Source organism: Oculina patagonica, chromosome 4 (assembly GCF_052425735.1).
Source record: "Oculina patagonica isolate OP01 chromosome 4, crgOcupat, whole genome shotgun sequence".
Classification (NCBI taxonomy): domain Eukaryota; kingdom Metazoa; phylum Cnidaria; class Anthozoa; order Scleractinia; family Oculinidae; genus Oculina; species Oculina patagonica.
In genome coordinates this window covers 51,099,267-51,170,075 of record NC_135761.1, presented here as the reverse complement: position 1 = coordinate 51,170,075, position 70,809 = coordinate 51,099,267, and the positions used below count along the sequence as shown (strand labels likewise).

Here is a 70,809-nt window from a genome sequence, read left to right as displayed (position 1 = left end):
GATCAAGTTTACCGATAAACCTCCTTGCTTTCGTAAGGTTTATTTTGAAATTAACATCTCAAAATGGTCTCGAAATATTAGAAGTTAGGTATATATCGGGAGGAAATTACTTACTAAAGCCTTTTGGGTTGTATTTACGTGTGTACAGGATTATTTCTATGCTAAGTTATACAAATAATTTTAGTAATATGCCCGGCCGGTAGCGATCACTGTCATCCGACTGAGGTGTAAAAATGTACTACCGGGGAACTACGCAGACCTTCGACCTCTACACATTTGCTGGCGGCATTGATAGGGCTCTACTCAACTTAAAACACTTCTTAATAATACAGCTGACAAGGATATAGTTCCCGTTATAAACTAGTAATAAAAAAAATAGATTTAATAAACGACCAAATCCAAAAGCGATTGGGAAATTTATAAAAGTCACGATCGTAGGAGTCTGTGAATGTCTGTCACCTTTAATATTACGAAGCCATAATAATTCTTTGTTTATAAAAGACGCGACTAATAAATTTACAGCTTGTGCAAACGTTAAATATTATTCAACTACTGAAAGGACTTTATTGAGCTATTTCCAATTTTATAACATTTCGAGACCCCAGTTTAACACGCGATGTCTATTTCACAATACATGTAAACCTTCATAAAAGCGGTAGATTTTATCGCATATCTTACGGTTATTCAAACAAAACCTAACACTTTCAACGTACCAACATTGCCCGAATCCATTTCTGATAAAATACTGGTGAAAAAGCCTTGATCTCCCTCCAAAATCGTATTTTTGAGTGTCAAAACAACTTTTCGCCATACATTTTCTTCTAGCGACTTGCAATGTTTGCCCCCTAGCGATCCCAGAATCCTCCACGCAAAACACAGGATGCGATTAGTGGCAAATCATTCATTGTGCCTTTCTCGCCCTTTTTTTCTTGTCAAGAATGCGTCCCTCCATACAAAGCCTTTGCCAAAACTAAAATTGTTGTCCGACTCACGCAGGGGGGGGGGGGGGGGGGTGGTATCATGTGGCGAAATCTATTTTTAGTAATAGTGCGCTTTGCTAGATGATGTTGCAATTCTAAATTGTGTAACTCAGCAGAAATAATCAATTGTCACGAAATGAGTTCCCTTTGGTTAACTATTAGCAACGTTTTAGTGTGTTCGTGCGGGTAATGTTTGACCTCCTAACCTCTTTCAGTGCTTTGGCTAAATTAAAGGCACGGCGCCGCACAGTAAAATCTTTAGAAAAGCACTCACTTGAGAAACACGCAAGTCGTGTTTGCGTTAGTCACGGAGTGAACGTGACATGAATTTCCTTTACCACGTCATCTTTAGCTTTTTAAAACCACATGCCAAGCCGGAAAAATGCCAGCTTACGCATGCAAATATTTATTTTGTTCCGAATGTTCAATAAAATAACCCAAACCAGTTCATTTAAAAGAAAGCCAAATCACACCAAAATAAAAAGTAGACTATAAAGGCTATCCCATTGTGTTTCTGTATCCCGTGCTTTGACACATTCTTGCTGAGCTTGCAACTTACGTTTCGATAACGTTTCGATTCTCAAAATACCGTAAACTCAAAACAAAAATTGGGATATCCAGAAAATAAGTCGTTGTTTTGCAATATTTAACACGTTCCGGGTAAATTGTACGACTTGTACTCGGAGCCAAACGCTTGAGTAACACAACAATAAATATTTCACACAAACAGAGCGCAGAGTATTCAAACTGAAAATAGGTGAATGATTATTTATAGCTACAAGCGAGAGATCGCGTGACATGGGTCTGACGTAGTGGTAGTTTTAAATAGCTTGGACATGTCCAAGCGGTCTTTGTTTTCGCTATGTGTTTTTAGGTTAAATTAATATTAGCGCCTAAAGACTTGTACTAGTAAAAATTGCGTTCTTAATCGTTTTAAACTTCGCTGCCTTCGAGCGCTGAACCCCTTACATTCTTAATTGGTTATGTGACGTAAGATTTGGGCTACTCACGTTTTTGATTCTTATATAATGTTTGTAAATTTGACAAGTCACGTTTTTCTACAAGAACGGAAGTGCTGAAGCACAACTATAGAGTGACACTTTACAAGTCACGCGCTTTGATCACCCACAGCGGAAAGTATTCCCTTGAGAAATTAAAACAGTCCCTTGAGAGTTAACAAGAATGCAATCCCTTCCGGTTCAGATTTTAGCCCAGGTAAACGCTATTCTACTTCTTTTTGCTTGTAAACAAGCAAAAAAAGTCGAAAAAAGATGTCTATCTGCCGATTTTTAATACCTGAAGTAAATTACCCATGTTGAATATGATGGTTATTTAACAATTAATATTATTAGCCGAAGGCGAAGTGAATCTCGGCGAATATTCGAATATTCGCCGAGATTCACCGAGCCTGAGGGGAATACTTGTTTTAGACTAATTTTCAGAGGTGAATATCAAGAACTATAAAAATAAAAAAAATAAAACACGGAAACAACAAACACAAGTACTCGCTTGAATACGTGTAAACAAGTTTAATTCATCGATTATCTAGGGAGCAAATGTTCGATTTTTGTTCGATTTTTGCCAAAATATACCAAAATGATCAATTATGACCAAAGTTTAATTTTTACTGGTCACTTAGTCACAAAGGTTACCATAGCAACGATTGTTCTTTCCTTTTGTTTTTAAACAAGCCTAATTTTCTCGAAATCTATATTGACTTTTTGTATTTTTTTTAAATATGTTAAAGATTAGTAGATTAACTAACTGTTGACAGGATTTTAAAAAAATCTGTAAGTTAGAGTAGTTAGCGTTTTCAAGTAAATCAAGAATGAAATTTTCAGAAAAATTCCGTTTTAATGTAAAATAGGTGCTTTTAAATTGTTTCGTAGTATTTGAACGCAGTTATTCAAAATGAAATATAAATACTTACACCATCAAAGACCATTAACTAAAAGCGAGAGAGTTTTTGCTTTAATTTGTTAAAATATATTGGCTGCCAATTGTACTAGGAAACTACAAGAAGTTACAAAAAACTTAATTCTCGTTTAACTCTAAAACGCTCTTACAGATTTTTCTGAAATTTTGTCTACAAGTAGCCAATCCACTGTACTTTAACATATCAAAAACTAAATACCAATTGTCAACCTAGAGTTCGAGAAAATCAAGCTTGTTTGAAAACAAAAGAAAACGACAATCGTTGCTATGGTAACCTTTGTGACTAATTGACCCGTAAAAAATTAAACTTTGGTCATATTTGATTATTATGGTGTATTTTGGCAAAAATCGAATATTGGCTTCCTAGATAGTTTTCATTTTCAAAACGGCCACCCTAGGGCTAAAAAAACTACATCGAGCCTCCTTAAGCAATAAAACGAAACAAAACAAACACTACGTAAAAGACAGATATCTAGTACCTTTGTTTAATCGTTGGCGACTTCTGAGCAATTGTGTAAATCCTCTTGAAATACGTCGAGTAGCTCTGACCAGAAAAGAACTAAATAATTTTGGTCAATTGATCTGCCACTGACTTTCTTGTGGCCGCGTACGATCTCTAAAACCACCGTCCTTAGCAACAATTTTAATGCCTTGACAACCATCTCTTGAAAGTATCTTCGGTTTAAAACCCTTCGAAGGCAATTTTCAACATTCCAACTGTTTTGAATACTCCGAATTTGACGTGATTTCTTTCGAATGAACGAAAATTTCGTTCAAGAAATGCCGTAATATTTACTTGCCTGAATGGCAAAGTTGGCGTGGCTTGGTAACAAAGTCCTGAAATGCCATATTTGCCTCTAAATGAGGTGAATATAACGTCATAAACAAGAGCTTCTTGACCAATCAGAATGCCTCATTCTTATATTCACCACTTGAAACTAGACCAATAGTTATAATAACTTATTTCATATCGACTAGCCTTGCTTTCTCTGGCTTCAATTTTTAGTCCCGACAAGCCGGTTGTTTTCCAACATTTTTATCTAGTAAGAGAATTAAGTTTTTTCCTGGCCATTCTTAAAAGCATTAATTTGAGATAGTAGGTCATTTCCGATACGTCTTTTCCTCTGTTTTACAACCAGTTTAATACTTTTCAAATAGAAACGTTTTTACCTGCACGTTTTGAAAGAGAGGTAAGAGGCAACTCGGAAATGGCTTATAAGTCTAGTCCATGTTTTGGGTCTTCCAAAAAAAAAAAAAACTACAGATGAACTCATAATGTACGCTTCAAGCATTCTTTTCCCTTTACTCGTGCTCGACTCCACTATGCCATGCTTCCAACTTAAACACTGCAATCACACGCTAGCGATGATTTCGTAAAAAAAGTCGAATCGAAATGTGTTTATTTGCACAAAGTTTCACTTCCTTACTAATAAGGTCTAAATAGGTTGACGCTTTGAAGTAAACCATTAATTTAGTGTCGTATGTTTCTGTTTCACAGTTGCATGTCCCGTGGGAACGTTTTATGACAAAGAAACTTTCAAGTGCAAAGCCTGTGGCCGCGGCACGTACCAAGACCGGGAAGGACAGACCAGCTGTCTGTCTCATCATTTGCACGGATCAGGAAAATAGCTGTCAGTTGACTTTTAATCTAACGATACTACAAAGGTGGTGGAGTTAGAGAGGTCAATGTAATGGCTTGGTCTAAATGCAATATCAAACCATATATAACAAAGCATCCTAAATGAAATTCAAATAAACCGCGCTATTATAGCTGGAGCTCAACTAGAGTTAGTACCATCACTTGTGTGGTCTTTAGTTGCAAAATTTGATTAATTAATCTAGTAATGATTACGTAGTGTTTACAGAAGACTGCAGGCCAGTAAAAATTAAATACGTATCAGGGATTGTTTTTCTAGTTTGAAGACTACTTTTTAACTTTTGGGTGTGAATTGTGGCATAGTTTTTAAATATCCTGCTTGTAACAAAATAGGGACTTCAAGATCTACGAAGCGACGAGCGGCTTTAAGAATCCTGTAGCCGATGAAAAATTGAGAAAACATGTTCTCGGAGCTCGTGCTCTTTCTTCCTTTAAAAGGGTGTGGCATTAGCATAAGAAACAACTCGCCGGCTAAAAGATCTTTCAGAACGAAAATGCCTAACACTTATGTTGTTCAAGAAATCATATAGTGCAGGAAGATTTTATCACACGGGTTAACAACAATTGTGAAAACAAACTTTTGAGTCTAAGTACGTACTTCTCCAAGAAATTAAAGATACGTACACCGTATACGTAGTGATTGGCATTGAGAACGTCTTTTCTTTCTCAAATATTTTACTGACAGCTACTATATCTTAAAGGCCCTCGTAAGTGGATTAATAAATTTTAATAGCTCCATTTGGACTTAAACGTTTATTACCTCTCAAATTACAGTGAAGTGAATTTATAATACTTTCACTTTTTGTTAAGACTGTTTAAACGTGATACGATCTATATTCAGGAATAGTAAATTATCACAAAGAGTGCCAAAGTGCTTCCATCATATCTCTAAAGTAGACTTGTCACCTGGTAAGGCTTTGACTTTTCAGTGATTGTGATCCTTTGTGATATCAATGAATAATTTTTTTCATTTTCATGAGCTGAGGTTCGGTCTTACCGTTATACGGGTGTTTAAAACAAACATCTTGAGACTTTGGCATACGGAAGGGACTTGGCAATCGGATTTCTTTCCTGTATGGAGGAGGACAACTAGTAAACGAGTGTATTTAGTTTGTGTACGGGTAGGTTCACGCAGACTGCATTTTTTATCTATTGTGATTTAAGATGGATGATTTCCGTTATTCTAGTGTTATGCTTACTTTTTAGCTCAAAAAAATGTAAGTGTTATTAAAAGTTTTCCATTTTTCCTTGAAGTTAGTCGTCCATGCCTCAATTTCCTTTACTATTTTTTAAAAACGCTTTCATAGCTTTTTATTGCTTTTTCTGAGGTCCGGACGGTTGACGGTTATCAATCCGATTTCTATTAATCCGAATTATTAGTACACCTTAATTATCCATAATAATAATTAATTATCCATAGTAAAAAAGGATCCGTTTAAAGAAATTTCCTTGTTAAAATATACATTATTTTCCTTTGGCGCGTGCAGCCAAACTTTGGACTTTTTTGGCTGAACCGTTCCAAAAAATTTTTCCTTGCTTTTTTCCTTTTCGTTTTTCTCTGCTTTCTTATTTTTCTCTCTATCTTCTACTCTGTGCATCTCTTCTTCTGGCCTTATTACGTTTAGTGTGCGCTAGACAGTTGAAACGAGATCGCGCGTATGCGGCTTTCTGAAGCACTAAAAGAAACAAAATAAGGACACCAGGTTTAAAACTTTATTGAAACTTTTTTTTTAAGGAAAATGGAGATATCAATGTTTTTCAAATCCATACAAACGGGCTAATAGGACACTCCCATACAAACTCTTACAGTACGCTTTGGTTACCTGTGGTCCAACTTTTCTCATAAGCATCCAGCCCAGCCAGAAAGAGACCTTGTGAAAATTGGAGCAAACTGTAATACGGCTAACAATGAAAATATTTCATGGCGCTGGAATCATTTCCGCATTTGCAAACAGATTTGCATTATTAATAGCCATGCGAAAGACATCACCTTACATCTACATTACTGTTTACTTTTCTGAATATTCAAATTGTAATGGATTGACAGATACTTGTGAACACATGATTTAATTATTATATTTTATGTGGTTGTACATGTGTGCAACAAACTGGATACTAAATACCGAAACAACAGTTTTTAGTACTTACGATAGTTTTATACAATCAAATGACTTGGCTTTCGATGTCAAGTTCGTAGCGGAAAAATCTTGTACGGAGTAAACTGTCAATTCACAAGCCCTATCCATTTAGGGACTCACAAGGAGACGGAATTACAAGCTTTGTATTTCCTTTACGACCATGTGTGAAATGTGACCATTTGAGAACGTTCCCTTTCCCTGACAGACACGACTTTGACAAGCTCTCAATTTCTTCTGCCGATAACACGTGATCCCATAAGTTCACATTCGTCATCATCCCTCTAAACGACTCGTAAACTTCAAAGCCACCTCCGGGAGAATCTTGCTCTATTCCCAGTAAAAAAGATCCTCCCGATTTGATCACGTGACCAGTCTTCAAATCACTTCCTTGTGCTCTTACATCACCATCTTTGTAGAATTTCCATGAGCCTGCAGTATTTTCCCAAGAGGCGCATATGTGATGCCATTTGCCATCAGTAGCGGACACTGACGTTGCTCTGTAAAAAAAAAAGATATGTTTTATTTTTCCACTGCTCAAGACTACCTGCAAAATCGTTATTTTTTAAGTTTAGATACTTAAACCTGGCCGGAATGCATGTACATTTTATCCGAAAGGGCAAAACGTCTTGAAATACAAATAGCAGTTTGTGTTTTTCATTCACAACAAATATTTAAAAAAATAAAAAGAAAGTCATGGCTTTGAAATAAATGGGTTAAAAGGTTAAAAAGAGAAATATAAAAAAAGTCGTTTCTCTCCGTACATAGTAGGTATACCCCTTATTAAAATATATGTTATTGTGCAGATCTTAGCGAAGTGGTTAATATCAGTTAGGTTGCATAACGCATCAGGAAAAAAAAGTTCCAAACGTTAAAGGGGTAGTCAATCATGTCACAAATATATATAGAGGGGGTACAATTTTATACTTTCAAAATGCAGCCGGCCACTGAACTCGGAAAAAAATTAATAAAACGAGAACATAAAACCGCAGACTAGTTACTGTGGAGGGAAGGATATAAGAACTAAAGTAGTTTTTCTTTACTTACTTGAAAAGGCCACCAATACAAAGACGAAATGCATTGTAGTTATAAATAACCAGCTCATTGTGTTCCTCTGGTAACGCATAGCTTATTGGACATCCTTGGCTCTCAGTATCGTCGGACTGCATCCAGAGACACACTGTGAATTGCGTCAGATCTGGCAAGCCTTCCACGTGAACAAAATCGTCACTCTCATTTTGTAGGAATTGGAAAGCGTAAGCTGTGAGGAAAAATTTATCCGCATATGTATATTTCACTCTCACGATTACTTTTATTTGTATGCAACTTGGGTAATGAAATGGTTACGAGTGAAATTAAAAAACATTGCTCCCATTAACAAGTTTTTGGAAGTTGATTGTATAATAAAATTGAACGCTAAAAAATTAGAACGACGTTTCGACCGTTCGACGGTCATTTTCAAGTTAGGTGTTAGAATAAAATTGCATGTGTAAATATAGTAAAAGCGCTAAAATATGTACATACAAACAATAGACAATAAGAATAAAAAGGCTAAAAATGGCTAAAAAATAGCTTTGTGCGAATGGCATGCATAGTTGTAAAAGATATAATTAAAAACGCAGCGAATAAGACGACGAGAATAAGAACATTAACAAGCTTGCTTTGGCACTTCCTTAAAATCTTATACTATGCATGCCATTCGCGCAAAGCTATTTTTTAGCCATTTTTAGCCTTTTTATTCTTATTGTCTATTGTTTGTATGTACATATTTTAGCGCTTTTACAATATTTACACATGTAATTTTATTCTAACACCTAACTTGAAAATGACCGTCGAAAGGTCGAAACGTCGTTCTAATTTTGTAGCGTTCAATTTTATTATACAATTGCTCCAATTATGGTTAAATTATATAAAAAGCCATAATAACTGCCCAAGCTTGGCCAAGAGAATTTAAGAATTTGATTAATGAAAAAAAAATTAATTTATTATTACACGAGTAGTCATTAGATCATTAAAAGGCAAACTGTGGAATCATCCAGGTTCCCTCGATTACAAACTATGAACTTCGGAACTTTTTATGGAGATTAAATGACGGCCATGTCCCTTTTCCATAACCCTCCTCCCAACACCCGACCAACCCCCGGCGCCTGCCTTGATAGATAAATTGTTTTTGACGCCATATTTAACGCCGTTTTGTCTTAATCGGAACGCCCATTGAGGATGAATTTTCTGATTTTGAAATTAAATTGAGTGGAATTGTGCGCCAAGATTATAGAGTAATCTGACATTCATTATTTTAGTCAAATACAGTTTCAGATACGTACAGTTTTTCTTTCCCCTTTTTTTCTTATTTTTCTTTTTGCAAGACAACACCTACCCTTCCTGGGTACTTTAGATAGACGCTTGATGTAGAACCGTTCTGGATCTCGAACAAAATACTCCGGTTTCTCTTCTTTCGTTCCATTGTTCAGCTCACAAACGTTCTCCTGGATAACGTAGTTGAAGCTCTGGCATCTGACGTCTTGTTCGCACTTGAAGTCGCACATATACGGTGCTCGCACCACAGACCTTTTAAAAGTGTGACCCTTGAGAGCCATGCCAGGTATATTATGCTCTGTCATACATTGGCCACTAACCTCACTCGTTGCCATCAGTGTTTCAAACACTGAACAAAGAGTCACGATGAACAATAGCTTTCCATAAATTGTCATTTTGATAAGTTTTTGCAATTTAACAAATCTGAAAGGTAAACAACAAAGTAAAAGTGATTTTTCTAAAGTGAAAAATGACAAAGAAACAAAAAGAGCTTTCATATTTAAAAGATACCGTATAAGCACCTTGAACGAACAATTTATTGCACTTAAACTAATTTTGGGACTTATTGCCTTTAAACTTATATTGATACTTTTTTTTAATTTAAGCTTTTCTTTTTTTTTTAAATTTAAACTTATTCGCAACACACAGAAAAAGTTTCAAGAACATTCTGCTTGCGGGAACTAAACTGAAGGCAACTGGGAAAAATAGCAATACAACTGTACTTGTTAAAACTACGTTATTTTACGTTATTTTGTAAAGCCAATCGATAAAACACTGTAGGTAAAGAAGGAACGATAAAATATATTTGTGATGAACAATTTATTAGGGCCGCGTTTTCTCAGAAAACATCACAAACCACCTTTCTCGCACATTTTGACATCAACTTGGCAATTCCCTATTCATTTCCTTGTGCTTCCAAGTAAACTGTAATTCATTTCCTTTGTCCTAAAACCACCTCAAAGTTATTGCTCCAGGGTATTTAAAATCTTAGCGTTGGTAATCCTGAATTTTCTATTGTCCCGAAATCAAATAAGAAATTGCTCACACTAATTATTTCCGTACTGAAAAGTAGGGTTTAACATAACAGAGAAAGCTGCAAACTAATTTCACTACAGTTTTTTGTGATATTTTATAAAAGAAGTAGCCAAGCTTACAGATTCTACTTTGCACCCAGCTTTTCAGTGTAGAAAAACATTTCACTAGTGATTTGAATATGTCAGGGTTATTTTTTCAGCTTCATTTCTAGCATGACCCTTATTAAATTTGGAAAATTCATTCGTTTTCTTTGAAAGAAAGCTTAAACTTATAAATGGTACTTCAATTTTAAAGGGAACCTTTTATTTAATTTTAAAATAATTCTGAACGGTTCCTGAGAAAAGGTTGGTTTTCAGCTTGAATGTATAGTAAGCCTTTATTTCAAAAGGGTAACTCCATCAGCTTTAACAATAAATGTATCTCTGCTTTGATCGAATTAACTTGTTACTATTTAAAAATTTCACTGAAAGAAAAACATCAAAATAAGATTAAAATCTAGGGAAACAGTCATTTTTATAGCGTAGTGAATGGATAGCGAAAATTTAAAAATTAAGCTCCTATGAGATCAGATATTCTTTGTTTGAAAAATTTATGTTAGCAATTCAAATACGTACCTCGGCTCGTCTTTAAAACGTGTAAGGTGTAGTAGTTAAATATTCGGTAATGTGATGATTGCACCTACTAATGATGCCACAGGAATAACAGAAATGAGCCGCCGCTGTTGGGCAGAAACGCCATGTGCGATCCGGCTGCATATATTGAACGACAAGTGATCGCTTCCGTCCAATAAACAAGATACACGTAAGATTCATAAGATTCAACAACAATTGAGTGCATAGAACAAGGCCTCGAAAGCACTTGGCCTGAAACGAATATAATTGGTCTGATCTGCGAGGTCACATGACAAAACGTTATGCCAGAATATTAATCGTTACGCCAGTGAGGGGAGCAGGGATAGCGCAGTGGTGAGAGCGCTTGTCTCCCACCAATGTAGTTCGGGTTCGATTCCAGCCTGGTGCCAGATGTGTGTTGAGTTAATTGTTGGTTCTCGCCCTTGCTCCGAGGGTTCTCCTCGGGTTCATCTGGTTTTCTTTCTTCCACAAAAACCAACACTTCTAAATTCCAAATCGACCAGGAATCCGAGGGCCACAGGTTTGTCAGTCTCAAGTCCTGTTATGTGTTACCCTCGTAAAATAACGCCAATTTATTTTGTTTATTAGTTTAATACCACTTAAAACCGCAACAAATGACGTACAAATGAAAACGTGTTTATTTTAGTTTTCATCAAAGTTTTCCCTTTAACGAAGTATAAATAGCCATTAACTAAAAAAAACATAGTACACGCTTGTTGTTTAATTAGAACACTTAACAGTTGAAGATCTACAAGAAGATGGGATACCAACCCATTGTATGCTTTTAAGGCCATCGTAAATGATGTCGAAACGTTGTATTTTATTGTCGTTAATTCTTTAAGGCCATCGTGAATGATGTCGAAACGTTGTATTTTATTGTCGTTAATTCTTGCACTAAAAAAATACTCACAAGCTTTGCTTCTCCGACGATTTAACTTTGCCTTTGATTCAAAACTTATAATAACGTTAAACTAGGGCACTAAACAGTTGGAGATCTACATGAAGATGGGATAACAACCCTGGGTGTGCCTTTAAGACCATCTTTGAAATCAGACCACTTGTACACGTTCCCCTCCCCTGCCAGGCATGATTGTGACATATCACGAATTTCCTCTGGAGGAAGCACGTGGTCCCACATGTTGACATTTGTCAGCATTCCTTGGAACGATTGATCTATGTTAAAACCTCCTCCAAATGAGTCTTGCTCTTGAGTCAGGATTAAAGTCCCGTTTGGCTGTATTGCGTAACCTGTCTTGAGCCCATCGCCCCGATGTCTCTCCTGGCCATCTTTGTAAAATTTCCAAACGCCCTTTTCGTTGTTCCAGCACACGCACAAGTGATGCCACCTTTCATCATTTGCTGATAACGATGTCGTCCTTAAGTAAAGAGATAAAAAACAGAAAAAAGTTCTTTTGTTGACTGGTTTAGCAAGATTTAATTTCGATTCAGTGTCGTAAACAAAATCCAAATTAACGACCCTTGCCACTATAAAAGACGGAAGCAATTCAGTGAACAAACTGAAAGCAAATACACGACGTGCGGGAAATCCGGTGCAAGCGAGTGACGATTGGTTTCATTTTACTTTTGATTGGTTGAGAAAGTGGTGGGGTACCATACACTGAGCGAAGTTATGCAAAACCAGAGCAAATGCAAGTATCTTTTGAAACTCAAGGCGAAAATCGCTCTACCATTACGTTAACAAAGCATTCGAACCGACGGCACTTAAAGTGCTACTATGATGAAATTCGTATCTTTCCTTTTGTGTCCGTTTTAACATATTAACAAGAACACTTTATGAGAAGAAAAATGCCGTTCACTTTATTCAAATATCTCTATTCTTTCCAGAGATATTAGAGTTTTTAGAATATGCAAATTAGCAAAATGATGATGTCATACACTCAACCAAATATGAAGAAAGTGATATCTCAACCAATTTTTACCACAAGTCTCTGATTTTTTGCAGTAACCTTCTGGTGGTTGTGTTCCACAATTTGAAACTAATAATTTGGTTACCATGGCGACATACTAGGTTCCAGATCCCCTGGATGCTAAAGGCTTTTCTGGCAGATTCTAGCATTCTTTTTTGATATTTGCCAATGATGGTTTACATGAGTGATTTGGCAAGCATATGAATGAATTTGGCAGTCGTCTTGGCTGGGTTGCATTTTTCCGAACTTAAAAAAATTAAAATATTAAAAGTAAATTGCAGGGGACTGGAAAAGAGTGGGTTGCCATGGTAACGTAATTTTAGTTTAACTGAAAGTATGTTTTCTGTAAAACTATTAGTCTGCCAAGTTTCATTGGTTTCTGCAAAAAAATGACTGAGATAATTCAATTTTTGTACTTGACATAAAATTGGGTTGAGTAGATGACGTCATCAGTTCCCTAATTTGCATATTTTGCGATTTTTTTAAGCTTGAATATCTCCGGAACTAAAATAGATATTTGAAAACGGAAAACGCAATTTTAAACTTTTCGTTAAAAACGCCATTAAACGACTAAAAAATCAATAGGTTAAAATTGCATCACAGTAGCACTTTAAGACATTTGACCATGGACTAGTTGAAATGGTAATGGAGCCACCTTAATTTGTTTTTATCATGGACGAAATCGTATACTCTAAGACTTCTAATGGTATTTAAAAAAATAAAATAAGTACTGCTATCTGAGATTGTGGTACGCAAAACTGGTTACAAACCGACGCTCCACGCTAAACGTTTTATTGATCGACTTTTTTTTCAAGGAATAGAATAACAAACCTGCTCTCTCCATTTATATGCAGTTGAAAACCATTTTTGTATATAATCAGAATTTCGTTGAACTGTCCGCGCACTGCGTAGCTGAAAAGAGTGCCAACAGGAGAAGGATCATTTGACTGCGTCCAGGAACACACAGTGAACTGCGTCAAACGAGGCATACCCCATACTTGAATATAGTCAGCTGTTCCTTTGTGTTGGAAATGAATAACAAAGTCTGCAAAAATAACAAAAATTACGCCTAATTTTGTAATTAATATAGCCTAGAGATTCAAAATATTGTATTATCTAGGTATTTTATCATTAAAGGAATATTCCTCACAGCTCCAGTTGATGAGACGGGGAATGAACCACAAGAGGAACCAGTTGCAAAACAACTTCATACAGGAAGAAATAAACATCGACCACGAGTCAGTTTCATGTACTGCAGTTCAACTCCTAGCACCACTGACTGCTGACCGACACGCAGCGTTAGACATTGATATACAATAATTTTACTGCGGTTTTCAGTGATATGCAAACTATGAAATTCAAAATCCAACTAATGATAGCGTTTGTCGCTGCTGTCAATCATAATTATGGCGACAGCCAAGGAACCACGAAAAACAGAAATAAACAAAATGGATCGAAATCTACCAATCACAACTAACGGATGTGACCTTTTGACCCGAATGAAGTGAACTTCTATTTCCCGAGTGGTCCGCCAAGATGATTGACGGCAGCAAAAAGCTTAAACCGTTGGTTGAGGATTGAAATTCAGAGTTCGCATGTCACTGAAAACCACAATAAGACATAACGATTTGTTGTAGTGTTTTAATAATACAGTGGAGCCTTGTTAATACGGACACCAAGGGAACATGCCAAATTGTCCGCATCGTCTGTATGAAACGGGCTCTTGGACAGAAAGTGATAGTCTGAAATGTCAGCCGTTCTCTCGTCCAAACCCTTCATCGCCCATCGAAGGAACTCACAAACCTGAGTCTGATGGCTTTGTACCGGGATTTTGATCAACAATACCACAGGTCTTTTCATTCTGGAAAGTTAAGTAAAAACAGAATCATTAAATAGCACCACGTAGCACTTCTGTATAACGCTAAGAATTCTTTTTCACTCACTCGCAGAACACATTTGGAAGCAATACTTTTTAAAATATGAAACTAGGTTTTTCTTAAGTTGGGGCCGTTTTCGCCTGCATTTTTTTTTTTCTCGGTCATAACTCTCACCTTAATAATAAGGTTAAAAAAATAAAAGTTATTGCACTATACTACCAGCACACGACCAGTCCAGATTGATAATGAAGAACTTCCGTACACCGACAGATTTACCTATCTCGGCAGCATCATCAGTACGGATGGAGGAACCGACCTGGACATCCAGAGCCGTCTCAACAAGGCCAGGAACTCGCTCAACATGATGAATAAGGTATGGCGCTCCCCCACTTACAGTACTCGTACTAAGCTGAAGCTTTATCAGAGCTGCGTGCTCACAACCCTTCTGCATGGTTCAGAATGTTGGCGCTTAACGGAGAAGGATCTATCCAAACTCTCCACATTTCACACCAAGAGCCTTCGGCGTATTTTACGCATCTTTTGGCCCAATGTAATCTCAAATAAAGATCTCTTTGAACGCTGTAGAACTGAACCAATGGCTACCATCTTGATGAGGAGACGCTGGAGGTGGATTGGCCACGTCGCTCGCCAGGAAACCTCCATTGCAAAAACCGCCCTGCACTGGACGCCAGAAGGGAAATAGCCTGTTCCAGGCTCACGGTAAGGGGAAAGTGAAACACGCGGGCGAGCGCGCGTTATTCGCTCTCCCATAACTACCGAGAGCCTGGAACAGGCTAGAAGGGAAACGAAAGAGAGGTCGCCCAAAGATCACATGGCGACGGACGGTTGAGAAGGAAGTAAGGGAGATGGGGAAGACCTGGGAGGGCATCATGTTCATGGCAAGGAACCGCCAGATGTGGAGGGAGCACGTTGCTGCCCTACATGTCACTTAGGCGTAATGGGCATGAGTGAGTGAGTGAGTGAGTGATAATAAAGGTTTTTTTCGTTTGTTTTACGACTTTGTCACTTGTTAGGTAGATCGCGACGTTTCGACTGTACACTGCTAGTCTTCATCAGGTGATAAGGTCGACTGGTCAGGTGTAACCTTATAAAGCACGCTGCTGCGCTGTGATTGGTTGGTTTGTACAACAGCTGTGAATTCCAATTTCACTAACCCTGTTGATATTGTTAGTGTGAAGTTTTATCTGAACTGCCTCTTTGACCCTGCGTGTGTACCAGTGTGGTTCACGATCAATAAACTTTATCTTTACCACAACTTTTTTTACGATATTACCCCTCACCTTGTCGCTTATGGTGATTTTGCATACCCTCGGCAATATAAGCACTTTAAACGAAAATGAAGGGTGCTTTAGACCGGTAATGCTGTTGCTATGGTAGAATTCATATACAATTAATAACCACAACTTGTACTCTAACGATTGGGCAGTTGTTTAATACCATTTTTAGCTTATATCGCCAAGTATTAAACAGCTAAGAGTATTTCTACTCCACCTGGATGGGAAACTTGTCCACCGCAGGCTGCACCCCTACATGTTGTCAAGTTACCATATTCCACTTGGCAATAACCCAAAGTTAATTCATGCTCTATAGTGGATAATTGTATAACAATTTTAATGTATAAACGTCCGGAACAGTATCATTAGTTGTCCGACACTTTTTTTTTGCTTAATTGCAAAAGAAAAATCATTTCTAGTTCATCCTGCTATGTTTTTCACATTTTCACGTAAAAAGTAGGTTCGATGGGTGACAAAAATTACTTTAAATATAAACAACTAACCTTGCCTTCTCTTATCTGCTGAAACACAAATCCCACTGAGTAGATAAGAGATTTATCTCTGTCGCACAAGTCTTCAACTCCACAGTCATTCAATTCACACAGACCATTGGCGCCTGCTGATCTCTCGTAGCTGTACGAGATGCATCTTGGTTCATCATGGCAGGCCTGAATACAGTTGAACCAGTCTCTGGAGTATAACTGTAGAAAAACATGGCCGACCAAAACATGGTTGTTTTCTGTTACCGGTTGCAATGCAGTACTTATTCCTTGGAGAAGTATCACAAGCAGTTTAAAACTCACGAGGTTCCTGAACATTTTTAAATGAAGAATTTGAAAGGAAAATGTTCTTGTTGTTAAAAACAACACCAGGATACAAGTAAACAACGCGAATAACACAAATGTCCCTGTTTGCACAAAACATCTTATAACCGTCGCCTAAAAGTCTACAGCTAACATCTGTTTTAACAAATCCATATTTTAAAAAAAGCAATCCAATTAAATCCATTCCATGTTTTACAATATGCCCTCAAGCCTTTCCGTTTAATGAGGTTTCCATTTTGCATGTGAACAATTTAAATGTATATTGTACTTCTTTATCTTGTTCCGTTGTAACACTAAAGATGGGTTGCTTTATCCTTGGCAATATTCTATTACTGATGGAAGTTAGCGTGATACATTAGATCGAAACACCTGGCGAAGACTGTTTTTGGTGGCATGTTTATATTTACTTTTGCGAAACTTTATGAAAAAAATGGTTAAAGCCATCAGTATATATATATTTTTTATTTTCTGAAGCATACACTTTACATTATTTTCGGAGGTTGGTTATCTAATATTTTTGCAGTGTTTACACCGGTTGTGAATTCGAAAGTTGCGTGGGCAAAGGGGGCAATATTTTTTCTGAAGCCGATTCATTTTACATTTATTTCGGAAGTCGTCCAATATTTGGCGAAGTTTTTACCGGTTGTTACGTGGGCAAAGGTACAGGTCAAAGGCCTGAGGAGCATCAGGTATCGCCTGTTTTACAGTGCAAATTAAGAGGTTGTAAGTCAGATCGCCATATACTTTTTCGGGTCCAAGCAACTTTATTTAACGAGGATAAACTAGCTCGTAATTTTATCTGAAAAAATAGCGGTGCGTGCAGCAGTGGGATTAAAGGCAAGAATTGACGCGTTTGATGTTTGCTTAAAAAATGCTTGAAATTTAAAATTATTAAAAACTAAACGAGTCGAGTCAACTGAATATTGCATTGTTTTTGTTTCGTGTTACTTCCGTTGACATCCAAACTGAAATTTCATTTAGCATTTTAGAGAAAAAACACGATTCTAAACCGAAAATAGTCCAGTAAACTTCCGACCTAAATTCGGCAAAATGGCTTATTACAACATCTGCTACTAATGTTTTTGAATCAAATCATACAGTACTAAAATATTCGGTAATGTGGTCAATAGCACCCCTTTATGATCCCACAAAATATCATTTGTTACCATCTATCGTTATTTATAGCACGTTTTCACTCGTCCTTCTCGATTAATTCCCCTCCGTTTATTCAAGCGGGTACCGGCGTAACGTGATGTTCATTAGAGAAGATCTGCGTTTAGTGGAGCTTGACCTTGATCCTTGTCGATCAATAAAGTACTTGGTATGCACATAAATAACAGCTTAAAGGCAATTTCAATTTACCTCGCTTACTCCACGGTCCTGAAGAAGGGCTGAAAACTAATTTGTTTGACAACTGCTGTGGAAGTTGGCCTACTTGGTATGCACATAAATAACAGCTTAAAGGCAATTTCAATTTACCTCGCTTACTCCACGGTCCTGAAGAAGGGCTGAAAACTAATTTGTTTGACAACTGCTGAGGAAATTGGCCTGTCGTACCTTTGTACTCCACTGGAAACCAAATGGATTGTAACGTTTTTCTGACTGGAGATGTCGTTGGGGACGTTTCATTCACGTTCCATTTTGTTTATCTTTCTCTTAAATCAGTTTTCCTTTAACTCTTAAGACTACCGAGTGACCTACTGTCTCATCTATTTCTTAACATACTAGTACCCACTCCTAGTGTGAAGTTATCCTGTTTTATTAAAAACTAGCAATGGTATATTGCAGTTCCTGCGTTTTGATTGGTTGACAGCCAATGGTATATGAGCTCATATACCATTGACCACAAATATGGTAGCCGATACGCGTCAACAAAAACAGCTTGGGTGCTAAAATATTGCAATTCTTTGGCCGTTTTAATAAAACATTTATTCCACTCGCGCTTGTTGGAAATGAGATTGTTATAGCCAACTCGGCGCTACGCGCCTCGTTGGCTATCTACCATCTCATATCTAACGCGCGCGAGCGCTCGTAGAATATTTATTAAGTAACTATGATGTGAGTGTAGTTCAAATGACAACACACATGTAAAGTTTTCATAAGTTATATTTATTGAACGCAACAAGATACGCGTAAGAATAAAAAAACAACTAAGTTCACAGAGCCAGGCCCCAGAAGCACATGGGCTGAAACGAATATGATTGGTCTGTGAGGTCACATGACCTATCGTCACGCCAGAATATTGTTTTCAAATAGTCACATATTCTTGTCAGTTCCATATTTATCACCTTATTAGCATGACTGTAGATCTTTTTAAAAAGCATGGACTAACCTAAGTATTTTACGTGATAATGACATCGGTGAACGATGTCGAAACGTTGTATTTTATTATCGTTAATTCTTGTACTAAAGATAAACCCACAAGCTTTGCTTATCAACAACAACAACAACAACTTTGTTTCTACCACTAAATTAAATTTAGTTTTTAAGAGAAATAAAGATAAAATTAAATGAAGTACATAGCTGCCCGAAATAACGACCATTGGCTAATGAGATTGAGCAGCCATCCTTAGCGTATACAACAATAATTTTTATAGAGGACAGGTATCCGAAATTTAAACTTTGCCTCTGATAAAAAACTAATAATGACGTTAAACTAGGGCACTAATCAGTTGGAGATTTACAAGAAGATGGGATAACAACCCTGGGTGTGCCTTTAAGACCATCTTTGAAATCAGACCACTTGTACACGTTCCCCTCCCCTGCCAGGCATGATTGTGACATATCACGAATTTTCTCTGGAGGAAGCACGTGGTCCCACATGTTAACGTTTGTCAGCATTCCTTGGAATGATTGATCTTTGTTAAAACCACCTCCAAATGAGTCTTGCTCTTGAGTCATGATTAAAGACCCCTTTGGCGGTATTTCGTAACCTTTTTTGAGTCCTTTGCCCCCTTGTATCTCGTAATAATCTTTGTAAAATTTCCAAGCACCATTTGTGTTGTTCCAGCACACGCACAAATGGTGCCACATTCCATCATTTGCTGACATTGATGTCATCCTAAAGTGAAAGGAGATATAAAACAGAAAGAAAAAAAACATTGAAAATTTGTTTTGCTGGCCTGTAAAAAGCGATTTCCGATTGAGTGTCGTAAAACAAAAACCAAAGTGATCACCCTAGCCAATTACAAAGGACACTAGTGAACCAATAAACCAATGAACCCTTAGGCAACTACATGTAGCACCGGAAATCGTGTGTAAGCGAGTCACGATTAGGCTTGGTTTTACTTCTTATTTGTTGAGAATTCGGCGAGAGATTGTTTACACCAATCGCTATAAAGCGGAGTAATGGAAAACCAAAGCAAAGCAAACATAAATCACTGAAGTGAAAATCGCCATTGTTTAGGCTAGCTGAAATGTTTAAGGAGCCACCGTAAGTCGGGTTTCGCGATGCACGAAATCGTAGTCAAAAGACTCCAAATGGTACGAGGGCGAGAACTGCCAGAGAGGCAATTAAAAACCAAAAGGAAATATGTAAGTGGGGCTATCTTCTCTGAGACTGCGATGCAAAGCGGGTTACAAAGTGACGCTAAACGTTTATCTTTCGCGATACAACTTTTTTTGTTTTGTTTGTTTATTTGTTTTTTCAAGGAAGAGAATTACTAACCTACTCTCTCCATTTATCTGAAGTTTAAAACCATTTCCGTAACTAATCACAATTTCATTATACTGTCTGAGGACTGCGTAGCTGAAAAGAGTTCCAAAAGGTGTGGTATCATTTGACTGCGTCCAGGAACACACCGTGAACTGCGTCAAACGGGGCATACCCCATACTTGAATATAGTCAGCTGTTCCTTTGTGCGGGAAATGAATAGCAAAGTCTGCAAAAAAGTTTAAAATTGAAGATTCATCATCACCATCGATCATCATCATCATCATCATCATCATCATCATCATCATCATCATCATCATCATCATCATCATCATCATACGGTGGCAATCTGGTGGTGCATAAAGCCGCACGTAAGCTCCCTCTTTGTACGATCCTTCCGCCTCCTTCCACGAAAAATACCGAGTCTATGACACTTTTATCTCGTACTGTTGTTTTGTTCCAAAGTCATAATTTCAAAAAGAAATCTCATTTAAAGTTGTTCATGCAATGAAGTAATATTTCATAAACGGAATTCACGTGTACCTGAGTCTGGTGGCTCTGTGGTGGGATTTTGATCAACCATACCGCAGGTCTTTTCATTCTAGGGATGTAAATAAAGTAAAAACAGAAATACTAAATGCCACAACGTATCATTCCCTCATAACAATAGGAATGTCGTATTTTTTTCACTCGCTCTCAAAACAGCAATAAACCCCCCCAAAGGACCTGATTTCTCAAAAGTCATGATGAACTCTCGTCCTGTAGCTAAAGGTAATTCTGAACACCCCCTCGAGAAAAGGTTGTCTTTTGACATGCTTATTGATAAGCGGAGGATCACCGAGTTCATTTTTGAGTTTACAGCACTTTGACAGTAATATTATATGCAATGGTAACCTGTTATGTCAAGTAAATGACAAAGCGCCAAGCTAAGAAATAAACAGGGGTAATTGATGCATCAAAGTTTAAGAGCGCCATTTAAAGTTAAATGGTCCATACAAACAGCAGTGGAAAGCTTGATAATCGAAACACTTTTACGCTTTCAAGAGAGTAAAATAAAAGACAAGTCCGTGGCTTAAGAGGCCGGCGTTTAACTTCAGTTTTAATAGCAACGAGTATTTCTTCTCCTCCTGGATGAAAAACTTGTCCATCGCAGGTTACTCATCAGTAATTTGTCAGGTTATCGTATCCCACCGAACACAATGAATGTTTTACTGTGTAATAGAACTGTATCACGGGAACAGCGCCGCTCGTTTTCCGACACTTTAGCTCACTGCCTAAGTAAATTCTTTTATTTATCCTGCTTTTTCTACAACTTTAAACAAGAATTGGGTAATATAGGTGACGGAGAATTGCTTGATTTATGAATAACTAACCTTGCCTTCCTTTATCTGCTGAAACACGAATCCCACTGAGTAGATAAGAGATTTATCCCTGTCTTGGATTCCACAGTCATTCAACTCCCACAGACCATTGGCGCCTGCTGATCTCTCGTAGTTGTACGAGATGCATCTTGGTTCATCATGACAGGCCTGAATACAGTTGAACCAGTCTCTGGCGTATAACTGTTGAAAAACATTCCCGACTAAAACATGGTTGTTTTCTGTAACAGGTCGAAATGCAATGGCTATTCCTTGGAGAAGTGTCACAAGCAGCTTAAGACTAACGAAGTTCATGGACATCATAAAAAAGAAATTTTTGTTTCGTTCGTATTCTTTGAAACAGCACCAGGCAAAGTAAACGCAGCTCAAACAGAGATATTTCTGTTTGCACAAAGGTTCATATAAGTGTCGCCTATAAATTAAGATAGAGCTTACACCTGTTTTGCGCAAATATTACCAATCGACGTATAATCTATCTTTCTTGTTTGTTCAAAGAGACAGAGTATGTCCTATACACTCAGATCGAAATAATTGTTATCCTTGTAAATCCTATTCCCCACAAGGAAAAGACGTCAAGTTTTCACAAATTTAACATAGAGCTAATTTAAAAAACTGATTAGACAAACCTCTCCTAGGTAATCATTTTTCTGCATGTGTTTTTACGTATGCTTGACTTGCATTTATACTTTTAGGACCAAAAAACACATTATGCGATCTCTCCACTGAGCTAGAGTCAAAAGTATACTAGAAGCGACACTGTCGACTTTAAGAAAATTAGCGAGATGTATTTCTTGTTGCTATTGTTTTCATGCTTTTAATGTCCTCGCGGTGGCGTCCTGTTCACCCTACAGCCTTTTTTGTATTATAAGGTTTAATTTCAAATGTAAACAATTTGGGGGAAAAAAAAAATTGTTTTTGTCGTGTTCAGTAAGACGGGTTGCATCCTTGGTAGAAAAATTATATTCTTTTATGTATGGATATAAGCGTGATACATTGTGTCGAACAGCTGGCGAAGACTGTTTTTAGTGGGGCATATGAATATGGTTTATTGCGAAACTTTATTGAAAAAAAAAACTGGTTATAGCCTTTAATATTTTTTTCTGAGGCGTTCACTTTACATTAATTCTAAGCGCACATTTTTGGAGGTTATTCAATATTTTAGCGATTTTTATACTGGTTGTGCATGCGAAAATTGCGTTCGCAACGATTCGCGTCAAAGGCGGCCCTTAAGAGTATAGCATTTTATATAGTGCAGACATTATACTGAGATGTTGAGGATGTAGGTCAGAATGCCATAAAGCTTTCACAGGTCTAAGCAACTTTATTTGACAAAGGTTAACTGGCTAGAAAATTGATTACATTGTGGCTGTGAGTAGTCTTCTTTGTAAAATTAGCGGTGCTTTATATTTAAAAGCAATAGAGAAAAACGCGCAAAGTGGGATTAAAGGCCAGAATTGTTTGAGTTTTACCTAAAAATTATTAAAATTCGAAGTTACTGAAAAAGCGAGACTTAATTAGGGTCAATATCGATTTGTTTTATTTTCATGTTTCTTTTTTATACAAACCAAAATTTTATTGAGAATTTGGAAAAAAAAAATATGATTCTAAATTCAAGCCAAAATCTTGAATATATTTTAAAGAAGACATAAATTCTTATAAAAGCTTATTAGTTCAGGAGAACCTAACAAGATGACAATTAAGAACCGGGGACAGTTCTCAGTGCGAACTGTTGTATTACTAGCCGTGAGAGTAGGCCATTGTTTTATTTCATCTGCTACCTCCGGTTAACTCCCCCAGACAATCTCTACTCTGTACTCCAAAGGATCAAGAGAACTCTCTCCTCTCACTTGCATTTCGGCGTACTTTCATACCAAAATAAATGAAATAATATACATTACTGTCTTATCTCCAGATTAGCTAACAAAATTGTGGATCGTGAGTGACCGCTTCTCACCACATAACTGTGTGTACACGTGACTACCTCATGTGTTACACTCGACAAAAACAAGACGATTAAAGTCAATATTGCATTTTTTTTTCTTTTCGTGTTACTTTCGTTGTCATGCAAACCGAAATGTTATTAAGCATTTTAACACCTCATCAGACTCGATCCGAGCAAAATTGTTTTTGTAATTAACATTGTTTCCAAATAGTAACCTTTTCTTGTACGTTTCATATTTATCACCTTATTAGCATTATTGTAGATTTATTTAAACAGCATGAACTGACCTACGTATTTTACTTGATAATGACTTCGTGAATTATGTCGAAACGTTGTATTTTTTATCGCTAATTCTTGTACTAAACATTTACCCACAAGCTTTGCTTATCCGATATTTATACTTTGCCTTTGATTTAAAACTAATAATGACGTTTAACTGGGGCACTAAGCAGTTGGAGATTTACAAGGCGATGGGATAACAATTCTGGGTTTGCCTCTAAGGTTATCTTTGAAATCAGACCACTTGTACACGTTCCCCTCCCCTGACAGGCATGATTGTGACATATCTTGAATTTTCTCTGGAGGAAGCACTTGGTCCCACATGTTAACGTTTGTCAGCGTTCCTTGGAATGATTGATCTTTGCTAAAACGTCCTCCAAATGAGTCTTGCTCTTGAGTCAGAATTAAAGTTCCGTTTGGTTGTATTGTGTGACCTGTTTTGAGTCCTTCGCCCCGATGTCTCTCCTGGCCATCTTTGTAAAATTTCCAAACGCCTGAAGTGTTGTTCCAGCACACGCATAAATGGTGCCACCTTCCATCATTTACTGACAATGATCTTATCCTTAAGAAAAAAGAGATATAATACGGAGGAAAATATTAATCATTTTTGTTGACCAGTTGAGAGCGTTTTCCGATTGAGTTGCAGTAAAACCAAACATGTGTCGCGAGAAAACGTGGGCAAGCTAATCACGGTTGGTTTGGTTTTATTTATGACTTATAATCCCATGAGAGCAAAACAAGTCAACAACAAGTTCAAAGGCGGGTAAGGGACAAAGTGCTCGAGTTGCCAATAGGAATCATGCTGGACAACACAGGTCAGTTGGTTGGCAACAAGGGGTTGAGTCTTCTCCCTCCTTTCAGGAGGTCCGAGTTCCCAGGCTACAGAGAGGTCCTAATTCAATAACTGGAGTCCTAATCCCCAGGCCCCCAGAGAACAACTACAACAACATAATCACCCTGGTACCCAGGCTACTGGGGTCCCAATCGCCAGGCCCCCTGCAACAACCACAACGCCGAATTCCCAGACTTCTGGGATACTAATCCCTTGGCCCCCTGACAACAAAAACAACACCGGGGGCGTTCTACCAGGATAGCGAACCATATGAGCCTATGGGGCAATAGGGCGATACGACTTTTTTTACGATAGGAATTTTTTTTCAAGGAGTAAAATGACAAACCTGCTGTTCTTATTTATATGCAGTTGAAAACCATTTTGGTACATAATCACAATTTCATTGAACTGTGTGGGTACTGCGTAGCTGAAAATTGTTCCGACAGTAGCATTTGACTGCATCCAGGAACACACTGTAAACTGTGTCAAACGGGGCATACCCCATACTTGAATATAGTCTGCTGTCCCTTTATATGGGAATTGAATAGCAAAATCTGCAAAAAAAATGAAATTCGATTTCAAGATTCAATGAAGCGTCAACTTTTCAATTAATTCTTGGTTTTCATGTTATGTCATAAAATTCTGAAATCAAAATTCACTAGGCCTACTAAATTTTCGTTGTCATTAGACGTAAGATAAACTAAAAATATACATTTTTGCAAATTTCCAGATCGATAGTGTCATTCGTTTTTTAAACAGAGCATTTTGAATATTTGAGTTTTCCGTCGTATGTGACATCAAGCTGAGTGCCGTGAAAAAGCTGTTTTGTTTGAAAAAAAAGCCTTTCCTTTCCATTTTCAGTAGATTGAACATTTCAGATATAATAAGTGGTGTTTATGTGAAACTGTACTAGCTCATGAGCCAAAGATTGCCGCTGTTGTAAACAGAATTGAGTTCCAGATGATTTCTCTGACATCGCGGCGGCCATATTTGTGTCCCTCGGAAGGACACAGTTATGGCATCTCCATACTATGCTTTATAAATTTGTGTGGAAAAGTCCGGCAAATAACTCGCAAACGGTACACCGCACAGACCTGAAACTTGGAGAAATTGTTTATCTATTTATCGTCTATAATATTTGAAATTCGTAGCTTCTGTAGTTAAATGGTTTCGAATTTATTTTTTTGATTGCGTGAAAGTGAAAACCAGCAATATAACTTTACTAAAACTTGTAATTTTAGAGTTTTAAATTTTTGTACTTAGATTATTTAGATTAATTAATTAGTTTTATATTTTAAGAAATTGTAATTTTTTAAAAAAATAGAGGGTCACAGGTTTTTCAGAATTTCTGTTATGTGCTACCCTCTTTAAATAAAGTTGTCTATCACATCTATCTTTACAATTAATATTTTGTATGGTCGATAAATTTAAATATTGTATCACTTAGGTAGGAATATCCGTCACAGGGATAACATTAACGTTATCGAATGGCCGTTTTTCTTGGAAGCGCAAAATATCTCGTAGCGCCATCCGTGTGCTCTTTTTGTGTGCGCGTTTAAAAAAAGGTATTTATGTCAAAAACACCATTAAGTTAAAGTTGTCGTGCAATGATGTAATATTTCATAATGGAAATTTACGTACCTGAGTCTGGTGGCTTTGCGCTGGGATTTTGATCAACCATACCGCAGGTCTTTCCATTCTAAGGAGTTAAGTAGAAACATAATTATAAAATGCAACAAACAACTGAAAAAGCATTTCTGCATAAAACTTAGAATTGTCAGTACCCTTTTTGAGTTTTTTTTTTTTTTCAAAAATAGCTCTTAGCCGTCGTGATGGACCGTGTAGTCAGTCAGTCAGTCAGTCAGTCAGTCAGTCAGTCAGTCAGTCAGTCAGTCAGTCAGTCAGTCAGTCAGTGAAGTATGTTTGTCACACCAGTCAGGTTTCAGGTACTATCAGAACCAATCAAATTGTAGTTTATAAAGGGAAGCAATCTGACACAGTAGAAGTGAGCGATTTCGTTCGAAGATTTTAGGTTTGTTGGAGGCGGAATTGGTGAGTTGTGAATTTACCCTGGATTAAAAACAAGTTTTTCGCAACGCTCCCCTGCTTACAATGCACACGCCGGTCAGCAAAAGGCCCAACACAAAATTGTTATTCAACTTATTCGAACGTTTGTTTTGGAGAGGCTAGCTTTCCTGACCGTCGTAAAAATTAAAAATTACATAAAGCATTTGTACAAAGCAGATTTAAAGAATAATGTTGTCATTATGATGTTAATACTGTAGGCATATTTACAAAGAGTCGAAGAAATGGAAAGGAATCTTCTTTAGATTCCTAAATATTACTGGAGACTCCGTCGCACCAACTGCAAACCGCAATTAATTTAATTACTCTTGAGCATCTTGCTCAATTCACCAATTCAGAAGTGGCATTTGTGTTTATACCTTTAAAACAACTCGTTCAAACATTTAATAAACAGGTATAAGTAATAACCTTGCTGTTAAAAGCAACTACGATCGACAGCAGAAACAGAATAAGAGCGTGCCATTCCGTGACAATTTGATAACTCAATTAGTTGTTGTTTGTTGAATAACATTTAATACAAGAAAATAAAATATTTTGTCGAAACAGTTCTCACAGGAAACAAATACTCCAGGTGTACTGCGCTTTAAAGAACTTTCCCGAAGAGATGGTTTTCGATTTGTTTCGTTTATTACGTCGTATATTATTTTCCATTAAATGACTATTGAGCATGTTAAATGGAGACATGGCTTTTTCGAGAAAAACAAAAGTATCATGTTACAATAGTGAGAAAAACAATAGTATCATGTTACTCTGTTTGGGAAAAAAGCCAAAAGTATATATACCGTAACAAACAAAAGTATCATGTTACGGTTGTTAAAAAGCTAGCAACAAAATAAGCGCTTTTAAAGCGCTTATTTAAAACAGAATAAGAACGTGCCATTCCGTGATATTTTGATAATTAAATTAGTTCTTGTTTTTCAATGAAATGATGAAAATTCATGTATTGAATAAAACAGTTCTGACGTACAAAGTGCACGTAAGTGTTTGCAAGTAAATTTCGTGCAAAAAAGTGACTCCGTGGGCCGCCATACACAAATTGCTCAACCCATTTATTGACATAAACCATCTCAACAGGACAATCACCCAGTCTCACCCCAAGCCACCCCATAAATTGAAAAAATAACTCCTGCACGCTTAGCGTGCCCATGTTTTCACTCGCTTGCGGAACACATAGTGAAGCAATAATATTCAAAAGATAAAACTAAGTTCTTCTTTAATTTGGACCCGTTATATTTATCGCCTGCAAATTTTCTTGTCATCATCATCATCATCATCGCTTTTTTTTACCCTCGGATTTGAAGAGTAGCTTATACAGCTAATATCTCCGAGCATTTTACAGTAAGCACAGTACAACACAACACCATGACCTCCATGCCCTACTCTTTACAATAAGTGTGTGGGTTATTTTACGTCCCCTGCTTACCATAACACTGAGATGCAGGAGACGGGGCCTACGGTTTATCGTCCTTATCCGAGAAGACTAGAATATCTAACCATTTGCAGATGTTATTGCAAAGGCAGCATATTCTCCTCAGTTATTTTAAGAGCCTGAGCGTTGGTCCGGTCTGGGACTCGAACCCGAGACCTCCCGCACGGTAGTCCGTCGCTCTACCAACTGAGCTAACCGGTCGGCGGTTGACTGTCATTATACCCTTGCCTTTAAGGTGGTTCTGAACACGCCCGACGTACGTTTTGGCATGCTCAGTATTAAGCGATGATATAAAACGGGGATCACTGAGCTCGTTTTTGAGTTAAAGGCACTGAAAAGTAAAATAAAGGGTGTTTTTGCCAGGTAGTAACGTTGCTATGGTAACCTATTGGGCAGTCGTTTAATACCATTCTTGTAGCACCAAGCAATAAACAGGCTGGGGGGAGGGTTTTATTGGTGCATCAAAATATAACAGCATGAACCAGCTGAGAACCTTTACTTTCCATGTAAAAACTGGTTTTTGCATGTGGAGTCTGTAGTTTGTCTACAAGTTTGTCTCACTGAACATTAACCACTAATAACCCAGTGAAAATTTATGTTCTCGAGTCGATATTTTATGCAACACAATTGTAAGTATCACGAGAGCAGCACCGTTCATTTTTCGACGCTTCGACTTGAGTAATTGCAAAAGAAAATTGCTATCTAGTCCATCCTTCTATATTTTTCAAAACTTCGCACAAGAAGTAGGTTGAAAAAGTGACGAAAATGTGCTTAATTCATAAACAGCTTACCTTGCCTTCCCTTATCTGCTGAAACACAAATCCCACCATGTAGATAAGAGATTTATCTCTGTCGCACAAGTCTTCAACTCCACAGTCATTCAATTCACACAGACCATTGGCGCCTGCTGATCTCTCGTAGTTGTACGAGATGCATCTTGGTTCATCATGACAGGCCTGAATACAGTTGAACCAGTCTGTAGCGAAAAACTGTCGAAAAACATGGCCGACTAAAACATGGTTGTGTTCTGTTGCCGGTCGAAATGCAGTACTTATTCCTTGGAGAAGTGTCACAAGCAGCCTAAGACTAACGAGGTTTTTAAACATCATAGAAACGAACAGTGTTTTCTTAGGGAAGACGTTCAGGCAAAGTAAACACAGCGCAAACACAGATCTTGCTGTTTGCACAAAGGTTCTTATAACTGTCGCCTAAAAATTAAGAAAAAGCTAACACCTGTTTTGTGCAAATATTATCAATTTGGCGTAGAATCTATCTTTGGTTTGTTAAAAGAGACAGAGTATGTCCTATACACTCAGAAGAAATTGAAGGTTTTAATTTTTATTCATTTTAGAATTTGCTGCGAAATAATTGTTATCCTTGTAAATCGTATTCCCCACAAGGGAAAGAGGAACTGCAATTAAGAAAATAAATTATCGTCACGTTTTCACAAACTTATCATATAACTTATTTGAAAAAATTAGACATGCATTGTCAAAAAATCGGGCAAAGAAAGTGCTTTTATTGACCAGTAGGAGTTCTCGATTGAACTAAGGTCAAAAGCTATATTAGAAGTGACACGAATTTTAAAAAATAAACGAGTTTATATTTCACCTTTTTTGCTTGAACGTTTCAATGTTCAAAACCAGAAGATATTGGATGACGTTTCGGCCTGGTATCTGTGTGCAAGTAGGCGCTATAAATTCTTTGTGCATCATAAAGTCTCCTTGTTCAAATGTAAACAATTTGGAAAATGTATTGTACTACTTTATCGTGTTCAGTTATAACACAAAAGACAGGTTGCTTTATCCCTGGTGAAAACAATTACGTCTTATTAACGGAAATGAACGTGATAGATCGAAACACCTGGTAGCATGTGAATAAGAATTATTGAAAAACCTTATTTAAAAAAAAAAGGTTATAGCCTTCAATAGTTTTTTTTTTTCCGAAGCATTCATTTATATTAATTAACTTTACACTATTTCTAGATCTTAGCAGACATTTTCGGAGGTTATCCAATATTTCAGGGTCGTAACCAGGCTAGGTATATTTTTCATCGCTGATCCCAAATTTTAGCTATAAATTTTGATTCCTGATCTCCAAAAGTGGCAACATTGATCCCTGATTCCAATTCTGTCCCATCTGATTGGCTGATGACTTGTGCCCGGGATCCCGAGGCTGTGATCCCGATCCCGAGGCTGTGATCCCGATCCCAAGGCTGTGATCCCTGATCCCATATACCTGGTTACGAGCCTGAATATTCCGGTGTTGTTTACACGGGTTGTGCATGCAAAAAGTTGCGTGCGCAACGATGAACGTCAAAGACTTGTAAGAGTATCACGTATTGCATGTCATACAGTGCAGATATCATATGAGATCTCCAGGTTGTAAGACAGAATGCCATAAAGCTTTTACAGGACCAATAAACTTTATTTAAGGAGGGTAAACTATATAGCTAGCAAGAGAATAGATTACATTGTGGCGGTAAGAGCTTTATCGAAACAAAAATAGCGGTGCTTTATAAGGCAATGGAGAAAGTGGGATTAAAGGCAAGAATTGATGATTTTAATTTTTACCTAAAAAATTTTTGAAATTCGAAATTATTGTAAAAAACGAGACTTGTTTAGAGTCAATCAGATCGAATGTTTTCTGTTTTCTTTTCCTTTCGTTTTTATCCAAAACAAAATTTTATTAAGCATTTTTTTTCGAAAAAAACGCGGTTCTTAATTTAAAATAGTTTAACTTCCAACCTATTTGCCGTGAAAACAAAACAAGCTACACCGCTTAATTCAGTTTTGGAGGGATCAGTTATTATAACATCTGCTGCTAATGCCGAGGAACTGTTTCACTCGAAGTGAAACAATTTTCATTGTTTTTGTTGGCAATCGTTCTTTTTACTAAAATAGGATGTGCTACGAATTGCTTTTGTTTAAAAAAAATTAATTAGTTTAGATGACTTCTGATTTCGGATACTTTTCCATGAAGTCTTGCAAGTCTCCGTCATCTGTTCTTCACAGTAACGTGTCATTAAAAAGCTCTGTGTAAAAAAATCAATTTAATATTCGATACTTATTTATTTGCTTATAAGTAACAATTTTATGTCTTTTACTCATCAATCATGTATTGGAGTGTCTGGTTTATTAAGCTGTAGAGAAAAACACGGAACGGGTGCTGGGCCCATGAACAGAGGCACTCACAATTCCCAATAAATAATAAAGATGTCCAACGCTGCGGCCGAAATTGCAATATTTGTGAGTATTAGGCACACGCACAAAGAACTTTCACGAAATAGTACATAGCCTTGAACTCGCTTAGAAAATACAAAATATTACCGATTTTCTTGTTTTCATCCTTTTAGTCTCCAAACATAAAATCGTTTCTATAGAAACTTATTTTTGATTCGTTGAATAGAAAGGAGTCCCCAGTCGTTTAAAAATGGATAACTTTATCCTGTGGATAAGGGTTTTTATTTTACAGTGGAAGAAGTGTTGAATACCAATGAAGCACTAGTGGGTTATGAAAGATAAAAGATCAAACTTCAAATCAATCGCCCTTATCCTTTAATATTAGTGAAAACGTAACGTTCTTAATTTTGCAAACAGTTGTCAACAGACAGTTTGACTTATATAACTAATACTACTGTAAAAACCGAAAACAGTTTCTTATTGTTTTTGTTCATAATTTACAAATAGAAGATTAAAAGAAACCATTCTTTTTTTTTTCTATAAACAGCTTTCATTATTAATTTTGTAATAACTGAGGGAAATTGAATTTGAACGTAAAAGAAAGTGCTTTTGGCATAAAATCCTAACTGCTTTTTACTTGTGTTTTTACTCTAACAAAAACACACAACAACCCCTACATTTTTTTCAATTATTTGATGCACAACCCAAATTCTTGGGTTCAAAACATAATCTAATTTCCATTATACTTTGTTTAATATTTTATTATTTAGTAAAACTCGACTCTGTCTCATTTCAGGTATTTCATATTTCATTATTTATAGCTTTCCGACGACTTCTGAATAGTTCACTAAATCATTCACTCCGTATTCTTCTCTTTTTCGTTGCGATTGATTTTAGTTTCATTTTCCGGTTTAAACATAGGATGATTCTTATTTGGCGAGTGAAGTTTGTCGTCTTCTTATTGCTCTACAATTCCCTTCCGGCTGAAAGCGGTAAGTCTATAGTTAAAGCTTTATTTGTTACGTAACAAGATGTTGTTCTATTTAGATGTTTTCTCCGTTCAGGATAATTTTCGGTGACGAAAGCTAAGCGTCTAAATATGCTACCTATACCATAAATTGCAATAGACCGTTCCAAAACTTCACTACAGACAGTCGAAACTTTTTTAACCGGCACTCTCGTAAACGGACAGCTCTACTTACGGCAACCTTGTTTGAGAACCCGTTTTAACTTCCATACAAACTCTGTACTTTTACATTCTCGTAAGCGGACATTCCCGTAAGCGGCCGCGGACACTTTCAGAGATAACGAGTCAGACTTTTTCTTTCTTTTTAGGCTCCCGTAGGCGGACACTCCAAAGAAAATCCAATTAACAGCTTCTGTATCTTGTTTTAATCAATCAAATTCGCATCGCCGTTCATCACAATGATTTTACAGTAATTACAGCACCATATTTCAGTGCTTGTTTTGTCGTCAACCACGTCCGTCTAGTTATTGTTAGCTGGGTAAGCTCCCGTAAGCGGCTATGTATCCCCTACACCTCTAGACCCGCTTACGGGGACCATTCTCGTAAGCGGCCAGGTCCAGTTACGGACACTGTTTTCGCGTCCCGAGGGTGTCCGCTTACGAAAGCTTCGACTGTATTGCACTTAAGGTTAAACTTAGTAATTATTGCAACGCGGGTTTGCTTTGTGAAACATCCATACAGTACTAAGCAACAAATGAATTAAATTCATCTTTGTTCAACGCGACTGAATTATCGGTAAAGTTCGCCGTCAATTCAAAATTAAAATGTAGTGCTATTTTGGTGGAATGTAACGAAAAGGCGACTTATTTTCGTAAATGGTTACGAAAATTCATTCTCACAAAAATTCAGAGTAACGAAAATGCAGACGGTTTTTCAAAACGTTCTTAATGTTTGTAAACAGTTTTAACAGGTGAGAAAAATTTCCAACTATTTAGAAAAACGTTCTAACAGAAAGTCTCGATTTTTTGAACGGCTTGTAAAAGCATTTTGCTTGCCAAAACATTTGAACAGATGGTCTCGATTTCAAAACGTTGAATCACCCAAACCGTTTTCCTAAAGTATCTAAGAGCGCTTTCCATTTTTCAGAGCTGGCCGGCCAGACTGGTATATTCGAGAATAGAACTCCGTTGTTAGTCAGATCTGTCCTGTCAAATTAGTCAATACATAAATATCATACATTGTTATGGTGGATTTGTGGGAAAATCTCTTGGAAAAGGCCTCGTGGAATAATTGTAAAATTGATAATCCAATTTAACTTTCAGATGGTGTGTGCAAAGGTGATCGCCCTCAGCAAGTTGTCTTTTCCCAAAGAGTAAAGGACTTTGTCCTGACAGGCCCTATTGTCATGACCAAGCTCGTCTCTAGCGATCAAGAATGTCAAATGGCGTGCATTCGAAGCATGAAGTGCGACACCTTCAATCTGGGTCCTCTTGATGACTCGTTCCAATACACTTGCCAGATCCTGAGGTTTGATGTTCAAAGCTACATTGTAGAGCGCAAAAAGGGGTGGAGCTTCCGAGCAAGAAAGGTGACTTTTCGACTCTTTTGTTATATTATTTTTTTGTTGCTAACGAATCGTTTTATAAAAGGGACCCCAGAGAACAAGATTAAAGCTTGGGTTGTTTTTCAAATCTTTTTCCTGCCTTTTTTCTAATAATTATTGTTTCTCCTTCCATAAATACTTTCTTCTGATTGGTTGGGGGCAGAAAAAATTATTCCAAATTGTATGGCTAGCTGAAAAGTTAAAAATGAATTGTATCTTTCTGAGTTTCGCGCCAACTGAAAAGAAGTTGCCTTTTACCACCGTCTGCTGCTTTAATTTTTGCAAAATCGTCAAATATCGATATGAAAACCATGAACATTGACGGGATTAACCAACAATTTTAACCTGGAAAATTAAAAAGAAACCATTTAGTATTCTTTTTAATAAAAAAATCATTTTCATCGACTATTAAAGACATGATGAGCAAAACAACGCCGAAAGGATGCCCGGCACATTTAAACTCGTGTAAACTTGAAAATTTGCTCGATTCAAAAGCTCCTATTTACGGTAGCATTATTACTAAAAGGAAATCTGTCCTTTTTTCTCGAAACAATTGGCAATTTAAAATTGCTTTTGTGAACATATCTCACTTCTTCTAAATTAGTTAAAAGTCTGATCTGTTCAATCGTACAATTTATTCCTCATATTTTCTCAAACAGAACGTTTTTTAAGTAGTAATGTACTCAACTTAAGCAGTTGAGAAAAGCAAGCCTGAAACTCTTGAACTGTATAATGTAATTAGTACTATTAATATGATTATAGTACAACTGATAACACTAAGAGTTTAATTTTTCACGGTCTTTATTCAGTGCCTATCCTCTCCTTGCAAAAACGATGGCATTTGTTTCACCATTGATGCAAGTAACACGCCGAGATGCGCTTGCCCAAGTAGCTGGAAAGGAGAGAATTGCTCAGAACAGAGTGAGTAAAGTTCAACATAAGTTTTCTAAAGGCCGTAGCACAGGAATGGTTTAATAATTTTTTTAGAAAAAAAGAACTTTCTGGCTTATTAGATAAATGCTTTACTCAAGGTTGTAACATTGCACCCAAATCTCAACCAGCTATAAAGCGCTCTTAATTATGTTTTGTGACAGTATGCAACTTGAACGTTCGAAGAAAAAATCTCTTAAAACTCTCGACACAGATCAAACAGTGTAATGTCTCCCAAAGAGTAAATATCTATGCTACAACTTTCTTCAGAGTGTCTGCGTGTTGAGAGTTTGACATTTTAAAGCTTGAGCAAACAAGCTGATAACGTGTAACAGAAAACCGTGAATTTTCAAAAAACTCGAAAAATAAAGGTGCTACTGATGTTCCTATTGAAGCGCGTGCCGGGTAATTATTCAAACTCATTTAATAACATGGGCTCCAGAATGTTATAAACCGTCCTCCATTTTTGTTAAATGCAGCATCGAATAGAGAAGCAATTACATTGCAGTAGTATGATTATTAAGACTGGCTGTGCAAAGAAATCTACAAATGAATTTGATAACGGAACCAATTCAGTTCTGTTCAACGTTCATTCAACTTATACTTCGATCAATTAAGAACTCCATAGCTAACTAGCTTTACAAGTGGTACATTCTCTTACGCTATTTTCCAGGTTCATGTATGACTGACTGGATAGAATACGACATCTTTTGCTACAAATTTTTCGAAAACTCTGTAACCTTTCCCGAAGCCAATTCGAGCTGCATCGATGAAGGAGCTGAATTGGTTTCCATTAACAATTTCGACGAGCTACGCTTCCTTGACAGCATCCTACCAGGTGGTGAGAAAATATTCGTGGGCTTGACAGACATCGCAGAAGAGGGGCATTGGGTGTGGATGGATGGAAGTGTTCCCACGCTGGACCCACTATGGCATGGTGATCATCCGGATGGAGGTCTGGAGGAAAACTGTGGAGAGTACCAACAAGATCATGGCTTTCACGACAAAAAGTGCAAAGAAAAAAGAAGTTTTGTTTGCAAATACTCTTTGGTCGCAAATTTCATATAAGGAAAAGGCTGAATACCACTAAAAATTCTATTAGCAACAATGCAAAATTTTCTTCGAAAAATATGAACCTAAATAGCCTTAATTTGTGCTAATTACCACTTATTTAAGAACCTGTTTAGGCTAGCTTGGAAAACTGCAGGTACTTGCACAGTATAGGAAACGTCCTTGTTGTTTTAGCAACAAAAGTCTTGACTTCTCAGTGAAAGTAAAAACGAAAAAGCTTTCCCTGTGTGTTTGTATTTTAAGGTCGCGCAGGACCCTTGCAATCATTAGCATGTATTTATTTAAAGAATATGCACGAACTGCCGGACGACTGAAGCCGACAACAAACGAAATATTCATGAGAATATTTGTTTTTAAACTCTTTTGTACAAGTAATTACTAGTAATGGTTCTCAGCTTTGTGCCACGTGCGTTGGAACATAGGGAATTATCATAATTAGATTCACAGCTTTGAATATATCGCACGTTGTTGTAAACAGTGACTCGGAAGGTCTTCGGAAGCGGAAAATCCTGTAATTTTGTGTCCAAGTTTTCTCCGCCTATATAGAATTTCAAGAGTTGATTCGCGTTGATAACTTGGTGTATTCTATTGTGCTCTGGCTGGAGCGATTTTTTTAAATTTCCTTCTCAAAATGAAGATAGCATGTTTCAAAGTTTAGATTTCACATTTTTACTCTCTTAGAAGCCATTAACTTGTAGCAGTTTTTGAAATCGAAATTTTCGCTCTAGTGGGAGCACAAAAGAAGTTACGATTTATCACTAGGCTATATAATCATTTAATTTGGTGCGCTGTGCTAGCTAAAAACTTGGACACAAAATCGCATTATCTGCAGTTAAACGTTTTAAGGGCTTGTAACATCACAGACAGCGGTCATCTCTCAGTAATAGGACAATCATGAAGTAATTCCATCATCAATGAGTATCCTTATTAAATTTTAGAGGAATCGATATTCAAAATGTAGTGAATTAAAGCTTTACAAGATAGCACTCCAACAAGAAATTTGGCTAATGAATATATTAATGAGCAAGGGTCCTGCGCGACCTTAATACTCGGAATAAAGGTTTCAAAGGTTTCTGAAATAAGACGGCACCTAAAAGTTTATTTCACAATATTAGACTAGGTTTCTATGAGGGACCGGAATAGGCGACGAGGCACAGCCGAGTTGACATTTGATCGCACATAGAGAACGAAGGCGAGTAGTCCAATTACTCTACACGACACTCAAAGGATCGCATTCCAAACCGAACTATTCTATGCAATTTTAAGCCAAAATCACAAATAATTTTTCTTTATTTTAAGAGTAACGTGAGCGTCATCGTGTTCTATCAGCGAAAAGAACACAATGGGAGAACGAATGAGATTCTTGGTTTTGGATGCAAATGCTGCAATCTGATTGGCTGAGCTATCGTACACGTACACCATCAGCCGTTTGCCTCAGTGGTGGTCTGCAGTGGCTGAAAATCAGTTATAAAATGGTAGGGATTTTTGTTTATCAGATGTTCCGAAGGTAGATTTAGAAATATTTAATGGATAATTTAATTCCTGAGGAAACTAAAAGAAGGAAAGAAAATGTTATGCGACTTTAAAAACTCGAACGTGTTGAATGAACAAATTAGTGCTTGTACACAGCTGCAAGCTTTAATTAATAACTCATTATACGTGCACGATCTCGCTTAAGCGTAAAGCCTGGTTTTCTCTAACGATGCAAGCACAAGCGCAAGTATAACAGCTCTTACTTTACCGTGAAAACGGCCTCGGCGCTAGCATAAGCGCAAGCGCAAGCGCAAGCACAAGGATCAAAATTTTTACCTTTCTTGTGCCTGCGCTCCCGGCTTGTTCTTGCTTTGCGTTATGCCGTGTGAAAAAGAAACAACGCATAAGCACAAGGAAATTTACGACGCCTGGCAATGTCTTCCCAATTAAAGCACTTGTTCCAGGTCCCCCCGCGTCTGAGCATTTTAGCCTTGTAACTAGTAAACATCGTGTGCTTGTGCTTATGTTTTATATGTCGACGTTCGTTTTCACTTCCCACAAACTACTTGCGCCTGTGCTTGCGTCGCTAGTGAAAACCAGGCTTAAAGTTTTATATTACTTAAATGTAAAAAAAATGAAATTTGTTATTTATAGGAAATTTAGTTAGAATTCCACTTAAACAATTAGATAATTTGCTCGAGATGCTATGGTGTGATTTTTCCCCCTATTTCGGCCTACAGCCTCAACGACTCTCACCCCATAAATATAAAAGACTGCGATCTCATAATGTAACTGTTGATTATAATATAGTTTGGACTTGAGTCGCTCTTTGTTGACTAAAACGCTACATGTATGTTTTCGGCACCTATGTTGTGAATTCAAAATAAATTGATCAGTTTACCACTGATTTTGTCGCATTATTTTGGTCATATTTTGTTACTCTTTCAAAATTGTGTAACGGTGATTTTTCTTACATTTGTCCATCTCACCAACGAATGCAAATGAGGCGGGGAGTGGAATACCTAACTGGCCTCAGGGAACAACATTCATCCCAGAAGAATAAAAACATATCGGGAGAGCCAGTAGCTCGCGGTAAAGTTGTGTTGATACATGACGAAACACCGCGAAATCAATGGAAACTAGGAGTCATCATTCAACTACATCAAGGGAAGGATGAGTTGGTACGCTCTGTCACCCTAAGAACAGCAAAAGGAAATTTTTTTTCGAGACCTATCGAGAAGCTTTATCCACTTGAGGTGTTAACCGAGGAAGACCTACAAGACTGTAAAGAAAACATCAAGAACCCTGAAGAAATAAGGTCGACAAGCGAAAAACGAACACAGCGAGCTGCCGCTCAAAGGGCTGCAGTAAAAATAAATGAACTTTCTAAACTTAATGAACTTTAAAACTAAATACTAATACTTTATAATTGTCTATGATCAACATTTTATTGCTGGCCCGGGAGGGTGTAATGAAATCAGTACATTAACTGTTAATTATGTACGTAAAATTAACCTTTTCTCTACGTCACTGATCACTTGCTGTAAGTCTGGACGGAATGAATAAACACCATAAAACGTAAACAGTTCAGTCTGATCGATTTCTCTAAAACTACTTGATGAGATAAATTTTTCGACGAAATATATCATGGAGAATGTTGAAAATAGCATTTCCGAGACTAGAGATTTCAACATTTTCTTTCTAGTCCCCATTTCAGGCTAGTGTCTACGGTGCTAAAGTAATCTAGATTCTAGATTTTATTATATTGCACTACGTATTTACAACGATTAACAAGTGATATCGCCTTAGGTTGAGCCGGTCGACTCTGTTATGTGAATGCATAACGAATTTCATTATAGAACTAGTTTCGTTCCGGAATGAAAGTCAATCCGGAATTATGTTAATTTTGTTTTCATTGTATCTCAATGTTTCCCGTGGCGGAGCCCAGGGAAAAATTGAGATCCTTGGGAAACAAAATAAATTGTATCCCGAGGGACCAGTTATTATTTCTGTTTTAAATATACTAATGTACATACATTTGTTAGAGAAATGTTACGTTGTTGATCATTAACACTTAGAGTGACGTCTCATATGAGCATCTACAACAGACATGTCAAGTAGTTTTATTCTTCGTTGCGTGGTCCAAACTGTTTTTCTAATTGTTTGAAATTAGCATGCACGAAATGCAAACAGAATTTGAACTCCAAAATGAGGTCTGGTGGGCAATTAACACAAACAAATGATTTACAAGCAGCATGAAAAAAGTTTGTCGGGGAAGGTGTCCGCGATTATGGCTCTTGCACCACTCTTGCCTGGAATCGACTGCGTGCAACAAAAGAAACTGGGAATGAGTCGGTCCAGTCCTCGGACGCTGGCTCGCAAAGTCAACTGGGAAGGTAACGGAAGTGAAACTATTTAGCAAAACAAGCAAATAAGAGTTGATGAAATCGTGCTCTGAAACAGGTTTTTATGCTGCGTAAAACATGGCTCCGAGAGGATACTTTACAACAGGAAGCCTGTCAGCATTCATTTTCCTCGGAATAATCAGAGGAACTTTCTCTGTGGCGATTCACTTTGCAGTCCATTCCTATAAATCACCGAGCCTCGTATTTCTTCTTCGAACTCCTGGAACGGTGGCGTTGTATGTTGTTTTTATGATTTTCCTTTCTACAAGAGACAGCGAAATCAGGGAAATATTCCACAACAACTTCAGAACTGCAAAAAATTATTGGAAGTATGCTGTGATGGGATTTGTGCAGTTAGCAGCACCGTATATGTTATTTATGTATGGTTTAAAAGTCTTGAATCCTTCGACCGGGGGTTGTTTCATGGCGGCAGCTCCATGGCTGACCATTTTGTTAGAAAGACTTCCTTTTGTAAGGGTGAGTGATTTGTTAAGTGATGTGTTTGGTAGGCTTTTAATATTATTGCTCTTATCCTTGCTAAAAAGGATGTTGTGCTAAGTTCTAAATGACCGGAAGTAACTGATTTGAATTTAAACCCTTGCAAAATAAGCTGGTAATTAGTTTACAGGATAGAGGAGGAAAACTGTTTTTTTTTTTTTCTTCAATTCTATTTAGCTAGAGACATTTTGGATATTCTTACTCAGGTTTAGGATAACAGAAGACACGGAATGGTGATTTTTTAAGAGAACAGATTCTGAAAACAAATGGATCACTGTTGGAATAGTGATCCAATAATTATATTATTGACACTGAAACTGTAGTCAACCGTTCATTGGCCATAATCAATCTGTATATATATTGGTCAATTATTGGTCGACTGTCAGTCTATATGGACCAATGATTGACTGGGTGTTGGCCAGTGGTCCACCAGCTATATTTCAGTCAAATCTGTCAAGTGTTGATGGTACATGAATATCAGTTACCGACGCTTGCATCTAAGCGTGATCACTGGCTGCCAAAACATGATCTACCGTAATTGGGTATTAAACGTGGCATGATTTGTCACCAACCTTGAAGTTTGGCAGACCTTAACGGCAACTTTCGCGTCGAAATTTCAGCACATTCCCGTTTTGAAATGGCGAAAAGATTGGATATGAAAATTTCTTTGGACAAATTGATCCTGCTCTGTGTCCATATATGCATTTGCAGGTTCACTTGAATCACTTCTGGTGTAAAGTTTTGCCTGTACTCAGTGTTTATGGTGAGCATTTTGAGTGCGAAAGTTGCCGTTACGGTCTGCTAACCTTTGATACCCGATTAGATCATGTTTCGGCGGCCAGTGTTCACGCTTAGATGCACGCAAGCGACGGTATATATGGTCAATTATTATTTAACAAGTTGTCATGATGCCCAAATATTGTCAGAACATTCTTATTATCCATCATTCATACAAAAAAAGATATCCTGAAATACACAACATGTAGGTTGCCCAACCACAGAATTTTCAGCTTAAAATATTTTTGTTTGACAATTATTTGTTGAGTTACAGGGCTGCAAATATTTTTTTTCACTTGAAAGGACATACATGTATGTCCTACTAACACATCATCTTGGTCGGACAAAACAAAAATTATTGTGGTCGGACATATTTTTATTTATTGTTGCCATAAAATGATTTACAAACAAAAAAATTCCCCGGACGTCATGTTCGACCACACTTGGGAATTTCGTTGGACATAAGCAAATTTTGGTCGGCCAATGTCCGATGACCGACTGTTATTTGCAGCCCTGAATAATAAAACAATGGCTTGATGGGCCAGTAAGCTCATATTTGGACATTACACAAGAATTGATATACTGTAATAGGGAGAAATCAGATGTTGGTCAGTTGTGATGTTGTTTTTGCATTAGTCTGGTCACTGGTACTGTATTACAGAGGTATGTTAAGCAAAAGGTATTTTTTTTTTACGTCAAGTACATGGGAAGTGGTTTCCCAATCTTCCTATAGCCAGAGGCTCATGATAAAAGTCATCCCATCCCATGTTGCTTGTGAATGAACCCAAATGTAACATAGAGAGTTGTATTTGGCTCATGTTTGTTATGTTTCAACAGACCAGTCATCCAGTATCCACAGGCAAGCTTGGTGCAATCACTGTTGGCTGTGTGGGTATCATTCTAGTCTCGGCATCTGGCATTGGCTTAGCAGCAGAGAGTGATGGACATTGCAGTTATAAAGAAGTAACACCTATGAGAAATTATACTTCAGTCAAGGACAGCAGTGTGAACAGCACCAATATAGAAGGTGCTACGCTAAGAGAACAGAACTGTACCCCATTAACAGCTGTGGAGTTAGCAACAGCTTTGTTGGCTCTTATTGGTGGATCTTTGATGTGGTCAATCAGTTCAGGTAATTAAGCTATCCCTTTTTTACAGAACTCTCACTGTACTCTTAGTGCACTTTCCAATCACAACTTGGAAAGCTTGAATTGTTAAGCAGATATTAGTGACTGTAAACTAAGGGTGGTACATTGTATTTTTGTGGAGGGTAACAAAGGGTTTATGCATGTCAGTTGTGAAAAGGGCAAAAATTGGAAAGTGACGCGTAGGAATAGGGCAAAAATTAGACCATGTCACGTGAAAATAGCTAGAAAAGACGCATTATTCATGAATTCTGCTGTTTCAAGTATACCTTGTGCGTGAAATGTAATCACACCCCCCACCCCCCCCCCCCCCCCCCTTGCTAGCCTCTTTGTGTATAGATATGCTTGTATCCCTTATTTTATTTTTTTTTTAATTTTTTTTGCCACACAAACAAAAAAATATAATTATGAAGAAATAGATAATACAAATCAATATACAAGATAATAATAAATTTAGAAGACTACAATAATTATTTTATATAAGATTATTTAAGATAGAATCAAAATGGCGAGGGAACCTAATAAAAAACCACAGGGCTTGTAAGCTTAGGTTCCCTCACAAGAAAAAACAGATGACTGGTTCAAGTAAATAATGACAAGACTTCATAGAAGACAGAGTTAATAGATGGTTCGTGCTTGCTGTATGAATATGTTTCATTCCCCTTTTAGAAATACAATGTAAAGGGGTTTCCTGCAATAACTACATTAAATTGAGAACTAACAGTGCTTATTACTTAGTATTACCTACCTTAAAAATTTTAATTTCTTTTCAGTATTTTGGCGTTCCAAGAGAGGGAACATTCATTACGTCAGTGGTGGTATTGGCAACAATTTATTTGGTGGACTCTTTGCTCTGGTACTGTTCCTTATACTGCAGCGATATGAGGTATCTGATGAGGTATGTGGTATAAAACAATTCCAATTGGTACCAGATCCTAAACCCAGGGGGGTACTCCGGCTTGTAAATGACGGTGATGATCGAATGGAGGCAAAACTCAGGACCCAAAAAAATCCTTATTAAGTCTTCCAACATTACCCAAAAAAGTCCCTGGACCAAAAATAACCCTCCAAAAAATCCCTTGTCAAATTACCCCTAAATTGCCAGGAGGGGCAATAATATAACACAAAGAAAAACATAAAAAATTGAACGCTCGTGTTTGTTTATTCATCATACCATAAATACGCCAAGGCCGCGCCAAGGCACTTTAGTTCGTTTTTAATACCCAAAAAAATCCCCTATTTGAATCAAGTCACCCAAAAAAATACTTGCCAAATTTTCCAACCCAAAAACATCCCGGAATCGAAAATTTCAAACCCAAAAAAATCCTTCGATCATCCCCGTCATTTACAAGCCAGAGTACCCCCCTGGGATCCTAAATGGTGCAATGTTTTCTGTTTGAGGGAAAAACAAATGTGATGCTTTACCTCTCTACTTTTAACATTGAAGAGGGATTTGGCACACTGACATTTATTCATGTTACAAACAACATGTGCAGTTTTTGATACTTTAATGAGGTGTAGGTGGGAGGCGCAGTGGCCTAATGGTAAGCGCGCAGGACTCCAGATCAAGAGGTCCGGGTTCAAGCCCTTGCCTGGGCCACTGTGTTGTGTTCTTGGGCAACACACTTTACGATCATAGTGCCTCTCTCCACCCAGGTGTATAAATGGGTAGCTGGGAAATAATGGTGGGCGGGGTACCCTGCGATGAACCAGCATTCCATATGAGGGAAGTAGAAATATTCCTATCAACATGCTAACTAGTCTACTCCGGCAGTATTGGCTGCATGGCTCAAGGCTCTCTTAATGAGGTGTAGACTATGTAATTTCAATATTAAATTATTATTTGTAAAAAAATAAGCATTGTATGACTTTCTTTAAGATACATTGGAATGATGGTGCAGCAGTTTTCTCCATAATATTTCTCACGGTGATATCTGGTTGGCTGGCAGCTGTCATCGTGGATTATATGTACAAGGAAGTTGGTGAGTTTTTGAATAAGCTTACAAAACAATTTAATAGACCCTTTTTAGCTTTGTTTGTTGTTCCATTTCAGGCCATGTGTTGTTTCCCTTGAGAATTGCTTCTTTCAAATGTGTGGTTTCAGAAAATACTCCTTCCACAGAATGGATCGAAAATTCCTGGGGATGAGAGGGAAATCAAAGGCTGAAAACTTAAAGGAAATGTATGAAGCTTCTTAATTGGAATTTCTAGGTGGGTGGTGGGGGTCTTAGGAAACATCCCCTCCATGAGGGAGGTATGGGTAATTTATGGAACTACACAATTCAATAAAAGCCATGTGGAAATGAATGAATAATTTTCACATAGATAAGGGAAAAGTTCTCTGAAAAAGGTCACATGATCTTTAATGGGCAATCTACATACAAAGCTAAAAAAGTCCATTGATGACTTACCGTAAAGTTCCGTGTATAAGCCGCACCCGTAGATAAGCCGCACCCCCGATTTGGATGGTCAAATTTCGGAAAAAATATGTACAGACAATAAAGTTTGAAGTTCAAGTGAAGTTCTATTGGTAAACAAACAAGGGCAAACAAGCACGGTTTCAAAACACTGACACTGCAGTTGTTGCATTGTTTAATATAAATTAAGTCTTACGAAAGCGAAATTTCACTTGTCATACCTCCTTTTTAGTTTGAGTTCACAATATCTTAAACTTGGATGCTCTCTTGACATCATTTTTTCGAGATTATCACTTGTAAACACTCCTGAAACACTTGTATTAAATTCGTATGAACCGTACGCGAATGATGAATGCTTAGTAGCCAAGCTTTGAAATGTAGAGAGGAGTCTGGGCATTAAAAACAAGATGGCCGCACTTTCTTCTTTCTTTGGGAAGAAACCATGTTTTCAAAGATTTTGGAAACTGCTACCCGCAGCAGGATAAAAACTTCATGCAGAAAAGGAGTTTGATAATCCAAAAGATTCATTTGCTGTGAAGGTCAATAAAAAAGCGAAGCGGTTGGCCAATTTTCTTGTGAGTACTTTCGTTTATCTTGGTGCTTTCTCGCACGCGGCGGAAAGACATGCTTCGAAGTGACCGGCAGGCTTCACCGCAAACAGCTTTGCAGAAGAACTTAAAGGCAGTGAACAACAACAAAGTTTTCAGGTTGTTATTTGTTTGTTCAGTGACGTCTTGAAAAGTTTTTTATGAATATTAATTAGGCCGTTGAGAACTCCGAATAGAGATGTTTCCGTAGATAAGCCGCACCCCCGATTTTTGACTTGAACTTAGAGAAAAAAGGTGCGGCTTATACACGGAACTTTACGGTATTTGGGATTTTTTGCACTTTGACAGGTTGATTAAACAGAATAGTTACATTTGGAAGATAATTATACTTTAGATCATTTTCACTGTCAGACAACAAAAATACAAATCAAAAAACCATTCAGTGAATGATTCGTCAAAAAAATGAGATGTAATGAGATACATGTAAGAGACACAAAGTCATTTCTCCAAGTATTAGGCCTGTGCGTTATCCCAGATATTCTTTGAAATGTTATGCACATAAGAGCATACAGAGCCCAGTATGGAGCTGTCATACCTGTCTTATCTGGCTTCTTTTACCCTAACTCCCTGTGTACTCTTGTGTTATCTCACAGGTGCTTTGGTAACCAACCGAGTATTATGCCTTGTGCCACTAGTTGCCTGGTTTGAAGACTGGATGTTTGTTAGAAAATTTCAGATGCTGGATATTGTTTACGTCACTATTGAGGTTGTAGGTAGGTCACCGACAGCAAACATTATCTCAAAGACACTGATATATTCCCAGATTTTGTTTGATAAAAAAAATATAATTGGCTAGTGCTGCCTAAAGAAACCAATAATTGTTTTTAAAAACTGAAACATAAAAATGCTAATGATGGCTATTTCAGTTCATTATAACTGCTGCCAGGGTAGGTAAGAGAGGAAGGAAGAGGCAGGAGGTGTAAATGAAACTAAATTAACCCCCCCCCCTCATCAATATGAAAGGCATGGGGATGCTCATCACCTCATTTGGGGGTGTAAGATAGGACAGAACACCCCCCTGACTTTCAAAATAGACCAATCAGGCCTGAAAAATGGTGTCTTTTAGGGTCAAAGAAAAGCTTGAGCCACGCCCAGATTGGTCTCCTTTAGGGGTTACTTTTCTTGATAAGCATCCCCACTTCTTTTATGTGGGAGTACCCCTGTGCGCCATTCCCAATGGGCAAAGCTCCCAGAGTAGCATAACTGATCAGAATACCAGTGTTGCAATGAATATTCAGTCATGTACATGGCAAAAAACCTGAACGTTCTCCTGAACCCTAAAAATGTACCTCTTAGATCATGCTGTAATTGGCAATGCCAAACCAAATTTTGAAAGTAAATTCCAGCCCACTCTTTCTTTGGCCCTCTGGTCAAGCATAGGCAGGCTTGACACAATTCTTGGGACTGCAGGCTACAATAGGCCAGTTACAATGCATGCAGGGTTGATTTTGAAAGCATAATTGGCACTGAACGCCAAACCAGGTTCTAGTAGCGAATTTCAGCATAGTTTATTATGATGGTCTTGGCAAAGTCACGCATGACAACACGACAACTTCGTGCCAAGCCATCCTAAGGGACAGTTCATTTTTTATGAGGTAGGGGGGGCTGGTGGGATTTGAGGGGGGGGGGGCATCCAAAAAAATTTGGCTTCAAAGGGGAGGCCAGCCAAAAAAATATGGTCTGTAAGGGGGGGTCACTAAAAATAATTATACTTTTAAGTGTTGTAAAGAGGCTTCTGTAAGAAAAAAAATCTTGCCAGAATGCCCAAAATGACATTCCTGAGGTTCTGAAAATCAAAATTTTCCCGGGGGAGCATGCCCCCGGACCCCTCTACTTTGTTATGTACCAAACGCCATTAACTCAACCCAACAGCTTATTGGTTACAAATGCAGAGCACCCATATTAACAGACGGCATCCACAATAAACAGCTGAGGCAATGCCAGCTATTCGGGGATTGTACACTGATACATTCTTTAGTCACAAGGCTCGATATATTTTAATTTCACTTCATTATTTTTGTTTTTTTCTTTTTTTTTTGGGGGGGGGGTCATCGGAAAAAAAATTGGATTTCGAGGGGGGGCCAGGTAAAAATTTTCGCTGAAGAAGGGGGGGTCATCATATATAACAGTGACTATCTATCAAATCCCACCAGCCCCCCCCCCCCCCTACCCCATAAAAAATGAACGGTCCCTAACTTTTCCTCAGTTGCTCATTTGTTTTTTAATCGGGCGTGGCCGATTTATAGTTTACCCTTTGGTCGTCCTAGAGCATAGTCTCCTGGCGCGGCCAAAAAGACGGGGATAGCTTGGGGTTGCTACAAAACCGCTACGGGTGACGCATACCGCAATGGTTTTCATTTTAGTTTTGACAGGAAATCGTTGCAGGCACACTTGGTCGACTTTTGGGTTAATGTGTAATCAGGTTGTGTTTTTTTGCTTTGGCGGAAGGACAGAGAAAAAAAGCTTACGGGGCAAAGTACAGTATGGGGCCCAGTTCTCGGCCACTTTTGACGTAAACTTGTATTTCTTACCTCAGAAGAACCGCAGGAACTTGAAATTTCTCCCAGAGCTAGCTACATTATTCAGCTTTTTGGTGTAAAGCTATCGACCGGTCAAAAATTAATTTGCCCGAGCAATAATAAAAATAAAAGCTCCATTTGTGGGCCCAGTTCTCGGCCACCTTGGCCCAGTTCTCGGCCACTAAAAAGCTTGTGCGTAATTATCTGTAAAAAAAATGCTCAATTAATTTTCACAGTCATAAAATCACTCTGTAAACCTATTTATGTTATATCGATCCCAAATTATTTTTATGAGGCTTTGTTTTACTTTAGAAAAGAAGGATTTTAACGCGCCTAGTTGCCTATGTGCAGGTTCTAGCAACGCATTGTGTGACCCGTGCATTTAGATGGTTTATTTTGCAGTGAAAAGGTCTTGAAAGATTTAGGTGTTGTAGAAATAATAGACAAGACAAGAGTCAGCTCAAAACTTAGAGATAAGATTGAACTTTATTTTTAAAACATTTATTTCTTTCATTCTGGCAGCAGCAGATGAAATTATATTAAAAACCAAGCGCTAAGCTGTGATAGCGAGCAGGGTGGCCGAGAACTGGCAAATACGCAAACGTCGCAAGAAAAACTTTCGAAGTAAATTAAGACCAAAAAATACAACGGTTCAACGAAAAGTTAACTAAAGCAGAAAGCTGAATTATTCTACGTTTCACATGCCAAAAATTAGCTCGTATGGTGGGGGCTTTTGGATAAAATACGAATTTAACTACATCCATGAATTTTAAGGAGCCGTAAACAAACAAATTTTTCGGGAATGCAAATTCACCTACCTCCGCGTAAACTCGACGTGTGAGCTTTCTATATCGAATTGAACGATCAAACTCAAGATACTTAAAGCACATGAATCAGTCTATCGTTTGAAGGAAATACCTTTTTCTTTTAATTCAACTGGAGTGTGAAAAAACGCGTTAAACACAAAGTGGCCGAGAACTGGACCCGGCCGAGAACTGGGCCCCATACTGTACTTATATTCACCATTGTGAAATTGCACTTACATTGACAAGTTAAAGTTATTTTTGTAAATGAAAAAGGTAACGTCATTGATGTCACGCAGTGTTTTTTTTTAGCAAACTAGATGGTTTGCTGGTTTCTGACTATGAATGGGGGTGTGATCTTGCGGTATATTTTTTGAGCCTGACTCCGCCGTAAAACTTTTTTTTTATTTAGCAAGAACTGTGTCGATTTTCATTTCTGAACAATTGGTCGTCAAGTCGTTTGTCACAAAGAGTAGAATGTTTGTACAGCATGTTTTGGAATTATTTTAGATTTGGTTAGTAAGACGCTTCTGAAGACCTGAGCAAAACATTGGGAATGTACAGTATTAATAGGAACTTGAATGGAATTTTTTCACAAGTTGGATAAAGGTATCAACTGAAAAAAATGGACTTCAAAATGAGAACTTGGATTTTGTTGTAATTAAATTTTATCGCGGATTGGATGCATAATATCACGGCTTTGAAAGTCTTCAAATAATTAGAAAGGTTCCTTTCTTCCTTTTGATCTTATTGTTATTTTCATGTATTGATTATTCGAAAGTGGTTTTCGTTGATACGAAAAAAAAACGGGTTTTCACTGAATTGCTTGAAGTATTTTTAGACGTGATAATATTGGCTTAATCAAATTACATTGTGCACGAAATATTTGTTATTCTTTTGTCTTGAAACTTTGAGGAAATTGAAATTTTTGTTTGACAGTAGTGTATGAAAGGCATTTTATAGAACTAAATAAAAAATAAGAAACATTGATAAAGGTTATTTCAAAGATTTATTTTGCCTGATTTTGAAGGGTTTCAGGAGTTTTAAAGAGTGCTGGTAAACGGCTGTATGTTGTTTGTGATTACGGATCTTATTTAGTTTCGAACGCTCTAATTTTTGAAAGGTTAAAACAGGTTAAAACCGGGCGGTTTCATGAGTTTTTTGGGTAGAAAGATACGGTGGTGGTCAAAAAAAAAATGTTTAGAAAGGAATGACTGTAGTAGCACGTAAGTCGGAGGTTTGCGTGAGTCACGGGGTATAGTATGCGTGAGCTGGATTTCCGGCGTCATAACGGCATGTTTTGTTAATCGGGCGTGGCCGATTTATAGTTTACCCTTTGGTCGTCCTAGACGATAGTCTCCTGTCGGCTAAAAATTACGGGGATAGCCTGGACCAATCGGTTTCATTTAAGTTTTGACAGTAAATCGTTGTAGGAATACTGGGTCGACTTTTGGGCTAATCTGCAATCTGGTTCTCTTCTTTGCTTCGGCGGGAGGACAGAGGAAAAAGCTTAAGGGGTAAAGTACTAATAATCACCATTGTGAAACTGTAGTTGCTTTGACAAGTTGAAGCTATTTTTGTAAATAAAAGGGGTAACGTCATTGATGTCACGCAATGTTTTTGTGGGAAACTTTTTTGAAACTAGACGCTTTGCAGGTTTCTACAAATAGCAGTGTGATCGGCGGTACATTTTCTTGAGGCGGACTCCACTTTAAAACTATTTTTTATATATTTAGCAAGAAGTATGTCGATTTTCATTTCCGCACAGTTGGGCGTCAAAGTCGCCTGTCACAAAGATTAGAATGTTTGCACAACTTGGTTTGGATATATTTTAGATTTGACTAGTGACGTTAGTAAGACACTTCTCAAGACATCAGCAAAACATTGGCAGTGTACAGTATTGGTGTGAACTTGAATGAATTTTTTACGAGATCAGTAAAGCTTTCGAATAAAAAGATGACTTGAAAATGAAAACTTCGAATAATTATAATTAAATACCAATGGAATTTTAGATGAGAAATTCCGGAAGTGACATCTGTGTTTAAAATAGGAATTTTTGTACAACTTAAAGTTCCGAAAAAAAGACCACATGTTTGGTAAAAATCACAGACAAACATGATCAGGAAAACAAAACAGGCCAATTGGTTTTATTCACGAAAATACAACTTTCTTGAGAATGAGTTTGTAAACAAGACAATGAAATCGAATTACATTTCACACGAAATTTGCATACATTTGAACTTGCAAAAAAGAAGTATCTCTGCCGAGACATAATAGCGTCAGACCTTACATTAATAATTATTGTATTCTGATCTGATTGTTTTTTTTATGCATAACTATTTGAAAGTGGTTCTCATCGATGAAAACAAAACGGTTTTTCATTCACTGCTTGAAGTATTTATAGACGTGAAAACATTCGCTTAATCAAATTACATTCTGCACGAAATATTTTGTATCCATTTGAAACTTTGAGGAAATTGAAATCTTTGTGGACAGTACTGCATAAAAGCAGTTTATAGAATTGAATAAAAAGATAAGAACCATATTGATAAAGGAAATTTTAAAACTTTATTTTGGTTCATTTTGACGAAATTCAGGATTTTCAAAGACTGCCAGTAAACGGCTGTATGGTAGCGGGCAGAAGTCGGTTCGTTCTGAATTTTTCAATACGGTATACAAGTTACAGGTCAATAAACAGACCCTCTGTACAGTAAAAAACGTTTTGGGAACAAACCATTGTGAACTCATTTTCTATGTTGATCAGTAAAAATCCTTAGTACGACATGGGGCTTGTTATCAAGTTTGTTAGTACGTTAATACTGCAAGGTGTATAACCTCAGAGAATTATTATCAGTGTGTTTTGTTTTATTAGCGGTTTATACTCCAAGGTCTTGGAATGGGAGATCAAAATTAAGGCAAATTTCTGATATTATCTGATTGCTTGGCACAGATTAGTACGATACTTAATTGGTTAGGAAATTTAAACAAACATTAAATTGAATGAGAGTAGAAAGGGAGGGACAGGTGGGGGTGAAAGGCTAAGGAGATGGAAAGGGAGGGAGAATTAAAATCCATGCTTGGTTATATCAACCTTTGACTTCTGTTGTTTTCTCACAAGAACAAAAATTAAGATGGGGTTCTACCTGAATTTGAATGGAACTTTAAGAGATTTAAAGAAGGGATTGAAGAAAAGAATGGAAACACCTTCAAACAGTTGACCCCCTCGCAAGAGCACTCCGGGTTGTCAGGAGACTGTTTGGTGTCCGTCCACCAATTTTTAACTTCAAATTCAAATTTTAAAATCACATTAAATCTTCAATATTTCTTATTTGTCTACATTTTACTAATCCTTTGAGAAAAACTATCGCCTCCCAGACATCCCCCAAAATCGTTCAAAAATTAACAAAATACTGCAAAACAAATATATATGGGATAAGTAAAGCTTTTTTGGATTCCTTGAAACGCGGCTGAAATGGTTTTCAGTGTTTTCCAGCCCTTATACTTTGGGTCAGTACTACTATTCTTCACCAGTTTCTATTACAGTAATGGTATGAAACAAATACCTAATCATTGGTCAATAAGTTGTGATCATTTTCTTGACAATAGTACCTGATTAGGAGTTGTATACTGTTCCATTAAAGTGTAAGGACTGGAAAATACTGAAATGCGTCAGCCACCTAAAGCGTTGGAAAGCTTGGTCTTCAGGTAAAACCCCGCCTTTATTAAAAGGCTGCACTTTGCTAAGTGTTACAAATTTATATTTTCTAGACGTCTAGTTCAATCGTTTATTTGTATTGTGCGAAATATATTTTTATAAATTGAGACCATTTATGTCATTAAGTAATAATGCAATCTTGAAAACATTCCAGATTTTCATTATTAAATAGAAACACGAAAAATTCAAATTTGGGAAAACAAGCCTGTCAAAATGACGTTGCCATGGTGATTTCAAGTTACTGGCACAATAACTAATCCTACCAAATTATTGCGAGATAAATTTTCGATAAACGCGCAAAGTTTGGCAGCGTTTGGTTGAATCTTGAAAAAGTTATAAGCGTCAAAAGTCAGCGAGGGCCTCAAAAGCCCCCCTCCCCCCTCCCCCCTCCCCCCGGCCTGAATAGGTTTAAGTGACTGTTTTTGCAGTGATTTTTACTGTACTGTACCCTGCCTTTCAAGTCAAAACAGATAGCTAATTATTAAGCGCCCGATTTTAAGCTTCTCAAGCTTCTTGTTCTGTTTGTCTCTGAACTTAGTTGTCTTTGTAGGTGTAGTGCTGGTGTTTGTTGGCCTGACAATTTCCAATCTGGAGCCTGAGAATCTTGCAAGTGTACTTCGTAGACCATTACTAAGCAATAGTGAGGCACAAGAGGTAAGCCAATACGTTCCCTTTACATACAGTTTATTCGGTTATAAGGCGCACGGTTTTTTCGAGGAAAATCTGTTTTTCTGTGGGAAGTTTATGCCAAAATTGGGGTGCGTCTTATAGCCGAGTATTTTCGCCCAACAAAATCTTATGACCGCCATTTTACCGGAACTTACAAATAAAACAAGAAAAATGTAAACACTTAATGTTGGTCATTGACTTTTTGAACAAGAAAACAGATAAGTTATAAGAAACAGCAAGTTTCAATGTAAAGTTTATTATCGCGCGTATAAACGAGTTTTAGCAACGCGTGTCTATGCCAGCATTTTGTTGAAACAGACAAAGAAAATCAAGCATACTCATTTGAAACAACCTTTCTAAGCGTGGAATGTTGGAAATGACTGTAGAAGACAGGGAAAACACCAAAAAAGCTCGAGAATCTTTCAAAACCACTCCATAAACCTCGGGGGGGGGGGGGGGTACTCCCATATAAGGGCTATACGGGTATGTGCCGCTCAACAGGGTATGCTTTTTGCCTCTCTGACTCTGGAACAGGGTATAAAAATCACCCTTTTGACTCTGGAACAGGGTCGTTTTTTTTTTCCCAGAATCCGGACTAAACACGATCAAGTTTGGCTATTAAACTCCGCTCCTCTCATCGCTTTATCTCCGACCCACAGAAGAAGTCAAGTGAGCCAGAGTGAGCGCTTTGTGATGTATACGCTAGTGTTTTTATATCTATCTACATATATTTCCATTGTGGATATTGTCTGGAACAGGGTACCTATTTTGCAGTGTTTGTCTGGAACAGGGTCGCAAATTCAGCTTTTTTTTTTCTCTGGAACAGGTCCAGAGTCTCAGAGGCTCAGCGGCACACCCCCGTGGTAAATTTTAGGGAGTACCCCCCCCCCCCCCCCCCGGGCCATAAACAAAGTACAAAGCGATACGAAGCATGCTTGAGAACTTGGTAACCAAGCTACAAACTCAGTGGTTACTGGAAACTACACATCTGCCAGGTTACTAAGCAGCTAAATTCGAAGCATGAACGATGGAAAGATGTTTTGCTCAAGTGGATTTACGTCTATTGTAGCAAGAAATGTTACCTTTTCACTCGAAGATTGTGCCAAGGAGTATGAACAACATTCAATCATTGAAATTCTGTAAGAAGAACTGTCCTTAAATTGATCACCGAATCTTTACAACTCTCCAACTCATGGTGCGTCTTATAACCGAGTGTTTTTGGAAAATTTTCAGTTTGGAAACTTGGCATAACAAAGTTGCCAAGTTTGGGGTGCGCCTAATAACCGAGTGCGCCTTATAACCGAATAAATATGTTCTAGTATAATGTAACATAACTTATGCTTTTCCAGTAACCAAAGCAAGGAATGAGACAGTTACCAGGCTAATAGCCCTTTAAGGGTTGTAGGCAAAGTATTTCTACTAATCTTTACATCCTAAACGAACCGGCTAACAAGCAAAGAGATAAAAACAATTAATTTCTAAAGAAGCTGTTGTGCTTCATTTCGTCGGGGAACAAGTGAAGTACAGAACTTTAATTTAGTTAATTAGAGCAGCTTTCAATTAACTGGCGTAAAACCAAAAGCAAAGTTATTACTCTGTCGAATTACAAAGGACATAGACAATCTAGTGAACTGATCAAATCTCGAAGCAAATACATGTAGCTGACCCGTGGCGCGGGAAAACGTGCGCTAGCGAGACACGATTGGTTATGGTTTTAGTTCCAATTGGCTGAGAAAGTGGCGCGAGATTTTTAAACCAATCACTAAGTGTAGTAATGCAAAACCAAAGCAAATGCCAATTACTTTCGACACTCAAGTGAAAATCGCTCTGACAACTTAAATGTAACCGCGGCAGTGATTTTGAGAGCTGATGTTTTCAGCGTTGGCCTTTCATCGCCTAAAAATGGTTCAACTAGTGGACAGTTTCTGACAGTGACAATGCCCAACCTCGTTCCCACGGTTGGACACGAGGTTGGACAATGCCCGGTTGTAGTAACATTCTGCCCAGTGATTGTTTGATTCTTCTCTTTTACCTGCACCAGACATCAGACACATCGCAGTTCTACCAGAACGTTCGCGAAGTTGAAGACGGCCTGACTTCCGACGAGGAGGTGAAGAACACGAGTTATCTCCAGTCGCGGACCTTAAGCACCGGACGAAATCCCTTCCCTCCCCTAGTGGAGGTACCAAGACAAGATCAATAATACTCCCCATGTAATTCTGTGCAAGGCTTTTGGTAGAATGCTTCATCATTAGCGTCGTGGTCGTCGTAGACATCGCCGTCGCCGTCAAAACCATCATCATCATCATCATCATCACCATCATCATCATCATCATCATCATCATCATTATCGTCATCACTTATAGCGCCCAACGCACACAAAGCCCAAGACTTGTTTTCTTGCTTCCTATTTCCTGGTGGAACAAAAACAAACATTTTACTAAGACTCCATCTGTGAACACAGCTATTACAGATATTTTTATACATATTTGACGAAGTGCAAGCTCTAATTGGCTGAAAACGAACCTGCTTTACCAAACCTGTTTTTGCGCTTGTATAAGTAAAATTAAATTTAAACGCTAAAGGTCGCGTCAGAGATCCCGGTTTGTTCTATTGTTTGACCTGATTGGCCGAAACGATACATTCTGATTATTTAGAAAGCGTACGAAGTTTTTATGAAGAAGGAGACTATATCGTTATTTCAATCCTTCCCCTTTGTGAGTAGTTTCCTTCGCAGCCGTTTTTTGGGTGTCACGCAACGCCCCCTCCCCCTTCCCCCCCAAAAAGGAGCGTTGTGTGACATCCCAAAAACTACTTTGTGAGAGCGCTGAATGAGTTAAATTCTGCCGTATGAGTGTGTTTATATGGCACCTGATTTGTAACTCTTCAGTGTATGGATGTTTAAACTTGAATTCTTTATTTGCGCTCTTATTTATAGTATGAAATAAAATATATGCAATGTAGTAATTTTGTAATGAAGAAGATGTACTATCATAGAGGTTTTTAAGTAGTAAGTATAGCTCGCATGCAATTGCGGGACTAAAACCAATGATACATTTTTTTTATTTATACATTAACTTACATAATATTATATCAAGAGGATATCACTTAACTCTTATTTCACAGGAATTCGTAAAATGATCTCTTAAAAAAAAAAGCTATTGTCTTCTGTCAAGTCACTTGTAACTTATAAAATAAGTATTAAAGATTTTTAACTTAACATTATGTTGCACTGTTGATTGAGCTTTAGTCTCCCTCCCTTTCACGTAACTGCAGCCAGTGCGCATTTCTGGCATTGGGAAATAGGCCATTCCCGAGTTACCCTTTCCCTCCGTTTCAAAACGAGTCTACGTGCGAAACCATTCAAATGTCCATTTTCATGCAAATCAAACTCATTTTCATTTGAATGGTTTCGCACGTAGACTCGTTTTGAAACAGAGGCAAAGGGTAACTCGAAAATGGCCTATTTAATGCATGCTAATCCCCACTAATACAAAGCAACTCAGACGGTCTTAGAAAAAGCTTTCAAACAAAATATAAAAAATGAAAAATTAGATAGATTTAGCCAAGATGAATATATCTATATACTTATTACTTATAAATAGATTTATTTCATTTGCCCTTTACGTGATGATACAATTTTCAAGGCTACAGTAAGTATTTATTTATTTATTAATCTTTATTCAGCACCCAATGAAACAGTTTACTGTCGACACGAATACCGACTACATCACACAGATCACACTTAAACAGCGCATTGTTGGTTTACGATGGGCGGTTTCTGTTCCTTCACTTTGCTTTTGTCTTTGATCTTTCTGCTGGTGTAAACTGGGCGAATCTTGGTTTTTATCTTTTGCCGTGAGATCAGTTGTCTGCGTACTGAGTTCGCCGATTTTTTCAGTTTCAGTTACGGCAAAACAACTCCCATAGGCACCTCTCGCGGACTAGGGATTTGCTGTCGAGGACGGACATTCTCCGATACAACTTTCGATAAATTGTCGGAGGGATTCTGGATACTGTAAACGGGCAAAGGCCTCCTTAAGCGTTCGCATTCTTGATGGAAAAGCAAACAGGATGTTAATTCTTTCGATCTTGGAAACGCAAGGGAAATGTTCTTCCTGGCGACAAAGGCAGGAAATGAATTGTCTTAATTGCTTACATGAAAACGAGGTCACTGTGATTCAAAGCCAATTGTTATACATCCCTGGTAAAAGCAGTTTTCTTTTGGACGAGAGTGTATAACGTGACGCGTCAAACCTGTATAACATCCTGGCGAAAAAAATCACCAACTTCCAAGGGAGACAACAGCTTGAACCTTGACCTTGCACGTGATCAGGACGTGCTGCTTGAGACTACGGTATGTTGTGGACAAAAGCTAAGCAATTATTGTTTTTTTTTATTGCAAGCTTTTATTTATTTTTTTTGTTTGTACTCGGGAGTCGACAGTTGAAATATAAAAATGTTTGACGATTTGTTTTCAAATTTTATTTGACTCACAAAGAAGGATATTTCTCCATGCGAATTCAATAGCTCAAAGCACCGCACAGTGTTAACAATTTCAATGAATGAATTTATGTCGTTTTGAACCAAAGGAAAATTTAGTGGTAAATACAGACAGAAAAGCTTTTATTTTTTAGGGTCTCGGGCAAACGAAACTCACCTTTTCTCTTACTTGGTCGCGCAAGAGTGCCCGATAAGAGAAAGGCGTCTGAAATACAGACTAAAAACACAATTGATTTGAAAACCCGCAAATTGTCAATTTCAAAGGTACATTACTGCGTCCTGTTAAACCTGAATGGATCTGCGAATGTTTATACCTAAGCGCCTACAGATTTTGCATAGCACATAATGGTTTGTAATTTAATCAACAATAAACTGCCAAATTGAAATAATTCGCAAGGTTTCAAGAAACCGGACCAAACGTAGCACACCAAACTTGTTTTTGTTATTTAGATCGTTTTACAAGTTTTATTTGTGTGGACTGTCTTATATATTCGACTTCAAATGGTAAAATTTAACAATAGAAACGGTTCTATTGGCGATTGTTTAGTAAGCTCATTTGCATAATGTGTGTGAAATACGAAATGTTCGAAGTCGCTGTGGTAAAGGAAGGCAAAAAGGCAATGTATTTTTATATTTCTATGCTACCTAACATCTGTTTAGCAAGATTTAGTTGGATTTAGAATGGCTCCTTCTGGACTTGTGAAATAAAGGCCGGCGAAGACACCATACTCTTACATGTTTACAAAAAGCCATCTAACGGTTGCTGATGTTTTTATTTTTTTATTTTTAACGGACCTGTAAATCAAACTATATCAAAATTAACATGCGTTTCCAACCTTTGAAGGATCATTTAACTTAGAAATAATAATAATATTTCGTTGCGTTTGGTGGCTTTTTGAGTGGCGAGCTCGTCAACTTGTGCAATTTTTCGTTCTGGCCGCGTTCAAAAGAGGCCTTCTGTAGCCTTCACTGTTGAGAGCTCCAAAAATATATTTTAATGTATTTCAAAAACTAAAGTCGTTGCATTTACCTAAAACCTAAAATACCGTTAATGATCGATTAAGCGTCGCGGTACTTATTTAATTTTCCCTGTAAAAGGTACGGCGCTTATCTGAGAGCGGCGCTTACTTCAACTACCGGGTAAAACACTGAGGTGAATATAGAGAGAATTTTTTTTATAAAAAAAAAAATAAAATATAGAGGGAATTAAGTGAGGCGCTTACTAGGATGTACAATCTAATATAAAATTATTTTGAATAAAATGCAAGAGGTAAAGTGAACATAGTTTCTCAGTCTCTTTGTGAAAGTATTACTGTTCAAATACAAGAGGTAACATGAACAGAGTTTCACAGTCTCTTTGTAAATACCCAAATTAGCGCTGTGGAGCTTATTCGAGAGCTTATTTCGGTAAAGGTGCGGCACTTATTCGAGAGCGGTGTTTATTCGAGTAGCGGCGCTTACTCGATCATCTACAGTAGTTCACTGGGTAAAGTTTGAGGGAAAACTTTTTTCCGACACGAAATACGAAGGATCGCCTTCAGTGACATTGCCAGTTAAGTTCTTGTTTTAAGTAGTGTTTATTGGACTTGGCGTGAAAATGTTTGAACTTGGAAAACCAAACAGGATGTGAATTCTTTCGATCGTGGAAACGCAAGGAAAACATTTATCGTAGCCACGGAGGCAGGGGGTAAACTTGTCTTTAAAAACGAGGTGACGATGCCATAAAGCAAACTGCGCCCAGAAGGAAGTTCTCCTGAGAAGAAGAGTCCCTTATTGGTGAGGCAAAGTGAAGAAACTAACAAAAAGGCCAACAAACAAGGTCGGTTACCATTACTTTTATTAATTTTTGAACATCTTTGATTCCACAGCAGACCTCTTTTGGAATTTACCGTACTTACGGCAATTAGCAAATAAAAAGTGTTTATTTTGTTGGTACATTTCTTGGTCACGATGCCGGAAAAAACTTTGTGCAAAATTACATTCTAAATAAGAAGTGCGGCAGAACGAGAGTCGTTATAAAAAGAGTCGTAACAAAATTGGGACGATTACGAACCATGAACTTTCCTCTTTCTCATGATTTTGGACGAACTGTTTCATTCATATCTTTGTATTTGCTGTTTATTGTGTTCCCTTGCCCGATATATGCAATAAGTTCTATATTCTTCGAAAGGCAAGTCGTTTTACATCTCTACTTGTTTGCTGCCTCTTCGACTGCAGCGTATTGAATTTAACGGTAAGCTGCATTTTACGTATAAAGCGATGCAACGCCTCCCAACTCAGTACTTGCGTGATCTATAAGAGCCTTGTACTCCTTAGCGCAACATGAAATCTGCTCCACAATTGATGCTTAAGTCACCCGCATTTAATCTTCTGTGCTCACAGACTTTTTTTTGCAAAAATTTCACCGACGTACAGCTGCTGCGTTTAACCCAGATAATTAATCACGCGACATGAGTTTTAAGTACAACGGTGCATGTCTCCTGGCGCAAACAAATCAAACGAGAGGCGAGAACCGCGGGAACAAACCAGGACACGCAGGGTGCGGCCTAACCTTCGCCTTAAAAGAAGGGTAAATTTTGGCGGATATTGTATTGTTTGTGCTGCCTCAATTCTGCCCCACTCTTTCATCAAGTGGAATATCTTAATGACCTGCCCACACTCCTACAGTAAAGCACACGAATACTCTGTTTCCTCGGTGCAGAGCGTCTTCGTCATTCGGTGCTGAAAGAGCCTATGCAAATATCGTTCTAATGTTCAATACATTGAACAAACAGTAACATACGCTCAAACCAACTATGTTTGTTTTTTAAGTAAATAATGTTCAAAAACTTGCACGTGTAGTTGTCGCTTATCAAACTAAATTCAGGCCGCTTTTGGAGTTCTTGTGAAAGCAATCGCTGTTGTAGCCGTTAAACTGAATCCACAGAAGAAAAGAACTGAAGAATTTTTAAAGACTTACAACGCCAATACAGTAAAAACCTGCGAGTAAGAACCTAACTTTTAAGACCATGTTAGGCTAAAATTTGCAAATTACAGGTTCTTATTTTCTAAAATTGATTAAAAATGTTTACTTTTGGGAAAATAAGTTTGGACAAGGCTTTACTGTACATGTATACAATGTTATGTTCTGAATGATTTTGTGCTTCATTTTTAAATAAACACTTGAGTGGTATGCAAATTTTATACAAATAATAGGCCGAATATCACTAAAAGTTCTATTAGCAACAATGTTAGTTTTTTTCTCAGAAAATAAGAACCTGTTAAGAACCTAAATAGCCTAAATTTTTGTTAACGACCAATTATGTAAGAATCTGTTTAGACTAACCTGGAAAAATCTTGGTTCTTACTCGCGGGTTTTAACTTTATCGCATACTCCAGAACTGCGTGCACTCTAAGCACGCATTATCAAACCCAAACGCAAAAATTAGATAATTGCAAAAAAAATTGTCTAATAAAGAAGGGAAAATTAATGCTATTTTTGGATCCCAATTTTGTTTTCACTTGTGTGACTTCTCTGACATTTTACGTTGGAAACTCGAGGCCTCACTCTTATTCACAGCCCCCGCATGGCAAAAATCAGGTCGATAATTATTCAGATCACTCGTGTTTCTAATTTCGGAATAAAAGACGAGGGTAGGATTGGTTATAATTTCAAATTATCAAAGTTACACTTACGAAAATGCTACAAAACGTTTTATTAAAAAACGATGTTATCACAATAATGGCCTCCCTTACTATATTGTAAGTTATAGAAATATAAAATGATGATTCACATTTACTTGCAAAAAAATACATTTTCTTATGTACTTGCTAATGGGTAGGTCATTTATAAGACGACAAGCGCTTTCAAATCCTGCATACGCAAAAGATGAAAAATAGGGCGAAAATCACGAGTCCTCCATCTCATTTCAGTAACCATTTTGAACCAACCAATCATCTAAGTTGTCTGAATTGGCGTCAAAATGATAAATTAAGACCTATTTTAATAGTCATCAGCCATAAATTAGATGTGACCATTTCGATGCAATCAATCACCTTACTCGTCTTAATCGACGTCAAAACTGATAATTTGAGAATAATTAGTCATAAACCACAAATCAGATGTCACTATTTTGATGCAATCAATCATCTCACTCGTCTAAATCGGTGTCAAGAAATGATGAATTAAGACTTATTAGTCATAAACCATACATCAGATGTGACTATTGCGATGCAATCAATCATCTGACCCGTCTAAATCAGTGTCAAAAAAATGATGGATTAAGACTTATTTGTCATAAACCATCAATCAAATGTGGCCATTTCGAATCAATCAATCATCTATCTCTTCTGAGTCAGCATCAAAAATGATAAATTAAGACTTATTTGGTCATAAACCATAAATTAGACTGATCATTTCAATACAATCAATAAACTAACTCGACATTTCAATTGCAAAGAAAGACATTTTCAGCATATTCTATCTCCAATAATACTTTTACTCACGTCCTTTTTTATTAGGTTGTATGCGTACCACAGAAAGTCAGCTAGGATTAAATTTGAGACGTTGCGAAATTTTCAAATATGTTTCTTTGAAGGTTTGAGTTTGAGTGAATTGCCATCTGTAAAAAAAAATCGAAACATTTATTTCATGAATATCTAAGGTAGGTAGAGACCAAGTAGAGACCAGGGGTAGAGAAAATTGAATGATCTCAGTATAATGGGCAAATACTCTAAAAACATGGTTAAATATTTTGCTTTCATTTATTGGTAAACTAAGAATGTTGCAGGAACTTTGCAAGAAGTGTGTTCTTTTGAGTACATAAGGTGCACCCTTTTAACTACAAAGCGCTTGTTTATCTCAATTTATGCACAAAGATAGAATAGAACGTTCTAGCAAACAAATTACATGACGATGTAAAATCCAAATGATCATTGGGCATGATTTTTGAATACAAGCTGCATATTTTCTGGCGCAAACAAATCAATCGAGAGGGATCACTGTAATGCCTCTTTCTTAGTATTACTTAGTTTTTTGATATGATTAAGCCCGCACTTCTTAAAACATTTTGGTGTGGTGGTTTTTAGTATTATTATCGCGATTTATATTTATCCCAAGCATCTCGCCGGTAGGGAATCCTAAATCCTTTAATTTGATTGGCTGATTGCACGCATGACGATCCGTACGAAATAATTTTACTCGTGTCAGTGCGGGTGTATTGGACATGACGCCCGGATTCCCCATCCGAACCCCGCGTACGACCCGCTTACGCACTCTACGCGCACTACGCACAAAATCTCTTTACAGAAAGACTCCAGCGAAAAAGCAAACCGTGGATAGAAACCAACGATGCCAAAAAAAAAAACCATCAAGCTATTTATACCAACCGTGATTGCCACAAAATAGAACATACGACATGACATCAACCATCGGTTGATTAAATCCACCGCATTTTACTCATGGGACAAGACAATATGCTGTGACGTCATTGTGACATCTCTCACTTAATATATTCCTCCACACGTTAATGAGATTCTTCCCCCTTTATTCATGAGATCATGCATTAAATAAGCCTATGAAGGCACGCTCGTTTATGTTCTATGCCGCATGCAAATGATAGTCCTTCGCAAACAAAAGGACGAAAACAACCCAACCAAACTACTACCATTATTCAAGAAAAAGAGATAATTTATTAAAAACAGTCTGACATTTTCAACGTTTCCAGAAAATAAACACATGTAACACATGCCACATAAAATAATTCGTCCTTAACAGCAAATTTAGCCAGGACCGGTTGTGGAATCTTCATTCTGACATGATGCCGGGGCGTGCAGTAATCGGCACAGGATTTCGCGACTTTGAGGTTCTTTGTATATTTCTTAGCTTTCCTCTGTAGAGAGCTTAATTTTTCAAGTTCTGTTTAGAATTTAACAAACCAGGCTGCAAGCCCAAAATTTTGGAATTGAACGCTACCTATGCAAATTTAGCTAAAAATAGTTCCTTATCAAGCACACGACTTGATCACGTTTGAGACAGACTAGTGTGGCTCTAAGAGAGTCACGTGATATCGTCCAATAGAAAACAGCGTCTCACTAGCTGCGTATAACAACGTTTTCTTAATTTCACAGAGATGGCTTCTTATCCAAAGCTTGTTCTTGTCACTTGTCTGGTGTTGCTCGTTTTGATGGAAGAGGCCAAACCGGCCGTTGCTGGGAGAAGAAAAAGGTTAAAAATGTTGGAACAAAAGATGAAAGCATTAGAAGAATGCGAAGGTAATAACTCCACCGCTCTCAAGCCGTTTGTCTTAAATTTTCAAAGATAGATTTAGTTCCACACAACTGCTCTTCATACTTTCTAAGGTAGCTTATACTCTATGTCTTGAACAGTTCCCCGTGGATTTGATAGTTGATTGAAGCATAAGCATGGCAAATGAAATGAATTTTTTTTTCTATTACAAGAGCAGGAGATGGATTCGATAGAACATGTAACTCTTTCAGACGACGTTTAACCTGAAATGAAATTGCATTTCGAAAAACTTCTATTATACATATTTCAAGAGTTCGAGTTGGTTGGTTAATCAAATTCTGTATATTTACTTCTCTTCATTTTCTGTTTTTTTTTTATTGAAGAAAATAACTTTCTTGGCGTAACTTTTACATTTAAAAAGCTGGCTTTAAGCATTCTTTTTTATTACTTTTGATTAATTTCGAGTAAGTTTTGGTAGTCGTCTGATGTCATGAAAAATCCAAGATGGTGATTATTGGGAAATCACGACGTAATTCCAGTGTCATATGACGTCACCGTGTCTTTTTTGCGATCTCAAGGGAAACATTTTCTGGTCGTTCTATGCACTTTCCATGTTTTTCTTTGTACCTGCAAACCTCTTCCAGTTACGGAGGGGAAAGAGAGCGCAATCTGACTTTTCCACTCCCCCCAACATCACCGGTCGTGAAGGGCCAAAAAAACACGGTCTACAAAAGGTAAATACTAAACATTGCTTTCAATTACATTTCAGTTTGCTCGAAGGTGAAAGAGCTTAACGAAAAGCTCGGTGAGTTGCAAGAAAAGATGGACTCCAAACCAGGTAATTTAACACAATCTGTTTTGATACCTTATGTTTTCCTTGCAGTCTACACCGACTCTTTTTCAAAACTGTGCCGGACAGTTTAGCATAGACTTTTAACATAACATAGACTTTTATTTTTATACTCTGTTCTGTTGGACCATAAGAATGAAGCACAAAACACATTCAGGTGCCCACGAAATGTTTTATTTTTGAAGCATGGAGGATTTGCTATGTAAGATATCAAAATAAAAGGTTTTAAGTGTTAAAAAAGAATCAAAAAGGTTTTTCTTAGTCCTGAAGTTTTGATCGTCACGCAAAAAAAGTGGCTCCATTTGGCGCGTGTCCCCAAGCCTATGACGTCAATTGGTTAAGAAACTCATCAAATTGACCCTTGCTATGTTCAGACACCGAGAAAGAGATAAAATCACATGCTCGTCGCTGTCCGACCTCTGTATAACAAAACCAAAACTAAAATGGCCACCTAACAAAATACTTTTAGGCAATTTTGACAATTAAAAATAATTTACCCCTTTCTTCGTCAATTTTCAATTAGCTCCAATCTCCCCAAAAAATAGGAGCCACTTTTCAACTTAACTGGCGTACTTTGAGCTGTTTTAATAAGCTGTGTATCAATACAAAAAATCGTTTCATAGGCACTTTCATCGAGCGTTGCCATCATAGCCGGCGGAAACAAACTACGACATCTTTCCATTCTGACATAAGATGTGAGCGACAAATAAGAGAAATAGATTATACAAATTTTCCTGCCGAATGCTAAATACCAAATTAATAACAGCAGAAAATAAAATATGCGCGAAAATCTGTTCGCAGACATTATCCCAAGAAAAAGCTCGAAGAACACATAACGTTCAAGGACAAATTACCTTACACATTTCTTAAGCCAAATGGAGACTATTGTGCTTATTCTATATCCTTCAAATAACCGCCTTGTAAATCTATTTATAGTATATATTTTTGTTTCCAGTTTACAGCAGCTGCCAGGAAATTCAAGATAATGCACCTGGCGCTGTGAGTGACGTGTACAAGATCCGACCGTTGCCAAACGCTGAACCCATTGAGGTGTACTGTGAGATGGCAATAGGTGGGGGTGGCTTCACCTTCCTTCCTCGCAGTCTCACCAGAAGATCAGATGCTCAGCAGATTGTCGACGCCCTTTTCAAGGACAAGAAGAACGTTCTGCTTAAGCTGCAGAAAAAAGTCGATCGCAGTGAGTCTTACACTCTGATCCAGCCCCATCCGTCCTTCGCCAACACTGATTTTGGAGTTTTGGTCAACAGCTTCACTGGCTACACTACACCACAGAACCACTTCATGAAAGATTACATCTTCTTTGGGATCATTCCTTCATCAGCCGCACAGAATAACAACTACCAAGGCTTCAAATCCAACGGCCACACAATCCAGTTTAGAAATTGCGACAAAAATCCCAACAGCCTTTTTGCGTTCGTGCCAAACCATAACCTCCAGACCCCGAGCAGTTACCATGGTTCCAACCTAGTTTATGAAAGCAGTGGTGTCGCGGTGAACTGGCGCTCCAAGGGCATTCCCATCACACATCCTGATCGCATGATGCCAAACAAGTTCTTCTTCTTGACCGAGCTGCATTTTGGAGGCTGTGGCTGCTACACCTCCAGTGACCGCTGGACCAAGTATGGCTATCACGCCACTGCTATTGGAATTCACTAAAGAGTGATTGTCCTGCCCTTCCCGCATGACAGCCAGTAAATGGGATCGCCTATGCTGTTGACCAATTTTAGTTTTAAAACAAGTAAATAGACTACAAATTAGTTTTCTGCTTATTGGTTGCCAGCATGGCTTTGCACAAATAGTTTGTAAAGTGTCTGTTACAAGCGGGAACAAACTACATGAGAATAAAGTGGGTAAAAATGTCACAAAGTTGTCTTTTTGTGTTTAAAAAACAGGAAATGAAGATATAATATATGTACAGTGTTTGATTAACTAACCGACTTGAACTCTTGCGACATGGATTATAGACGTTTTTCGAAATGCAATTTCATTTCAGCGCACCAACCTCGCAATCTGGTTGATAAGTTAAAATTCATAATTAATCGGGCGTGGCCGATTTAAGGTTTACCCTTTGGTCGTCCTAGAGCGTAGTCTCCTGGCGCGGCCAAAAAGACGGGGATAGCTCGGGGTTGCTACAAAACCGCTACGGGTGACGCATACCGCAATGGTTTTCATTTTAGTTTTGACAGAAAATCGTTGCAGGCACACTTGGTCGACTTTTGGGTTAATGTGTAATCAGGTTGTGTTTTTTTGCTTCGGCGGAAGGACAGAGAAAAAAGCTTACGGTGCAAAGTACAGTATGGGGCCCAGTTCTCGGCCACTTTTGACGTAAACTTGTATTTCTTACCTCAGAAGAACCGCAGGAACTTGAAATTTCTCCCAGAGCTAGCTACATTATTCAGCTTTTTGGTGTAAAGCTATCGACCGGTCAAAAATTAATTTGCCCGAGCAATAATAAAAATAAAAGCTCCATTTGTGGGCCCAGTTCTCGGCCACTTTTGACGTAAACTTGTATTTCTTACCTCAGAAGAACCGCAGGAACTTGAAATTTCTCCCAGAGCTAGCTACATTATTCAGCTTTTTGGTGTAAAGCTATCGACCGGTCAAAAATTAATTTGCCCGAGCAATAATAAAAATAAAAGCTCCATTTGTGGGCCCAGTTCTCGGCCACTAAAAAGCTTGTGCGTAATTATCTGTAAAAAAAATGCTCAATTAATTTTCACAGTCATAAAATCACTCTGTAAACCTATTTATACTATATCGATCCCAAATTATTTTTACGATGCTTTGTTTTACTTTAGAAAAGAAGGATTTTAACGCGCCTAGTTGCCTATGTGCAGGTTCTGGCAAAACCGCATTGTGTGACCCGTGCATTTAGATGGTTTATTGCAGTGAAAAGGTCTTGAAAGATTTAGGTGTTGTAGAAATAATAGACAAGACAAGAGTCAGCTCAAAACTTAGAGATAAGATTGAACTTTATTCTTAAAACATTTATTTCTTTCATTCTGGCAGCAGCAGATGAAATTATATTAAAAACCAAGCGCTAAGCTGTGATAGCGAGCAGGGTGGCCGAGAACTGGCAAATACGCAAACGTCGCAAGAAAAAATTTCGAAGTAAATTAAGACCAAAAAATACAACGGTTCAACGAAAAGTTAACTAAAGCAGAAAGCTGAATTATTCTACGTTTCACATGCCAAAAATTAGCTCGTATGGTGGGGGCTTTTGGATAAAATACGAGTTTAACTACATCCATGAATTTTAAGGAGCCGTAAACAAACAAATTTTTCGGGAATGCAAATTCACCTACCTCCGCGTAAACTCGACGTGTGAGCTTTCTATATCGAATTGAACGATCAAACTCAAGATACTTAAAGCACACGAATCAGTCTATCGTTTGAAGGAAATACCTTTTTCTTTTGATTCAACTGGAGTGTGAGAAAACGCGTTAAACACAAAGTGGCCGAGAACTGGGCCCCATACTGTACAATTGCACTTACTTTGACAAGTTAAAGTTATTTTTGTAAATGAAAAAGGTAACGTCATTGATGTCACGCAGTGTTTTTTTTTTTTAGCAAACTAGATGGTTTGCTGGTTTCTGACTATGAATGGGGGTGTGATCTTGCGGTATATTTTTTGAGCCTGACTCCGCCGTAAAACTTTTTTTTATTTAGCAAGAACTGTGTCGATTTTCATTTCTGAACAATTGGTCGTCAAGTCGTTTGTCACAAAGAGTAGAATGTTTGTACAGCATGTTTTGGAATTATTTTAGATTTGGTTAGTAAGACGCTTCTGAAGACCTGAGCAAAACATTGGGTATGTACAGTATTAATAGGAACTTGAATGGAATTTTTCACAAGTTGGATAAAGGTATCAACTGAAAAAAATGGAATTCAAAATGAGAACTTGGATTTTGTTGTAATTAAATTTTATCGCGGATTGGATGCATAATATCACGGCTTTGAAAGTCTTCAAATAATTAGAAAGGTTCCTTTCTTCCTTTTGATCTTATTGTTATTTTCATGTATTGATTATTCGAAAGTGGTTTTCGTTGATACGAAAAAAAAAACGGGTTTTCACTGAATTGCTTGAAGTATTTTTAGACGTGATAATATTGGCTTAATCAAATTACATTGTGCACGAAATTTGTCTTGAAACTTTGAGGAAATTGAAATTTTTGTTTGACAGTAGTGTATGAAAGGCATTTTATAGAACTGAATAAAAAATAAGAAACATTGATAAAGGTTATTTCAAAGATTTATTTTGCCTGATTTTGAAGGGTTTCAGGAGTTTTAAAGAGTGCTGGTAAACGGCTGTATGTTGTTTGTGATTACGGATCTTATTTAGTTTCGAACGCTCTAATTTTTGAAAGGTTAAAACAGGTTAAAACCGGGCGGTTTCATGAGTTTTTTGGGTAGAAAGGTACGGTGGTGGTCAAAAAAAAAAAATGTTTAGAAAGGAATGACTGTAGTAGCACGTAAGTCGGAGGTTTGCGTGAGTCACGGGGTATAGTATGCGTGAGCTGGATTTCCGGCGTCATAACGGCATGTTTTGTTTACTGAAAGATACACTCGACGTTTAGTTAGCTTAGTCGGCTTGGGAAACTATTTTAAAAATGAATGTTGTAATAGTTAATTAATAGTAGTCTAGAATTAACCCACTCTCGATTGGAGTCTGTTCTGGATTCGCGCTACCTTTTCGCCGCGGAGGAATTTTGTAAAATTTCGCTAGTGGAAAGAGGTACTGTAAGAACAGTATCAATAACTCAAAAGGAGGAACTTCTTTGTAGCTCTGAATTAGGACGTATGATAAAATTTTAGAATAAGAAACTTTCGATATATGGTTTTCATATTGTTTTTGTCAATTTCCTTTTGTGGCAGATTTTTTGAGAATCAGCTTTTCTTTCGTGTGATGACAGACACAGGACAGAACGAGAGGTGGATGAGAAAGATGCCGAAGATGAATAGGCACCGAAAAACGACAAGAACCGTCAAGGACTTATCTTTAGAGGGCGGGGAGTTTTGGCATACTGTATTTCGAGGACTGGACTGGACTAGTAAAACGCAGACTAGTAAAACGCGGACTTGTAAAACGCGGACTAGTATAACGCGGACTAGTAAAACGCGGACTTGTAAAACGCGGACTAGTAAAACGCGGACTCAGGTAAAACGCGGACTTGTAAAAGGCGGACTAGTAAAACGTGGACTAGTAAAACGCGGACTTGTAAAACGAGGACTAGTAAAACGCGGACTTGTAAAACGCGGACTTGTAAAACGAGGGCTTGTTAAGCACGGACTTGTAGAACGCGGACTTGTAAAACAAGCGCTTGTAAATCGGATAAAACTAAACGGTTTAGCGAGCGAAATAATTTGTGTTTGAAGCTCTTGTGTGTTTCTTCGACGGCATATTTCTAGCTTTTTTGAGCACTCTATGGTCTGTTTTAGCGTGGAGATGTTTTTGCAGTATAGCACATGTTCGTTCTGCAAACCCCTACTAAAACAACGGGATTGATGCCATGAGTTGTGTGCATATGTTTCTTTCTTTCCACCACTTGACGTCTGTTGAGTGCAGTCGTTTGTATTGCTCGCACGAGGTAAAACGGGGCCCGTCCAGAAATCAACAGTCAATCGTAAATAAAGGTGACGGGCCTACACGACTCCTACGTTCGTGACATTAGAATATTTGCCGTTAAATGTTTAAATTCGGTCTTTTGACCTTATTTGCTTCTGACTTCTTTCTGAGGGTACTGTTTTAATTTGGGGGCAATATGTGGTAAATAAAGGTGACGGGCCTACACGACTCCTACGTTCGTGACATTAGAACATTTGCCGTTATATGTTCAAATTCGGTCTTTCGACCTTATTTGCTTCTGACTTCTTTCTGAGGTTACTGTTTTTTGAGACATTATGTATTGAAGAGAGCCGTAAGATGATTGTGGCCAAGGAATTCGAAGTGTCTAGAGGCGTTTTACAAGTCCGCGTTTTACTAGTCCGCGTTTTACTAGTCCAGTCCAGTCTACAAGTTAAAGACACATCAAGACCACCCCACTGTGAATTGCCATAGCACAGACAAAATTATAGTCAATATCTTATGTGTTTTTAAGAGAATTACATAAGCACCAAGGCATGTCTTGTCTTGCCTTACATTGACATGCAATAATTTGGAAATACTAAGCTCGTAACAGTTTAAGACAGAATCCATCAGGAATTTGAGTAACATT

At 37.6% G+C, this 70,809-nt stretch overlaps 7 protein-coding genes across 7 annotated transcripts in view; 4 read left to right on the top strand and 3 right to left on the bottom strand.

Moving 5' to 3' along the window:
• The window catches only part of LOC144650487 (uncharacterized), a 21,679-nt gene extending 15,854 nt beyond the window's left edge, over positions 1-5,825 (top strand). Inside the window, exon 11 of the mRNA XM_078510168.1 lies at positions 4,414-5,825. Within this exon, the coding sequence (XP_078366294.1) occupies positions 4,414-4,544 (131 nt within the window). The 3' untranslated portion in view covers positions 4,545-5,825. The remainder of the gene's footprint in view (positions 1-4,413) is intronic.
• A 103-nt stretch (positions 5,826-5,928) lies between these two features.
• LOC144650510 (neuronal pentraxin-2-like) lies at positions 5,929-10,770 on the bottom strand. The gene is made up of 4 exons (XM_078510204.1): positions 10,673-10,770; positions 9,085-9,446; positions 7,755-7,968; positions 5,929-7,207 (listed from the first exon to the last, which is right to left on the bottom strand). The coding sequence occupies exons 2-4, from the start codon at positions 9,416-9,418 to the stop codon at positions 6,811-6,813; spliced, it is 945 nt and encodes a 314-aa protein (XP_078366330.1). The 5' UTR covers positions 9,419-9,446; positions 10,673-10,770; the 3' UTR covers positions 5,929-6,810.
• An 807-nt stretch (positions 10,771-11,577) lies between these two features.
• Positions 11,578-13,633, bottom strand: LOC144648826 (neuronal pentraxin-2-like). The gene is made up of 2 exons (XM_078508279.1): positions 13,450-13,633; positions 11,578-12,066 (listed from the first exon to the last, which is right to left on the bottom strand). Exons 1-2 carry the CDS (start codon positions 13,605-13,607, stop codon positions 11,670-11,672), a joined length of 555 nt encoding a protein of 184 aa, XP_078364405.1. The 5' UTR covers positions 13,608-13,633; the 3' UTR covers positions 11,578-11,669.
• Positions 13,634-19,104: 5,471 nt separating this feature from the next.
• Positions 19,105-29,459, bottom strand: LOC144648825 (neuronal pentraxin-1-like). The gene is made up of 5 exons (XM_078508278.1): positions 29,446-29,459; positions 29,004-29,201; positions 20,810-20,867; positions 20,282-20,495; positions 19,105-19,675 (listed from the first exon to the last, which is right to left on the bottom strand). The coding sequence occupies exons 2-5, from the start codon at positions 29,040-29,042 to the stop codon at positions 19,279-19,281; spliced, it is 708 nt and encodes a 235-aa protein (XP_078364404.1). The 5' UTR covers positions 29,043-29,201; positions 29,446-29,459; the 3' UTR covers positions 19,105-19,278.
• A 2,857-nt stretch (positions 29,460-32,316) lies between these two features.
• Positions 32,317-36,023, top strand: LOC144650512 (aggrecan core protein-like). Its single transcript, XM_078510206.1, has 4 exons — positions 32,317-32,386; positions 33,684-33,949; positions 34,774-34,885; positions 35,568-36,023. Exons 1-4 carry the CDS (start codon positions 32,317-32,319, stop codon positions 35,960-35,962), a joined length of 843 nt encoding a protein of 280 aa, XP_078366332.1. The 3' UTR covers positions 35,963-36,023.
• A 3,828-nt stretch (positions 36,024-39,851) lies between these two features.
• On the top strand, positions 39,852-56,163 carry LOC144650503 (uncharacterized). Its single transcript, XM_078510193.1, has 7 exons — positions 39,852-40,320; positions 41,956-42,250; positions 43,037-43,161; positions 44,143-44,245; positions 45,882-46,001; positions 52,876-52,979; positions 55,036-56,163. Exons 1-7 carry the CDS (start codon positions 39,922-39,924, stop codon positions 55,195-55,197), a joined length of 1,308 nt encoding a protein of 435 aa, XP_078366319.1. The 5' UTR covers positions 39,852-39,921; the 3' UTR covers positions 55,198-56,163.
• A 3,087-nt stretch (positions 56,164-59,250) lies between these two features.
• On the top strand, positions 59,251-66,445 carry LOC144648824 (uncharacterized). Its single transcript, XM_078508277.1, has 4 exons — positions 59,251-59,316; positions 63,606-63,749; positions 64,493-64,561; positions 65,529-66,445. The coding sequence occupies exons 2-4, from the start codon at positions 63,608-63,610 to the stop codon at positions 66,248-66,250; spliced, it is 933 nt and encodes a 310-aa protein (XP_078364403.1). The 5' UTR covers positions 59,251-59,316; positions 63,606-63,607; the 3' UTR covers positions 66,251-66,445.
• The last annotated feature ends 4,364 nt before the right edge of the window (positions 66,446-70,809 follow it).

Coding starts and splice junctions, on each gene's coding strand:
- LOC144650510 (XM_078510204.1), bottom strand. CDS start 9,418: ATGACAATTTATGGAAAGCTATTGTTCATCGTGACTCTTTGTTCAGTG. Junction 7,969..9,084: donor ATCTAAAGTACCCAGGAAGG/GTAGGTGTTGTC, acceptor TTTTCCTCACAG/CTTACGCTTTCCAATTCCTA. Junction 7,208..7,754: donor TGTATTGGTGGCCTTTTCAA/GTAAGTAAAGAA, acceptor TTTTTTTTACAG/AGCAACGTCAGTGTCCGCTA.
- LOC144648826 (XM_078508279.1), bottom strand. CDS start 13,607: ATGCCTCGTTTGACGCAGTTCACTGTGTGTTCCTGGACGCAGTCAAAT. Junction 12,067..13,449: donor CATATAAATGGAGAGAGCAG/GTTTGTTATTCT, acceptor TCTTTACTTAAG/GACGACATCGTTATCAGCAA.
- LOC144648825 (XM_078508278.1), bottom strand. CDS start 29,042: ATGGTGGGATTTGTGTTTCAGCAGATAAGGGAAGGCAAG. Junction 20,868..29,003: donor AGCAGATAAGGGAAGGCAAG/GTAAGCTGTTTA, acceptor TTACATCCCTAG/AATGAAAAGACCTGCGGTAT. Junction 20,496..20,809: donor CACAGAGCCACCAGACTCAG/GTACACGTGAAT, acceptor ACTTTTTTGCAG/ACTTTGCTATTCATTTCCCG.
- LOC144650512 (XM_078510206.1), top strand. CDS start 32,317: ATGATTCTTATTTGGCGAGTGAAGTTTGTCGTCTTCTTATTGCTCTAC. Junction 32,387..33,683: donor TTCCCTTCCGGCTGAAAGCG/GTAAGTCTATAG, acceptor TTTAACTTTCAG/ATGGTGTGTGCAAAGGTGAT. Junction 33,950..34,773: donor GGAGCTTCCGAGCAAGAAAG/GTGACTTTTCGA, acceptor GTCTTTATTCAG/TGCCTATCCTCTCCTTGCAA.
- LOC144650503 (XM_078510193.1), top strand. CDS start 39,922: ATGGCTCCGAGAGGATACTTTACAACAGGAAGCCTGTCAGCATTCATT. Junction 40,321..41,955: donor AAAGACTTCCTTTTGTAAGG/GTGAGTGATTTG, acceptor ATGTTTCAACAG/ACCAGTCATCCAGTATCCAC. Junction 46,002..52,875: donor CGTCACTATTGAGGTTGTAG/GTAGGTCACCGA, acceptor TTGTCTTTGTAG/GTGTAGTGCTGGTGTTTGTT.
- LOC144648824 (XM_078508277.1), top strand. CDS start 63,608: ATGGCTTCTTATCCAAAGCTTGTTCTTGTCACTTGTCTGGTGTTGCTC. Junction 63,750..64,492: donor AGCATTAGAAGAATGCGAAG/GTAATAACTCCA, acceptor ATTACATTTCAG/TTTGCTCGAAGGTGAAAGAG. Junction 64,562..65,528: donor AAAGATGGACTCCAAACCAG/GTAATTTAACAC, acceptor TTTTGTTTCCAG/TTTACAGCAGCTGCCAGGAA.